Consider the following 71,242-nt stretch of genomic DNA (forward strand, 5'->3'; position numbering starts at 1 on the left):
CGAGAGTTTGTCTCTGCCATAAATCAGGGTCTCCTTGAAAGACTTGTATGAAGAGGGTAAAGAGCACAATAATAGCATAGCTTGATCTTCATCATCAATATGAACCTCAACGTTCTTTAAATCATTTAAAAGAGTAATGAATTGACTGATGTGATCTTTAAGAAGCTCACCTTCGTTCATGCGAAACGTAAATAGACGTTGTTTCAACACTAAACGGTTAGCCAGAGACTTAGTCGCATAAAGAGTTTCTAACCTTTTCCACAAGGCGAATGAGGTCTTCTCCATCAATACCTCCTGCAATACTGTATTCGCGAGGCACAACTGGATTGCAGACAAGGCCTTTTCATCAAGCTCTTCCCATTCTGTTTGATTTAGATTCTCAGGCTTTTTCCCTGTAACAACCTTTTTCAAGCCATTTTGAACTAGAATTGCCATCATCCGAACTTGCCACAGATTGAAATTTGTCTCACCATCGAACTTCTCAATTTCAAACCTTGTTGCTGCCATCTCTGAACGGGCTGATCTATGAAAGTTAAACTAGCTCTGATACCACTTGTTAGGATCGTCCCGAATAGCAACGAACAAGTAAAAATAATAGAAGAAATTGAGAAGATGAACACACAAATTTAACGTGGAAAAACCCCTCAAAAGAGGATAAAAAACCACGGGCAAAGATAATTTTACTATAATGGCAAAAGAATGAAGAGTACAAAAGATGGAGATAAAAACTAAACCCCGAAAACCCGAAAAACAAAGAACCCTCAAACGTAAACACAAAATTCTCTGAATGTGTTATGAGTTCTAATCTAATGGGTGTCTCTTAATTCTAAGATTGTAAAGGAGCCTATTTATAGGCTAAATTAGTAAGTCAAATAAACTATACTAATAAATGCTAAATATATTATACTAATAAATACTAAATCTTCTAGAAAGAAAATATATTTTTGTTTAACTTGACTTGCAAGCAATCTCTTAGAATTTGGGTCACATAATTCTAACACCAACAAATTGAAAATATATTAAAAAAATCTTTATACTTAAATAACATTAAGATAATTGTAACTTAGCAAGTTAATGTTTCTAAAATTATAACAAAATTAATAATAAAATAAGAGTTATAAAATATTTAAATAATAACAACAAAACAGTAGCAATAGAATAGTTAAATGGTAGCAAAACAATAGATTCGGGTCGAGTTTGGGCAAAAAAATTCTATTTGAGGTTCTACCCATTTAGAAAATAACATTATTTTTTGTCTAAGCCTATTTTTCGGGCCTATAATTTTATTCAAACTCTCTCACTTTTCAAATGAACCTTCAAACTTATACGAGTAGCGCAACCATAATGAATTCACATTTCACCCACACAAAGGCACAATAATGAAGCATATAAAATTTCAAGCAGCTGGATTCAATGGTTTATGAATTCGATGATATCTGCTTTGAAAGCTACTGAAAATTTGAGTATTCTTATTTGGTTACGTTGGTATAAGCAGGGTTGAAATTCGTTTAAAGTGGCTTTGAAGGTTGAGAGAAGGATATAAAGTGTTTTTTAAGTTATTTGACGAGGTATAAAATAGTGGAAAGAGTTTATTCGAGTCTGATTTACGATTTTTTCGGATAATTATCTTTTTAAATAAAAATAAAAAATTGAGTTATGATAAGTTTTTTGCACGTGTATATTTAGATGTGATCGGAGACACTGTTATCTTATTATAAAGTAAGTTATTATATGGGTCTTATGCGAAGACAAATGTTGTGGAAAGAGTTAACTTTGAATACAGTGATCATGAAATGTTCGGCCAGACAATCCCCCCCGGCTAACTATAGATAAAACGAGCTCTTCCTAATTTTCTTTTCTGGTCAAGATGATTGATTTGAACGAGATGATCACGTATATTTTGTGTTATAATTGAGATTAAATTATTTTATATTTATATAACTTTTTAAGACCGGGAATTAAGCAAAATCCAAACGTTTTCTTGATATAATAATCGGACGGTTAAAGGTAGGCAATGGGTCCAAATAATTATTTCTATAAACTCTAGGATGGTCCATTGGTTCTTGAAATTTTATGGCTTTGAAAATAGGAGAGAATCCTACTCAATGTATAAATAAATAAATAAATAAAATCTTAATCATCATTAATCAACAAACTTCATAGGGAAAGATTTGAGGATAAATATTAAAATTCTACATGAATTTTGATTTAATGTCTAATTTAATACATAAATTTTAATTTCGTACATTTATACACATGAAACTTTGATTGTAGTTTAAATATATAAATGAAACTTTAATTTTGATTCAATTAAGCATATATATAAATATTTTTTGTGCAATATACAAACATAAAATGATGCAACACCAACAATTGTGTTAATAATTTGTGAGATTTGAATTAAATAAAAAAATTCATGTATAAAATTGCACAAAATCAAAGTTCATGTATATGATTGCACATTAAACCAAAGTTGATGTATAATTTTGATATTTATCCCAAAGATTTATAATCAAATTAAAAAATTAAGGTTAACAATAGGTAATAAGTCCCTATACTTTTATTTTCAGGAATTTAATCTCTTTATTTTTCAGATTTCAAAATTTAGGTCTATTAAAATCTTTTTTTGTTGAATTCAGGTTAATTACAATGTCATTTTTTTAATTACATGGCTACTAAGTGAGTATTTGTTTTATTTCAAAATATCACACTAACAAATTTAATAAAAAAAATATTGTTAATAGTTGGACTTAATTTTGAAATCTGAAAAGTAGAATAACTAAATATTTGGAAATAAAAATACATGAACTAAATTTTAAATTTTTGAAAAGTATAAGGACTTGTAACATATTTTAACAAAAATTTAAAATAATTTTTTTAACAATCTCATTATAGGTTTTGATCTGCTTTTTTTAACACAATGTCTAGAACTACCCATAACCTCTCTCTAACCCATGAATAAGAGAATAATGTGCTTCAACACACTCAAACTCACGTTCTCTTGCATTGACAATAATAGAGTTAAAATTCAATGGGCTATATATATATTTAATCTAGGGCATAGATTCCATAAGGAAATATGCTTTGCTTTGGTAAGTGGGACTCCATGCTTATGCCATGGAATTTGTTCTTATCTCTTTTCACTCATTAACAAGCAATCATCTTTATTAATTTTTTCTTTGTCATTCTTATCAAATAAATGATTAAGTAGGTAATGTGTCAAAAATTAAATTAAATTATATCTTAAACAAATAAAAAATACATTCAATTCAATGAATTATATACTTGAGGGTCCATAATTAGCCACTTAAATCAAACAAATCTTATCAAATTTCAAGTCTACTTTAAGAATATGTGATTTCTTGATTTGGAAAAAAGTTAATATGACAAATAAGAGCATAACGGTTAAATTTTTTATTAGTCCCTGTACTTTGTTATAATTGTAGATTTAATCTTTATATTTTAATTTATTAATTTTTAGTCTTTGTACTTTCAAATTATAAAATTTCAATCCTTACTAGACGATAACTGTCAAAATAATTAAGTTCTGTTATTTCTAAAATCTAATGAGATAAACATATTATCATAAGTATAATGTCATGTCAGCTTACTGTTTCCACGTATTACTCACGAAGAAAAAACTAGTTTCATTAATGACTTTCATTGCCAATACTGAAATTTCAAAAATACGAAAAATATAAAAACTTAGAATGATTCGATTAGGGAATATGGACTAAATCTACAACTATACACATAATACGATACTAGAATTGAATTTAACCAACTGAATTTAATTGCTTATTCCACAACTTTCGCAAATATATAAGAACTAGTAGTAAAATTTAAACAAACTTTGTACCGTAAATTTCATTTCAACATGATTATACTATAATTATTTTACGATTTTAACCCAATTCATTATCGATAACATCTAATATATCCGTATTAAACACACATAGAAAACCAGAATCTAAAACCCTTCGTATGTTAAAACTACATACGTTCTCACATTTTACATGCACAAAAAGTGTTTGGGTGACAAAATCCATTGCTTTTCTTTTTCCCTCTTTTTTTTTTCTTGCTTTTTTTTACTTTTTTTTGTCTTTGTTTTCCTTATTGCGTTAGGCTTCTCCATTCAAACCATGGCTCTCTCTTTTTAGGGGGGGAGGGGCATGGAGACAAATTTATTCCCTTAATTTTGACATTTTATCCTTTTAATCCTGATTTTTTATGACTTTGGTCTTCAACATTAAAATTTTAATTAAATTATTTTATTATTTTACAAAAAAGTTAACTGGACTGTTAAAGTTTTAATGACATTGATATTGCAACTAGGTGATAGTTTCATTAAGTAGACGTAGATCACCACACATTTTACTATATTAATATAATTAAAATTTTAAAAACTCATTTAATTTTTTTCATCTTAAAAAAGTAATTCAACTAAATTTTAAAACTAAATAAAGCCAAAGTGAAAACTAAATTTATCCTTTATGCATTTTTTTCATCTTTTTTGCCACACTATAAGTAAACACCGAACACTTGGATCTTTATTGACAAAAATGGCTCTCTTTATTTGCTTCTTATCCCTTCTTCTCTTTTCCTCTGCTACTGCTTGTGATCGTTGCCTGTACCAATCCAAGGCTGCTTATTTCTCCAAAGCCAATGCACTTTCATGTAAACTGCCCATAGTTTTTTCTCTCTTTTTTTTTTTTTGTGGTTAATATGATGAATACCCAGATTAGTTTTTTACTTTAAAAATGAAATTTGGCAAAAACCCAGATTATATTTCAGTGAGAAATTTTGAGGGTAACAATCTAATTTGCATTTTTGTGTGGCTCTGTTATTGCAGCTGGAGCTTGTGGATATGGTTCCTTGGCATTAGGCTTAAGTGGTGGCCACCTTGCGGCTGGTGTTTCCTCTCTTTACAAAGATGGAGCTGGTTGTGGTGCCTGCTTTCAGGTTCGTATAAGTCATTTTAAAAGTTTTTGATGGCTTCTTATGTTTGAAATTTTGAGTTTTGTTTTCTCCAAAAAAAAAGTGTCGTTAGTGGGGAGTTGACAGATTTTTCAATAGGTCAGCATTCGGTTTAGGATGCTTATATTTGATTTTATCTCCGGGTTTTGTTTATCACCTTCATCGAGAGCCATGAAAACTTAACATTTGCTCTTTGTGAGATTCAAATTTGAATGGCATATCTTTGGTGGGTGAAGGTGCTTCGTCCTGAACCCCTCTTAGCTCTCTGCAAAGGTGAGAGACAAAACTCAAAGATAAAATCCAACATAAATATCCAGGGCTCAATACTGACCTCTATCAACTTTCAACAGAGAACACTTTACAAACTTTTCCCATAAGTGTCTGGCCTCTCTCAACAAGTTTGTTGATATTTTGTTTTTTAAACATGTTTTGGCAGATAAGGTGCAATAATTCAACACTATGTAGTAGTAAAGGGACAAACGTGACAATAACTGATATCAATCACAATAATCAAACAGGTTTTGTGCTTAGCACAAGAGCTTTCGTGGCCATGGCTAACCATGGTATGGGCCAACACATATTGAAACTTGGAACTGTAGAGGTTGAATATAAAAGGTGAGCCTAATTGAACTTTTTTTAGTTTAGATTATATATGAAAAATGCTTCAATTGAAAGTTGGTTAATTTCTTATTTGTCTTGGAAAAACAGGATACCTTGTGAATATAAAAACCAAAACTTAGCTGTTAGAGTTGAAGAATCAAGCCAAAAACCAAATTATTTGGCAATTAAATTGCTGTACCAGGGAGGCCAAACAGAGATTGTAGCCATTGATGTAGCTCAGGTTAAAGTCAAATTTCAAAGATTGTTTATAATTTTCAAGGTTAATTTTACTGGACATCATCGAACCATGACCCGAATTTTAGATTGGTTTCGAAATTCCAAAAAGTTTTAATCAATTTTTAAAGTATTAGTATAAAATCAATCAAGTTCTTCCATCAGCAGTGGTGGAACGAGCCAGTAATACTTGGGAGGGTCTAATTAAAATTTTTAGAAAAGTTTAAAGGGTCAAATTAAAATTTTTCAAAATTTGCAAAGGGGTTGGATGTTAAATTGTGCTCAAATATGGCATGTTGCAATTCAAAACATACTGATCAAATTATGAACACGTGTATATATATTGTATGGACGACTTAGATCTAACGCATCTTAAAAATAGCCCCTACATCGTTTTTTTAACATATCAAATCTATATAGTAAATATATAGTGTTTACAAATTGATCCACGTATTTTGAATATACTCTATATCAAATTGAAACTAGTATTTAAAGCTTAACCCACAGAATGACTTAAATAACACAATATTGATACTTTGAAACTCAATTTGAAGGTTTTAAACCTTATGGACTAATTTATAATCTGAGCGATAGTTCGGGGATTTCTAGTGTAACTTTCAAAGTAACCCCATAATTATTTTTGCTTGGTATATATTAATTCCAGGTTGGTTCTTCAAATTGGAATTTCATGAAAAGAAACCATGGGGCAGTGTGGGATACAAGTAGGGCTCCAAATGGTGCATTGCAGTTTAGATTTGTGGTAACATCTGGATATGATGGGAAGTGGATTTGGGCTAAAACTGTGCTTCCAGCTGATTGGAAAAGTGGAGTTGTTTATGATTCCGGGGTTCAAATCAATGACATTGCAAAAGAAGGTTGCTTTCACTGTGATTACAGCCATTGGTGATGATGACAGAGATGTTAATTTTTTGTTTAAGTCTTTGTGTGAATAGACATGTTTTAATATGGTCAACATATATAGTGAAATTTGAATAATTTAGAAGATTATAAAAAATTTATGAGTCTTTGAGAGCTTTTGTTTTGGTGAAAGAAAGATTAATGTAATATGTACAATTCTAATATAGAGACGAGATTAAATTGGTTTTTATATTATTAAATGGATAAATTTAGTTATTGTATTATTAAAAAAATCAAATAAGGTTAAATTTCAATAGAGTTAACATATATTTAAAAAATGGTTTGGCATGGGAGCAAGGGGTGCGCCAATTGGTTATTGAAAGTGATAGTAAAACGGCTATGAATTTTATACTAGGGAATGAGAGAGGGTGAAGCTCTTAGTTGGGGTTGGAGATCTGTAATTGGATGGCGAAGGATTGGTATGTTAAGCTTTTATTTGTGCCAAGAACGACAAATATGACAGCTGATACTATAGCTAAGGAGGTTAGAAGACACACAATGAGGCTGCTTGTATTTGCTCAACCGATTCCAGTGGTGCATGATGCGATCTTACAAGATAAGTGTTAAGCAAGTCTAATTTTAGTTTTTTCCGTTGAACACTGCAATTTAACTTCCTTTTTGTAGCAAAAAAAATCGTCATCATTATTTAATAAAGTTATATAAATGAAATATTTTGTTTGGAGTTGAACCACAAATGAAAAAAATTTATATCATCTTTTAAACAGTAAATGTTAATTTTGTTCTAATTTGAACTTATTTGATGTAGTCGAACTAAATTGATTTAATAATAAATGGACTAATATGATTAAGTCCCTAAAATAAAGGGATTTCGCATATAATTTTACCAGTAAAAAAGGCATGTTAGTCTCATCCCCAAGTAAATCAAATTGACAATGGCAAATTTTGTGTCTCATAATACTAAAATTGTTGTAGGGTCTCTCTAAATATTATTAAATAAATTAATATAATAAAAAATTTTCATTATGATCTCTTAAAATTTATAATTCAATTTTAAAATCCAAAAATAGAAAATTGGCTTCAATCTTGAAACAAAGCAAGGGCAATGCCAAGGAGTAGGCTGAAGCCTTGGAGCTATATGGTCCCTCCAGAAATTATAAAATTGATTCAATAATAAAATTATATTTTAATCTTTTAAAATTTTATAATTTGATTCTAGACTTAAAAGTTTATGAATTCACCCCTAATTTCAGTTGGCTAGTTTTTGGAATCTTAGGGTTCATTTGGATGGATGGTACATTTACCTGCGGTTAGTGTAAAAACAGCGATGACAGTGAGATTAGATATTGTTTCGATACTGTAGTGATACGTGATATTCGTGACAGGTTTTAAATATTTATAATGAATCGTTCTTGAAACTAACTATTATCACGATGAAGGTAAGTGGACCTATCGAACAGTAGTATAGCTTTAACAAGACCGGATTGTCGAACCCAAAGGAACTAAAAGTACTAGTAATGATTATCTTTTTGTTATCTAGCCTAAAAATAACGGGGTTTGTTTTAACTAACTAATTAATTAAACTAAGAAATCACAGAAGAGAAATTTGGGGAAAATACTTTTTGAAAAATTCGATTGATTAAGACAATACCTAAGGAAAAATCCACCTAGACTTCACTTGTTATTTGACTCTGAATCGGATGATTTATTCATTCAACTTGTTCCGTAGAGATCCCTAAGTTATATTATTATCTCTCTCGAGACAAACAACGTCTAACCCTAGTTTGAATAATTGAAATCTCTTTCTAATTAACGCCCTAGGGCTACATTAACTCGATCTATGGATCCCCTTATTAGGTTTCACCCTAATCCGGCAAAATCTTGTCACCCTATCTCTAGGCACGCAACCAACTCCGCTTAATTATGATAAATTTACTCTTAGACAATGTCTATTCCTCCTCTAAATAAGAGCGTAACTTGAATCAGTATCCTGGAATATCAAAACAAGAATTAAGAACACATAATTAAGAACAAGTCAAATATTTATCATACAATTCAGATAATAATAACAAGATCTGTCTTACATTTCATTCCCCTTAGGTATTTAGGGGTTTTAGTTCATAACTAAAAAGGTAAACATCTCAAAAGAATAATGATTACAAAACATCAAGAAAACCCAAAACTCCTGAAGGGAAATTTAGGGGAGATCTTCAGTCTTGATGATGAATTCGGCTTCTGAGATGGATCGATCGGCTTTCCTTGTAACATTCTGAAATAGGGCCTAAACGGAACAGTGGTTGCGAAACCACAAATTCGGTGTAGAAAATTTTATTTTATTATTATTTTGAGGTTCATGGTATGATTACATGATTGTTCGAAAATTTCGTGATAAAATTCTATGCATAAAGTGCTTAAGTTGAGGTTAGGGACTAAATCGAATAATTTTCAAAACTTGCATTCTAGAAGTTTTTAGTATGAAATTGTTTTGGAATATTAATTAGGAGATCTTAAATGGTAATTTGACCAATTTTAAGTTCATGGAAAAAATTAGGACATGGAAGGAATTTTTGAAAGTTTAGTAAGGAGGGGCATTTTGGTCATTTGGTTATTAACATTAATAAAAAGGTAAAAAGATGACAAAATTGTATCATCTTCTTCAAGTTACCAGCCGAACCTTAACTCTCTCCATAGCTGGGGTTTCTTCAACTTTCAAGCTTCATAGTAAGTGATTCCAAGCCCCGTTTTTAATGATCTTTACGTTTTTAAAGTCTCAGTAGCTCGATAAAGCTTATGCTAGCAATAATTTAAGTTAGGAATCAAATTTGGAAAAATACCCATAGGTGAAATTTGTGTATTTTGATGTTTTATGATGGAATATGAGGTTTTAAATTATGTTAGACAACTTATGCTACTTGGTTTTAAGTGAAAACGAGTAAAAAGGCTTAATCGGTAAAAATACCTAATAATCATAGTACATGTTAGTGTGTGAATTTGATGTTGTCATAGAAGGGAAAAATGATCAGCATGTCATAAAACATAAAAAAATAGGATGAAGTTTAATTTACGAGCCTTGGGGCAAAAGTGCAAATATGTGAAAGTTTAGGGGAAAATGTAAATTATCCAAAGTTTGAGTAAAGGGCTATTTTGATAAATGTTGATATTAAATAAGCTAAATTTTCTATTATAGATCAAGAAGAACGAAATTCGGGAGTAGATCAGGGAAAAGAAAAAGTAAAGGACTAAATTGTAAAGTTTAGTCACATTTTGTATCGAGGTAAGTTTACAGTAAATAAATGCAATATTCTTTTATTTTACATTATTATTGTCAATTTCCAGCATTTATATATTTATGTTATGAAAATATTTAAAGTCGAATTTAAGGTGAAGTGACAGAGGAAAAGTGTTAGAAAGTCCCGGTTGAACCCTAGGAATGTTAGGATATTAGGGTTGACAGGACAGAACAGAAATGAGCCATGTAAGTCCATGTTAGAAATATGGCTTTGGAGATAGGATTGAGCCATGTAAGTCCATATTATATATGGCATTGGAGACAGGAATAATTCATGTAAGTCCATGTCAAAGACATGGCATTGGCAGGATATTGATAGACAGGAACGACCCTAGTATCCTTAGTATTCCGAGTGGTTCAACGGGTCAGGATACGAGTTAAATTACAGTGAATTAATAGCAAAGGAAAAGTAGATTATATTTATGAAAAAGGAAAGGTCAGGTAAGAAAGAAGATAAGGGAATAAAGAAGAAGATAGAAATTGAGAAGTAAAGAAATTTATGATGTTAGATGATATTATGCATAATTATCCATTATGTTGAATGTTGTGATTTATTTTCTTGTAAGCTTACTAAGCCTAGTGCTTAATCTCTTTATTTTCTTCTTCTTATAGTACTTATCTAGCCACTCTGGGATCGAAGGAAACGTCGGAGGCCGATCACACTATCAAAGAAATAACTCGGTATAATTAGACGTTTTGTTTTGTGTATGGCATGTATAGAAACTTAGCTACTTTTGGTATATTATGAACAATGAATGATGTTTAAATACTTGCTAGTGATTAGCTAATAAAAATGGCCGATGATATGCATGTTTATTAATATGTATGATTGAATGGTGATTATCACATGAAAATTATGAAAAATGTGAAAGTAACCTAAAAACAGATTCAAGTAACAGAAATGACGTAACTTTGAAAAATAACTAAAAATTTTAGAAACATAGTTTGAAGATGAATAATATATTAAATTAAATCTTATTATGTCTATTTTCTTATGGAATAAGCAAAACAGGTAAAGGTATTATATTTTATGAGATATCTAAGTTTTAGTGAAACAGGGTCAGAACGATTTCTGGATCCCCTATTTCAACTTTGGAAATTCACCATAAATTGTACAAAACTAATTAGAAGGTTTACTTTATATGGTTATAATCCTTGTTGAGTCTAGTTTTAAGAGAAACAAACGGCTTAGTGATATGAATTTTTTACAGGAAGAAACATGGTTCGTAGTAAGAAGAGGTTAGTGCAGTCAAGTTTTGAAATAGGGGAAACTTTAACTAATAAACTGTACCAATTGGCCAAGTCAAAAAATCTATGAAAAAAATTAGTAGATAGATATATGAGTCTAGTTTTAGGAAAAATTTACGGATCTTAATTTTGAGTTTCGAAACTCAAGATATGAATTTTTAGGCGACTACAACGCAGAATGGCAGCACATTCCGAAAAGCTTAAATAAACAATTTAAAACTATTTAAGTGATAGATTAAGTTTAGTAATGCCTCGTGCTCGATTCTGGCAACAGTCTCGGGTAAGGATTGTTACATTCCTTGAGCAATTCCTTGCTCCCTCCTGTGTGTCCTCCTTTCCTCCTCCTTTAGGGTGTAGTTATAGGCTTTGGAATGCCTAAGACCCTCAAAAGTAGCCTTTTCCGAATAGGATTAAACTTGGGCTCGATAGGGACACGCCCATGTGCGATTACTTCAGGCCGTGGTCAAGCCTATTAAATAGGCACGAGCGTGTGGTCTACCCGTGTGAGTCGTGCTTCGATTCTATCAAATTGACACAGCCGTGTGGTCTGCCCATGTGAGGAAGTCCAGGCCATGTTGATTTTGTACATTGGCCCATTTTCTCTGTTTTTGGCCTGTTTCTCGTTCCTTTCACTCTCCTATGCTCACCTAAGTATAAAACATGAAATTAAGGCATTAGGAGCATCGAATTCACCCATTTTAAGGAAAAATCATCCATAAAACGTGCTAAACATGGGATAGAAATATGTATAAATTACGGTTTATCATGTAGCATGAGATAAAAAGAAAACTAAATGCACCGCACTGGAGATAAATGCCTATCCAGAAGAACCCTTAGTTTCCTTGAGTCGCAAGTTAATCTTTATGGATTTTGAAAGAGATGGTTAGTATTTGAGTTTCTAAGGAACAATATGAACCCCAAAACAAGAAGATTCAAAAAGAGGGGTATTGCAATATAAGCAAAATTTTCTACACTATATGTGTTTGCAATCAATGTGAATGATGAATTTGCCTAACAATTAAGGCTAGCTAATGATTTAGTACATTAAGAATTGTTATATTAGTAATGTTTTAACAATCGGATCTATAATTGAATTGGTCAAATAATCGACCCTCGATCCAAATCAATCTAATTGTTGATTCAATCATTTAAAATTTTCATAAAATTTAACAACCAGATTAAGAAAAAGCTAAAAAAATGAAAATAAAAATAAGGGTAAATTACACCATAGATCACTCTAAAAGAGCGTCATTTCTATTTTGGTCATTTAATTTTTTTTTCAATTTAATCACTCTAATTAATATAATTGTTCAAATTGGTCACTGCCGTTAAAAATTCCGTTAATCCACTAACAAATTGCTAACATGACCTTTTTATACTTTTGACTAAAGCTAGGAACCTCTTTGTAATTAGTCTAAAACACTTTTTTATTTATTTGCAACATAAAACTAAAGCTTGTAAGTTTTTTTTTTCCTTCTTGTTGTAGTTTGTTTCCAGGGAAAAGTAATAGAGGAAAATGAGGATAGTTTTGACTTTTCCAAAACAACCCATGTTCTAGTTTCTTACTCAATAACCTTATCACTCTCTTTTTTCTCTCTTAACCATTTTAAGAGAAAACATGCAAAGGAGAGAATAAAAGAGAAAACTCATACGTCCCTTTAAAAAACCTTAAAATCTTCTCTCAAAGTACCCTCAAAATCATCCTTTCATTATTAATATTCAATAACTGATAACAATAATATAATTACTATGAAAAAGAAAATGACAAGAAATATTTATATCAGAAAAAGAAATATAGTTTGGAAGAATTATTGTTTTTAACCAGAAAAGTTGAACACCCAACAAAACCAGATTTGTTAATAAACCAAACATAGACAGAGAAATAGGACACAACCTAGTTCTAGAAATTTAAGAATTAAGGGGAAAAACTAAAATTTTCATTTTTAAAAAATGGAAAAGAAAAACTTATTAGACTAAGATCAAATCTTGAAGATAGTACTCGTGAATCTCCCTATCTTGCTACTTGTATTTTATTTTAATAAGAATTTAGATCACAACTCTAACACCTGCAGCACAACAAGAAAGCATGAAACAATTTGCTTATCCATTCAAGTTGAAAACAATACACTTAAGTATATATATATATATATCAAATACACAACTACTCCCACTAATGACTTGGAAACAAACAAAACTTAACTCGCATACAAGTTGATTATGTTAATCGGCACCTAAACACATCAAATAACTTAACAATTAAATTCATTTTCAACTACATAACATAACAAAGCAACTAAACAAACGAAACCAAAAACAGCATGCATCAAAGGCATCATCTCGCAGCTCGCAACTCGCAACTCGCAACTTGCTTGCATGTAGCTTGCAGTTCACAGTTCGCAGCTTGCATGCAGCTCATAGTTCACAGTTCAGTGTCAGCTCGCACTTTGTCACTTGTAGAAACTTCTCACATTTTGCCACTTCTGACATGTGAAAGAGTTGTTGTATGATTGTCCAATTTCTAATAATTTGGAGCAAAAAATTACCCATAATCAAAATAAGGCAAAATACACTTATGGGAAGAGTTTTAGTGCCTTGCCTTATATGCCAAGTCTATACTCAAACACACGCCAACTGAATATCTCAATATCTCGAATCTAGCAACTTCAATGCTCTTGGTAAATAGATTTGTCAGTTGATTCTTAGTTGAAACATACTTCAATTTAAAGGTTCCATTCCCCACTAACTCTTTGATGAAAAGTTGTTTTATAATATGTCTGGTCCTTGAATGAAGCACTGAATTCTTCGATATATTGATGGACTTTTTTCATCTTAATAGCAAATTAGCAGAAAGGTCTCTATTTAATGCATCAAGGGTCTAGTTTCAATACCAACTGAGAATTTTTTTTAATTTACTTCTCAAATTTTCGTTCAATTGTAACTAAATGAACTTACTAACAATTATAAAATAGAGAAGGATACAGAAGCTTAGTTACACAATTCGAAAATTTCCTACATCTATAAAATCTTACTTAAAAAATAATCCACTATAAATTAAATTGTACAAGATGTGATTTAAGTCCAACAATTTTGTCAAAATTAAGTCCAACAGTTTTGTCAAAATTTGCTGGTCACTAATGACAAGTTCTTTCACTTTAACTTGGCAGCTAATTTCGTGGCTACATGTTAGCTCATTGATTTTTTTTTCCCTTAAAAACGCGTGTATTAAATTGAGACATTTCCTTAAATGAGAAGGAGAAGGTGGCCACACTGTCACTCGTGCACAATAATTAAGCTTCATTTCTTTTTTCATAAAAAAATTTGTCAGCTCATCTTGTTTGTTGAGATTATTGTCAGCTAAATCGGGTGGGGTGAGCTAACAAATTTTTCTTTTCATTTTCAATAGAAAATTCAGAACGAGTGGCAGTGGAATCTTGTGCCTAATACGCCATATCTCAAGCCTGATATGTAGGATCATTATTGCATTTGAAGAAGACAAGATTCACAGTGCCACTCGTGCACAAAGCTTCGTTTCTTTTAAAAAAATGCGTTAAGCTCATCATGTTTGTTGAGGCTATTAAGTTGAGTTGAGGGGAGACATTGAGCAGACAGCGGCAGCAAAAAATGTCGAAACCCCAAATCAGTATCACGTTTGGATTCATAGAGATTTGCATTTGAGATTCCTTGTGTCTCCCCCTTTGCCTTTATTATATATATAAAATCATAGCTTAGTGGCAAAGCTGTATTCACCATTCACCCTTATAAGCCTTTTCATCTTTTAAACCAAAGAACAAAGATGGGTTCTTCAGCTTTGAACCAAAAATCCAATTTCAATGCTCGTTCAAACAGTTTGCCTTCTAGACCTCATCCACTTATTCCTCAAATAGATGAGCATTTACGTAGGCTAAAATCCGATGAATCCGCCGCTTCTTCATCGTCGATTACCGGAAAACTAAGTGGTCTAAGAGATCTGTATGAGTTGGTTCATAGTTTGCTTATCACACAAAAATCCTTAGCCCAAAACTACAATGGCAATAATGAGTTGTTGCTGAATGGATCTCTTAAGCTATTGGATGTTTGTGGTTTAGCCAAGGATGTTTTGTTGCAGGCCAAGGAAGATACCCAACAACTTCAATCGAGTTTCCGAAGACGAAGAAGCGGCGACGATGCCGTTTTCGCAAACGAAGCTAAGGCTTACTTAGCATCAAGGAAGAAAGCAAACAAGTTAATAAACAAGTCTTTGAGAGATTTAAAGATCAGTAAATGTGTCTTTGCTGATGTTGATGAACCTACATGTAGCATGTTGAGAGATGTTGAAGGGGTTACTTTTGCAGTGTTCGAATCGGTTTTTTCCTATATAACAGCGACAATGCCGGAACCGAAATCGAACAACTGGTCCTTGGTGTCGAAGTTGATGCACTCGAAACGTGTAACCTGTGAGGGACGAGTTTCGGGGACGAACGAATTCGAGAGAGTGAATGCAATGTTGTGTGGTCTAATTGGGTATAAGAGTAAGAAATGTGGTGATATGAGCAATGAGAATGCAGTGATTGAGTTGCAGAAACTTGAGACAAGCATTGAAGATGTTGAAGATGGAATTGAATGTGTGCTTAGGCTTTTGATTAAAACTAGAGTTTCGATTCTCAATATCCTTAGCCATTGATTGAAGAAAATCATATCAGATGGCATTTTCAAAAGGGAAAAGAAATTCCCACGATTTTTATGTACACTCCTTGTATAAAGCTAAACAAATACATGTATAATACTTGATTGATCCTAAATATGAATGCTACAATTTTCTTGAACAAATTTACATCATTCTTTGGTTTTTTTTAATATATTTGGGATTTGTTTTTCTTAAGAAAGTTACATTTGATTTTGAAAATATAATAATAATAAGGGTAAACAATCAAAATAGTCACTTTTGTTTACCTTATGTTATATTTTAGTCACTTACGTTATCGTGTTGTAACATTTTAGTCACCGAGCCATTAATTGTCGTTAATGTTGTAATGATAAGCTGACATGACACGTTAAATAATCATTTCAAACAAAAATTTTAGGTTAATTTATACAATCAGTTCCCATATTTTTTCGTTTTGAGTAATTAATTTTTTTTCCTTTTACATTCTTTTAACTTTTTCTTTTCTTTTTTTCCCATTCTCTTCTACTTCTCTCTTTATTTTCCTCCCTTCTCCATTTTCTTTAATTAACGTAGTTTTTCTATATTTTTTATTTGTTAAAACTAATCCCTATATTTTACTTTTTCGAGTGAGGTGAGCTTGTAGACTAGTTTTAACAAGTGGAAAACATTAAAAAACTATGTTGGAAGAAATGAAGGGAGAAAAACAGAGGGAGAAGCAGAAGAGAATGAAAAATAAAGAAAAAAAAAAGAAAGTTGAAAGAACATAAAAAAATTAAATGGCTTAAAATGAAAAAATAGAGGGATCAATTGTAGAATTTAACCTAAAATTTTTTATTGAAATGATGATTTAACCTGCCACGTCAACTTACCATTACACCGCTAATGGCAATTAACAGCTCAATAATTAAAATGTTACAACACGATAACGTAAGTGTCTAAAAGTACCATTTCAAACATAAGTGACTAAAATGTAACCTGAGACAAACAAAAGCGACTATTTTGATAGTTTACCCTAATAATTAAATCATCAACTTGTATATCTATGATATTAATCTAAAATCATTACTGAGTTAATGTCACAGATTAACTAAGCACCAAATTAGCATCAACTTATATATCAATACTATTATTATTTTGATGACCTCTATCTCTTTTCATACTTTTATATAGTTTTTAAATTAAAAAATTAAAATTAATATGTTAGGGGATTCAACCCATGTTTAATGGGTTTATAAAAAAAAATTATCATTACAATAATAATTCTTAAGTGAACTTTAAAAAATTTAATTTTTAGCATAAAATATTTTGTCTCACCAGATTTGTGTATATAGATAATTAATGTAATAGGCCCATTTCGCCCGGGCCCGTTAGAGTCTAAAAAACCAAAAACTAGAAACAAAAAATAATAATAAACCGAAATAAAAAAACCATAAAAATCCATTAAGTCCAAAACAGTCCTTAAACCCTTAGCCCATTACATTAGACCCAGTCCTGGCCCAATTATTAAACCTAAGGCTAACCTTAGCCCAAACCCTAGTTTCCTGATTAGCGCCGCAGAAATGGTCTTCGCCCCTAGCCGTCCGTTTTCAAAGCAGGTCTATAGAGCCCAAACATTGAAGATTCTGGAATACGCTACAGCAGCGCCAAAGGGTCGGACTTGCACGAGCAGTTTCCCAGGCATGGCTTCCACGTCACCAAGTCTCCTTTTCCATACAGCCACACCTGCAACAGAATACACGAGAAGCAGCTAACAGAATACATAGCCAAATGACAGAAGGAAAATATAATTTTTATTTTTTTATTTATTTTGTAAACTCGGCTATAAAAAGCCATCATTTGTATTCTGTAAAGCTTACGCACACTGAAATACGCATACTGAATAGAAAAATTCAAAAGCAATTTCTGAGAAGGTGATCTCTGTTTTTTAGTCTCTTTAATTTTCTGTTAATTATTTTATTTATTTCCTTCGATTTTTTTTTCATCATTTGCATTTAAAAAACAAAAGTGAGAGGAGAAAGGTGATCGTACCTTGTGATTAGGCCGTCAGTTCTCTTTCGCTTCGTCGAAATCGAAGCTTAAAGGGAATTTCGAGGCTAAAAAACAATTCTTCGAAGCCCGAGAACGCTGGTCGCCGTTCGTGGTGGCAGATCAGTGTTTGAAGGAGAGAACGTAGGGTTGCTGGTTGGGAAGAAAAGGAGGCTAGGGTTGGTTCGGCTGAATGGCCTGGTTTGAGCCTTTATAAATGACTAAAAATGACGCCGTTTTGAGCCTGATTCAAGGGCTCCAAAACGGTGTCGTGTTAACTATACCCGACCCGATCTGATTCTTTGCCCCTAGGATCCGCGCGTTCTTGCGGAGAGGGGATAATTGCGCACTGAGTCCTTCCTTTTCACGTGATCATTCAATTACATGTTATTTGTTTTATTTCATTTTTTAATTTGGCTTTGTAATTTGCGCATATTTGCAATTGGGTCCGCGCCTCAACACAGTGTTTTGGGGTCTAGAACATTTCCAGCTTTAGTCCCTATGCATTTGCACGCATTGCGCGTTGGTCATCATTTTAATTTCAAAAGTTTATTTCCTTTGTAAATTATCCCTTTTATTTTAATTTTAATTTTATTTTTATTTTAATTAAGTTTTTTAATCATTTTTTAAGATTCATTTCACATTCATTTTTTTTATTCTTGTTTACTTGTTTTTATATTTTGAGCTACTTTGATAATTGTATTTTGTTTTTAAAATCATTATTGTAAAATTTTTATATCATATCATTTTAACATTTTCTGTAATATTTTATATAAATGTTCTTAAACAGTATTATATATATAATTCATGATAAAGTTAATTTTATTCTGTGTATATTATTAATCTTATGTTATTTTACACATATAATTTCTTTTAAATCTTTTCACATATTTTATTATATTTTTGTTATTTAAAGGAAAATCCTATATATCTTATGTATTATTTAAATTATTATTATATATACATATATATTGGTACATATGTTTGATCTATATACATCATTAAGTCCATGTTATTTTATAGATATAGTTTTTTTTTTAAAATCTATTTGTATACATAATAAGATATAATTTTAGGAAATAAACTATTTAAATTCTCCTTTATTGTGTGTATTGTCAATTTTAAATAATTTTTTTAACACTTTGCATATTATTTTATTCAAATATCTTCATTCTATAACATTTATTTTAATGATTATATATATATATATATCCTTAGTTCTTTATACAAATTATTTCAAATCCTTCAATTCATCAATTCATATGTTATATATATATTATGTGTTCATTAGTCCATTATTATTTTAAAATTGTCTTATACCACATTGACTTTTAATTTCCATTTTGTTTTGTATATTTTATGTTGATTATTATATATTGTTGTGGCATATTACTTATTCGTTTTTTGTATTGTTATATCAATTGTTCTCCATCCATACTTGAAAATTTGGTTACATTTTTCTTAGATTAGTTCTATTTAATTTTTTATTTTGTTAGTTGGTTAGATAATGTTGTATCATCTTTATTCACCAAGTATGGTCTATTTTGTTTATTTTGTAATTTCCATTTTTTTTAAAAGTAATTATTCCATCTTGTTTCAAGTCAAATAAATGTGTTTTGAGCTAGTTTACAATTTTTTATTTAAAAATTCTAAAATAAGGCAATGTTTAATGTTTGGAAATTTGAGAAATCGTGCCCTATCGTGCTGGGTTTCAATTTTTCGTTGGACTAAATAATTGGACATCCTTTTGTAATTTTCAACGTATAAGCTTTTGAAAATAAAAAATCAATCGTGTTTTCAAAGGTATAAAGAATCGTGTCCTACCGTGCTGGATGTGATGATGTATACCTTTGAAACGAGAGAATTTTGACAACCAACTTGAACCACTCGAACGTTTTAAAATGAACCATATTTCAAAAAAAAAATAATTCCTAAAATCTTAGACATAAGGACAGCACTTAACCAATCTGGTACCAATTTTTGGGCGTAGTGAGGGTGCTAACCCTTCCTCATACGTAATCAGCTCCAGAACCCATTTTTAAATTTATGTAGACCAAAATTGATTTAAATAGAATAAAATATTTTATTAGGTGATCCAACCACACCTAAACAAAAAGATTGGTGGCGACTCCACACTTTGTTTTAAAAGTCGATCCCCGTTTTTTTTCCTAAAATAAAAAATGGTTTCGACAATTAACTTTTAACATAAAATGTTTCCCTTACCAATAATATTTTTTTACGTTTCATTATTTATTATACATTATTTTTAAATACGCATGTATTTTAAATATGTAAGTTTCATATGTATATGCGTGTGATAGAATTTCTAGTAAAAAATAATATAAATAAGATATAATTACAAGAAAAGAATTGATGAGACTAGATAAGAAAATGGACCCAAAAAACTGGAGAGTGAAAGAATGAATATTGCAATATAGGCAATTTTCTGCCATATATGTGTTTGCAATGAATGTGCATGATGAATTTACATTATATTGGAGGCTAGTTAATGATTTAGTATGTTGAGAGTTGTTAGCCTATAACATAGGTGATAGCTCAATGTCAAGTAATTTTATGAAGAAGGATTCTGAGTAATCGAGATTTGAAGAAATTATTTTTTGGATTTTTTCATTTTTTATTTATTTAATGATATTTTAACAATTTTTTGATGTCATTGATACATAATTTTGATAATATTTTTACCTCAAACTCTAAAGTCGAAACTTTGAACCTCGAACCCTGAATTCTACTCATTATTAAAGTTTTACTTCATCTTTAATGATGTAGATACGGTTCATAGATGATGATATAGATACAAATCTTGATGATGACAATCTATTCAAATCATCATCAACCTCTATATTTACTGAGTGTAGAACAAACCATGGTGACAAGTGTGTACACATAAATATATGTATGTATCATGTGATGAGGGAGAAATGAAGAATTGATCATTGAGATTGAAGTGTATATTTTCTGATTAGCTCTACCATTTATTTAGATCTTGATTCTTAAAATAAAAATTCAATTATATTCGAGATTAAAATTGTATATTAAATTTGTTTAAGACTAAGATGATTTGTCCAATCTGATAAATTTATCTCCATTAAAAATTAAATAAAAATTTTAATTTTTTGTGATAAAAACAAAACTTAAAATATTAAATTACATTGACAAAATAAAAGCACCAATAGTTTTATTACTTTCAAGAGCTTTTAGTAGATTTGTAGGAGCAGTTGTCAAAACATTGATTCTCTTTAAATCAACGGATACCATTTTAGCAATCTGATCTACGACTAAATTGACCTCCCTTGAGACATGTCTGACCATCTAATGCTCAAGACTTCGTAGCTTTGTTGAATCTGCCTAACTAAAGCTAATCTCGAACTAGTTGAATCATCCTTCTACAAAGCATGAATTGCTTCAAGACTAGCAGTTTTAATTAAAATCCTATTCAAATTTCGGTCTAATAAAAGAGTCAAACCATCTAAGATACTCCACAATTCAGTATCAAAAATCGAACACATCTCTAAATAATGATTAAAACTCATAATCCAAATCCTTGACGATGCTGAAAAATCCACTTTAGACTTTACTTTTCAAAAGCTAAATTTTTAAGTCATGATTGTTTCATCATTTCATTAGCATAAACATTAATTAATTAATTAATCTCCAAGAAACTATAATGGCGGATCATGTTTGTTTTCAATAAGCAATAAAATAAAGCCTTATAAATGTGGATCGTGCTGTCAATATGATATTAGTTTAGGGTATATCAAAGTACATTAGAAAACATTATGTAAAATTATGGAGGATATTTTTATATTAAGAGTTGAATTGTATTTTATTTTTTTTATTTTAAAAATGGATAAATTAATCTATATATATTTAATCAAAGAATAAAGTGGTCTTTATACGTCAAAATGAAATATATATGGTATGCCACATGTAACTATCTAGTTACTATGTCAGCAATATCAATTTCTAACAATAAAAATGGAAGAGATTTTTATTAACAAGGATCAATTGCTCTTTAGTCTAACGTAAAAGGATTAAATTGTCTATTTTTTGTAAAGGGAGTAAAATGTAATCGAATGCCTAGTATAGGGGCATCCATGGCACTTTTACCAAAATAGTGGATATGATTTCGTATTTGCAATCCTTTTCATAATTGGGTAAAAATACCATGGAGGCCCTTGTACTAAGATTCAGATTACATTTTATCCTCTTTATTTAAAAAATAGGTAAATTGGTCCTTGTACGTCAAAATGAGGTGCACATGGCACACATATAATTATCTGGTTATTTTGTTAGCCACGCTAGTTTTAATTGTAGAAATAGATAAAAATTTTAATAAAAAAGATTAGTTTTTTTTTATCTAACGTACAAGGACTCGATTGTCTATTTTTTTAATAAAAGGATAAAATACAATATGACTCCTAGTACAAGGACCTCCATAATACTCTTAAATTTATAATTATGATTCATTGTTCCATGATTTTGATTAAAATTGTTTAAAATTTGACATATTCATATCATAACAAAATAATGTAGATTTGTTCAAAAAATTTATAGTATTTATATTTAGGATTAGTATTATACATGTATTTTTGAGGCATATATACAAGGAATGTACATCAAAATTTTGGGAATTTTTTGGCCAAAAAAGAAATTGAGGGAATTCTTTTTCCCTTTTTGTAAATGCCATCTGCTATGATATTCAGCAATTAATGGCTGAGGATATTGAGAATAGAAACTCTAGTTTTAATCAAAAGCCTAAGCACACTTTCAATTCCATCTTCAACATCTTCAATGCTTGTCTCAAGTCTCTGCAACTCAATCACTGCATTCTCATTGCTCATTTCACCACATTTCTTACTTTTATAACCAATTAGACCACACAACAATGCATTCACTCTCTCGAAGTCATTCGTCTCCGAACCTCATCCCTTGCACGTTACACATTTCGAGTGCACCAACTTTGACACCAAAGTCCAGTTGGTCGATTTTGGTTCCGGCATCGTCGCAGTTATATAAGAAAAAACTGATTCGAGCACCGTGAAAGTAACCCCTTCAACATCTCTTAACATGCTACATGTAGCTTCATCAACATCAGCAAGCCCACATTTATTGATCTTTAAATCTCTCAAAGATTTGTTTATTAACTTGTTTGCTTTCTTCCTTGATGCTAAGTAGGCCTTAGCATCGTTTGCGAAAATGGGATCGTCACTTCTTCGTCTTCGGAAACTCGATTGAAGTTGTTGGGTATCTTCCTTGGCCTGCAACAAAGCATCCTTGGCTAAACCACAAATATCCAACAGCTTAAGGGATCCATTCAACAACAACTCATTGTTGTCATTGCAGTTTTGGGCTAAGGATTTTTGTGTGATAGGTAATTGAAGCAAACTATGAACCAACTCATACAGATCTCTTAGACCACTTAGTTTTCCAGTAATAACCCATGAAGAAGTGGCTGATTCATCAGATTTTAGCCTACGTAAATGCTCATCTATTTGAGGAATAAGTGGATGAGGTCTAGAAGGCAAGCTGTTTGAACGAGCTTTGAAATTGGATTTTTTATTCAAGAACCCATCTTTGTTTTTTGGTTGAAGAGATGAAAAGGCTTGAAGGGTGAATGGTGAATACAGCTTTGCCATCAAAGCTGTGATTATATATATAATAAAGGCAAAGGGGGAGACAAATCAAATGCAAATCTCTATGAATCAAAACGTGATACTGATTTGGGATTTCGACATTTTTTGCAGCCGGTGTTTGCTCATTGTCTCCCCCCAGCTCAACTTAATAACCTCAACACACATGATGAGCTTAATGCATTTTTTAAAAAAGAACCAATGCTTAATTATTGTGCACGAGTGGCACTGTGGATCTTGTCTTCTTCCAAAGCAAAAATGATCCTACATATCAGGCTTGAGATATGACGCATTAGACTCAAGATTCCAGTGCCACTCGTGCTGAATTTTTTGAATAATTTTTTATTGAAAACTAAAAAAAAAAAACAAATGTTAGCTCAATGTGTTTCCCCTCCCAATTAGTAGACAATAATCTCAACAGACAAGATGAGCTAACAATTTTTTAAAAGAAAAAGAAATGATGCTTAATTATTGTGCACGAATGGCATTGTGGCCACTGTCTCCTTTTCATGCAAAAAAGGGTCCTACATATCAGGCTTGAGATATTGCGTATTAAGGACAAGATTCCAGTGCCATTCGTGTTGAATTTTGAATAATTTCTATTAAAAAACAAAATAATCAAAATATTCTGAAATCTGAAATTTAGTTTATGTATTTATAAAATTAAAAAATGAAATAGCTACTACAAGAAAATACAGGTTTCAGACAAGACAATGAAAAAGGTTACCTTGTATATTTGCAAGCAGATAAGAGAGACAGGACAGAAGAACTGCAATGCTGAAAATGGAAAAAGAACAATCATAAAACCACAAAATTTAGACAAAAATCCAGAAGGAATCAATAACTTGTCAAGTTGGGTGCAATTGTTTCCAAAACATTGCTTCAAGTTCCTGGGATTTTCCACAGCATGGAGCCTAATTCCCCTGTTGGAGGAAAAGAAGAACCAAGAAATAGTAATACTGTTTGAAGCAAAGTTAAAAGAACTAAAGAAATAGGGGCTTACCGTTCAGGTGGTCGGAGAAGGGTAGTGTCCACCGCCATTACAGCTGAGTGGCAAGTCTGAATGCCGCTGCTGTTATGCTCTGTGTGTCTATTTGCTACTTCATAAAATGAAAATCTAAAGTAGATACCATACCAGAAAAGCTTTCTATTCCATTTAATATTTGCTTCACTTGAATAAAATATACGAGACAATACAAGGTAATTTTCCTTTAATCATAAACCCATCATTACCTTACGGTAAAAATGTCCAACATAATAATAATAATAATAACAATAATAATAATAAGCTTCTTCTACTCTATGCCTAGTTATGTGATTTATATAAGCTGGATGTCCTAACCTCAATTGACAATTTGCTATTGCCATGCCTTTTTATGAACACAGAAGAAAACAGTTCCTTGCTTGGCAAGTAATCTTATCTAAACTAGAATTCGATCCGGACCTCAAGTGATTCTAATCGGAACTAACACCAACCACAAAATAACCGAAGAATATTTAATCTGACATGAACTCTTCAATTTTATATAAGTAATCAACATCAATCCAATCTGGATCCTCTATAGACTGATATTCATCACTCATTTCAACAGCATCTTTCCTGTTTTTCTCTTCAATTGTTTCAATTCCTCTAGCTTGACATAAACAGCTATCTGGGTTTTCATGAAACTCACCCTTGCCGGGTTTCATTTCATTCGGCTCTCCCATGAAGCCGATCTGATAAGTTCGAACCCTAGAGGAAAACTCTTCCCATGTCATGTTATTCCGGTCCAAGAACAATTTGTACAGCTTCCTAGCATTAGGTCGGATTGTTGGTTTGTGTCCAAAGTATCTCCTGCAATAGGAAAATAGAGTGTGTTGTTTCGCCAATGTGATTCGCATATAACAAAAAAATAGTTGCATACCTCCGACCAGCTAACATTCTAGCCATGTTTCCGTTGTTGTTTGCGACGAAGACATCGGTTTCATCACAAACAATATAATCCAATGCGGCCATACGACCTGAAAATGAAGAAAATTGTGCCAACTCCTCCTTGGTAGCTATAGTTTGTTTTGAATGAAAATTAGGGAAGAGTCCTTTGAGTGGAGCCAATGACTCTTCACCTCCATATACATCACCTGACGCGACGTAAATGTGAACATCACTTCCAAACCCCAATGCTCTTAGCATTAGACCAACTTCCTCCGGTGTCAGCGGGCATTTTCCGTTCCTTCTTACTTTTTCAGGGTTGCTTGCCTGCAGTTCCCACCAAAACAAACATGTTTAATGCATCTGCAGATATTTAGAGGATTTACAGAAGTGTCCTTGACAACGCATGAGGCCTTACATGTAAAGTTTTCCACCTTTTCCGAATTGCTCCGAGTTCAGCCCTTTCTTTATCTCCTCCACCATAATAACATCCGGAAAATGCAAGCATATCAGGTTCAAACCTATGGCAAATGATATATCAACCTGCATTAAGCCTTTTTCACTTTTATAGTAAAGATGTTAAGACAAACTGAATAGAACATTCAAATTCCAATAAATGCACTTGTAAGTGGACTGCTCTTTACCTCAAGTGCAAAGCAATGAAATATTTGGCTTTCATCTTCATCCTTTCAACCAAGAGTTTACCCATTTTGAGAATGGGATCTGTGAACCTTAAAGCATGATAGTTTACCCTACATCTTAGTTTTTGTAATTCTGTGTCTAACCTGTTTGAAAGCCTATAATCAAACTTTGTAAGCTCAACAGCCTGCAACAGGAAAATGTTATAGAAAATTCTGTCAGTTCTTCAATCGTACGCTAGTTTCAATCCCATGAACAATCCGACAGACACCAAGACAGTATGTTTAACATATCAAAAGAAGGATTAAGTATCCTTCTTGGTAAACGAGAAGAGACTCGACATCAACATCATTTGCTGGTACACTCAAAAATTACATGTCATTGATGCTGCAAGACATAAAAATGAGTAGAACAGCTAATTTCGAGCTACTACTTACCTGTGTTCTATTTAGAACAGGTAGAACACGAGTCTCGTAGCATGTTGGATCACACTTCCTTGGAACACGAATGGTTCGTGGAATCCAAGCTTTACCTCCCTTTGGTGGTAGCTCTTTGATGATTTCAACATCCCGAGAGAGATACGAAATGAACCAGTTGACATCGAATATTTCAGCAAAACAACTGCATCAAAATACCCCATCACATATATATCCGTAGAATATAATAAACCATTCCCCTATATTGAAAGTTAAACATGAAGACAATGGCAGACCTGGTATCTTTCCAATATGATTGCTGGTCTAGCCTGGGAATAACCAGAGTTGCGTTTAATATATATGCTGCAACAACAGCGTCTATTATCTGCAGCCATAACTCACAAAATATTATAAGCTTACTAATTTTGCAAGTCCCTTGAAAATACCAACATTAGCTCTGAAATCCAATAAGCCTAAATTCAGAAAACTTACCCCTGTTCGCTGTTGATTTAACCCTCCACTGGTAGCAATCAACAAGTATCGGTCGGGAAGTTTTTTCCTATTAGCAGCTAAAACATAACAAAAAATGGAATATTAGAAAAACTTTGTAATAAGCAAATGAAGCATCCTCGTATTTTTAATATTGCAAAAACAAATCAAGTACAAATGGTAAATGAATAAACAGCTTAATTTTAAAGCCAAATCTAACTAGGGAAAGAATTTAGATTTCTATGTCAAAAACCAAAATCAAAATAGGCCGCCACCTGTACTCAAAACTTTAAAAGTTACATTCTCATAATTTTTTTTCAAATTAAAAATCAGTCAATTTCTGTCAAAATTTTACCATCAATTTAAGCATGCAATCATACCACCTTCTCAAGCAAATCCATATGAAATCAACAAGTCTAAATTTTTAAATTGAAAAAAAATAAGAGATTTAATTTTTAAATTTTGAATTTTATCAAATTATTAGTAAAAAATATAAATAGTAAAAATAAGTATTCAAATTTAGAATACTTTACTTTGAAACGTTTTCGAAGCGTTACTGCATCCATAGTAGAACGTCGATTGGCTCCAACTCCATAAATCACGACCTAGATTTCCTCCACTTGCCTAATAAACACAAAACCAATTAATCAAAAGCTGATATTAAGATCGAAACAAGCCATCAAAACTGAATACATAGAACGTTTAGCTCGTAATTGCACCGGAACTTGAAACATTGCCTCAAAATTGTACTCCAAAGCTTCTCTTACATTCACCACCTAAACAATTAATCAAACAAAAAAGCAAAAACAAAACGCATAAAATCAGATAATATTATCTTACCTGTCGAAGTTCGACCAACAAAATCGCGAAAACCAAATGAATGAGAAAAAAAAAAAGAGAGAGAAAGTATTACGTGACGAACGGAAGAGTGACGGGGAAGGAAGAGATTGTTGGCGGTAGGCGGAGGAAAGTAAACGGAGGAGAAAAGTAAGAGGAGGAGACAACCGGAGATGGCGGAGATGAATGAGAAGACACGGCGGTGCTTCCGCCAGAAAATAAGCTTAAGGCCAATGTAAAAGCCGTTTGAGCCATGAAGATGGATGGTAGTAGTAGTATTATTACGTTCACTCTTCTTTCTTCTGATTTTCAGAGAAAAAATAAGCCTTTTCAACTCCTTCAACGTCGTCATTATATTTTCCATTAAAATTTTAAGCTCCAATTTTCTTGTTTATATATATATATAAATATTACCAAAAAAAAGTCCAAAATTCAGAGGTTTCATCAGAAATTTTTAAGAAAAAACAAATTTGTTTATTTATTTATTTATTTATTTATTTTTCGGTTAAAATCTTCCATAAGTTCTGTACTCTTCACAAATTTAAATTTTAATCCCTGTACATTTATTTCTAGGAATTTACTCACCTTGCTTTTCATATTTTAAATTTCAAGTTCAATTGTTATATAAAAATAAAATTATAGAGATTAAATTTTAATTTTATAAAAAGTATAGGACCTATTATATATTTTAACCTTAGTCCTTTTCCCATTCGCAGTGACAAATAGTAATGGCGCTTAGTTTACCGGGAACTAGTTTACAACAATAATTATAATTTATTTTTTAAGTAATTATCTTGAATTTAAAAATTCAAACTTATAATATTGTTAATAAATTTTAATTATCGGTACTCACAATATTTGAATTAATGATGGATTAATATTTTGAATTCCAACAAAATTTAATTATTTGTATTCAAGTTTGAATTAATGATAAACTCATATATTTTAATATTAAAAATTGGTATAAAAAAATTTTAAAATTTTATGTATTTGAATATTTGAGTTAATGATAAATTTTTATATCTTAATATTTAAATAATTAAATTTTAATATCATTTTTAGTTTAGTTATTTTGTCTAAAAAGTAAAAAAAATAGCTACATTATAAATAAAATTTAATATTTATATTTCTTATTAATAATAAACTATTCAAGTTAACATTTTATTGAATTTTTTTTTATAATCAAATTTAGTAGCTCGTGCAAAATCTATTTTCTAAAATTTCTAATATTATTATCACCCAAAAAATTTGTAATATTAAATATAATTAAATTAATATTATAACTAATTTCATTACATGCTCATTTTCATTCCATTGTCTTAACTTCTTTAGATAATTATATGGATATCATTATGATATTCCCTTACACTTCGATATCATTATAATATTTCCTTTTACAATAATTTGTTTTTTTTATATTTAACTTATTTTTATTTTAATTTTATTCTTAAATCATAAATTTATAAATTGTTTACTTATTTGATCTTGATTGGTTTTTAAAATTTATAGAAATTTTAAATTTTATTTTTCAAATTTTAATTTTAAATATTTTATATATAAGTTTATATTTAGGTGATATATGATCAGAAATATTTTTTTTATATATATAATTGGAGGTGGAAATTGAGTTGTTTGGTATTTAATTTAATTTATAATTTTTTTAAAAAAATTTAAAAAAAATTAGATAATGCATTTAATGTCGATAAAAATGCTATAGAAGTCTCTATACTAAGTGTCAAATTACATTTTGTCCACTCTACTAAAAAAATTGACAAATTAGTTCATCTACATTAGATCAAAGAGGAAATCAGTCCTTTCTATTAAAAATTCCATCCATTTCTACAGTTGAAAACTGTCATGGTTGACAATGTCTAGGGACCAATTTTTAACAGCATAAAAAGATGAAATTTTTAATAGAAATATCAATTTATTCTTTAATTTAACATATAAAAATTAATTTATATATTTTTTAGTAGAGAAGACAAAATTCGATTTAACTCTTAGTATGCGAGCCTCTAGATACTTTTACCATTTAAGGTCTTAAATTTATTTTATATTACTTTAATAAGATAATAAGTCAAAAGTTTTAGTACATCAATTAATACGGATAGAAATTAGATGACAACGATGTTTTGACATTGTTGATAAACACTGAGATCTTAAGAATTAGGATATTGATGGCTTAGATTCGATTTTTATATTGGGTAAATCATGTTGGGGTTGGTTTAAAGATTTTCATAGTGGGTAAATTATTTTATCCAGATAAATCATGTATGAGTTGTCTTAGCAATTTTTATATTAGTTAAATTATGTTGTATTAATGATTTTCATGTTGAATAAATCATGGGTTATCTCTAAATTTATTCCAACTTTAATTTCATAGATGATTTCTAGAATTATTTTAATTTAATTTTTTTTTCTGAAAATTAATTCTCTTAATTAATTAATTTATGACCAATTTTGGTCAAAAGGTGGTTGAATTTGCCTAACCTAATCAAAGAAAAGAGTTGGAACAACAAATAACTGCTATGATGTATAAAGAAGGAGACATAAAATCCTTAAATAATAACTAATCATTAGTTTGTACTAGAGAAGAAAGATAAAGATGAAGAAAATTATCTAGGATTCTATTATTTGTCTAAGTGATAAAAATCGTGTGTCACCTGCCAAAAGAAATGTGAGCATGTTCTTATGTTTGGGTTTTAATCCCTACTCATAGCTTGTAGGTCATTGTTGGGGAAGCATGGTATCACTTTATCTATGCCCAAATGTTTAAGGCTATTTGAAGAGGTGGCGAATTCAAAAAGTGGGAGTACATTATTAAAATTAACCGTGGGTAGCACATGACCACAATCTAAGAAAATATAAACACTTGCTTGTGGTAGAGAAATGAGGACATTTGAACCCCTAACTTATAATTTATGAGTCATTTTTGTGTAGCTATAGTTATATGTCGATATTTTCTTGATATGTGGTTATGCACCACCCACTGTCCATTTAGACGATGTGCTCTCACTTATAGGTTATTGCTAGGTAGCTATAGACTAAGGATTCAAACCTTATCATAAACAAATGTCTACATTTCCTTAGTAGGTATAGTTGTGTGCCATGTACGGTCCGTTTTGATCGGGCGCTTCCGCTTTATGAACTAGCCATTTATTTAGGTAGCCTTAGACATTACAATTTTTCGTAAAGCCAAACGGTAAAACCTCAACCAATAACAAACGACCTATTGATGGGTCCTTTAACTTTAGGCAAACAATATTTCGAAGATTTTTTGGAAAGTATTAACTTCTTGTCAACAATTTTATTATATTTACTGCAAAATATAATAATTATAGGAAAAACAATTGATGAACTACTAATGGAGTTTTTAAACTCTAGAAGCAGGGTTGACGTGATGACAAGTGTCTTATAGGGTATCGTAAAATATTAAAAAAATGAAACACGTGATAATTTTTTAAGTATGCTTGTGGAATTTAAAAAAGGTAAATTACACATATAGTCATCCATCTAATTATAAAAAAAATTCATTTTAAAAACCCAAAACAAAATATTTGTAATTTAAACACTTACATTACATAGTTCAATCATTTTGGTTACTCCCGTTAAAATCACAAATGGCAAGCTCTTATAGCAGTTAAAAATCGATATAATAACAAATTTAGTTCTCAATATTTACATATTATATTAATTTCATCATAATTTTTTTAAAAATAACTCCCAAAATTTATAAATGATCTCAATTTTATCTTAATTCTAAAAAATTCAAAGAAATATATAAAAATACATAAATATTTTCAAAAAATATAATAATAAATTTTAAAAAATAGAACTAACAAGAAATAAAAATATATAAATTTTTAAAATATCAAAATAAATAATTTTAAAAATATAATAAATTTATTTTTTATTAATATTAATATTAATATTAAATAAAATATAATTATATTTAAAAAATTTTGGTAAATTATAAGATAAGAGTAAATCCCTAATAACAATACGATTAACGCAGCTTAAACCTAAGTCACATTTAGGAGGGTAAATATCCTGAACATCAAATCAACACACGAGATTTTAATTATATTAATATTAAATAAAATAAAAATCCCCACCCTTGTCCCTATTACTACTGTTTCTTTGGACCACTTGGTGCCCGCATCATTAGCATAAACCAATATTATTCTCTCTGGATACCTACTGCCCCCTCAATAAAAATCTTTTGGTTAAACCAAATGAGCTTTAAAATAAACAAGTTTTGAAGAATTGCTGCTACACTAGAGAGAGAAGTGGAGTATATAGGGTGTGGGGGAGAGGGACGAGGAGTTTTTTTTTAATTTATTTAATATTAATATTAATATAAAATTTAAAATATTATTATATATTTTTGAAAATATTTATGTATTTTTATGTATTTTTATATATTTATTTAAAGTTTTTAGATTTAGGATTAAATTGAGAATATTTATAAATTAAATCAATATAATATATAAAAGTTAGGGCTAAATTTATTATTATACTGGTTTTTTTAACTGCCACATCAACTCACATTAGCTTGTTGTTTGTGGTTTTAACGAGAGTGACCAAAATGATCAAACTATATAAAATAGGTGCTTAAATTACAACTTTTTTTATTTTAGATGCCTAAAATGAAATTTTTTTAATAAAGAGTAACTATTTGTGTAATTTATCCAATTAAAATAGTATACTGGTAGAGTACGAAATAATAAATAGAGTTACATTACGGGAAGACCTTGAATAATAATTTAAAAAGGTCAAACTTGTGGGTAAATTAGAAGAAAAAGCCCGATTTTAAAAATATTTTGGATTTTTAATTTTTTTTTATATTTAGAGAAATAGATCGACTTTATAGAGAAAAATAAAAAAAGGTGTCCAGCAATGGTAATTTTTTTCAATGGTACAATTTTTTCAAACTGGTAAAAATGGTTAGTTTATTTCTTATATAAACTTAAGTCATTTTCTCTTTTTTGCATTCAAATCCTATTCTCTCAATTCCCTCAACTATTTAGCTTTCAACTTTGTATTCAATTTCTCTCATATTCTTGTTGTTTTAATTTTATATTTCGTAATTTATTTGATTTTTATAATAGCAATTTGCTTATTCATTTGGATGACAAACACATTTTCAGTGTCCAATCGCAAATGGTAAGAAATATTATTAGAAGTTTTAATTTTAATTAAGTTCATTATTAAGTTGTTAACATTATCAATTTTATAATTTTTTTATGTTTATATAATCAGACCGAAGATCAAATTTTAGAGATGTACATACACAATTTAACTGCGAGAGTGCCATGTGTTATTGAACAACATTTGCAAAAGGTGAGGTTCTTGCATGTGTCTTGTATGCTTAGGGGACTAAATTGGATCCCCAACTTATCAGCGTTTTGGTGAAAAGATGGAGACTAAAGACACGCACATTTCATCTTCTGTGTGGTGAGTGTATAATTACACTCGATGACGTAGTTTTATAACTCGATTTACTGGTGGATGAGTCATTCGTTATAGGGGCAGTGGGTGTTGGCAATTGAAGCGCAATTTGTGAGCAATTATTAGGCAATATGTTGGACAAGTTTAGTGATATTCAGATAGAGATGAAATGGTTGGAAGACAATTTCAATTATATCGACAACTCTGCGAGTGTCGTCGAAAGAGAACAATACGCTCGAGCATTCATCTTGAGGTTAATTGGGGGTCTTCTAATGCCCGATAAATATTGAAATTTGGTACATTTAATGTGGCTACTACAACTCGTTGACTTGAAAGAAGGGGGGCGACTTAGTTGGGTATTAGTTGTGTTGGCGACATTGTATCGAGAGATGTGTTGTAACGACCCAATAGCCACGGGTGTCAGAAAGTGTATTTCCGAGACTCTGTTACCGTAAATCAAATATTTACGAAGTTAGTTGTGTAGTTAATTAGGTTTTGGTTAAGTGAATTTGCATGAATTTGCATGAATTTGCATGAATTAAGAGTAATTAGGTAAAAGAACTAAATTGTATATAGGATGAAAGTTGAATTATAGATTAAAGAAAAATTTAAAAGGACTAAAGAAACAATTATACCATTGTTTCTTTATGAGGTAGCATAAGGTAGATTATTTGTGAATTTGTTATATATATTATAAAATAAACCTTGAGTGTTAAGTATATATATTATATTATATAATAATATATTAATGTATAATAAAACAAAATAATAAAAGAATGAATTAAAACGAAACAAAGCAAAACGAAACAGAAAGAAAAAGAAAGAAAAGGGAAAAAGAAGGAGACGAAGGGCTTTAGGGTTTCAAAAGCTTCTAAGTTTAATTAGTTAGTTAATTTAGTCTCTTTTTCTTATAATTTTTATGTTTTTAGAATCCCGATTTTAAATACTGCCCGACCCATGCCAAAATTTTAAAAATTATTGAGTTTTTAAGTGTTGCTAATGTTGAATAATTTCAGTATTAGGGATTAAATTGATAGATTTTTAAGCTAGAAATGAAAAATGATTAAATTGTAGAATAAATTGTAAAATTTAAGAAATAGGGACTAAATTGTAAAAATTTTGAAATTTAGGGATTTAAGTGAAATTAGGGAGTTAAATTTAGTCTAAAGTGGAATTTTAATGAAAATAAAGAATTAAATGTGAATAATAAAAGTTAGTCTTGGTTTAGGGACTAAATTGGAATTTAGACAAATATTGAGTAAAAATTTAAATATTCAATATGAAATTAAATTGTGTTGTATTGATGAATTTTAATTGTTTTAGTTCCGTAGCTAACGTTGTACCGGAATCCTCAACTAAAAAGGGGAAAGATAAAGTCGAAGAGAAATAGCTCAGAATTTTTGGTTTGTATTTGTATAATCCAAACTTAGTTGTTAATTGTTATAATTCAATTTAATGTATATGGTAGGTGTTGAGGTGAGTAATTAATATGTTGATAATTGATTGATTGATAAGTTCATATTGAATGTATTGATTATTGAATTGAAATGATTATATGTAACTATATGAAAAATTAGTATTGGATATTGGTTGTATTTGAAAAGTGAATTGGAACACTATTAACTGTATCGGGCTAAGTTGGATATAGATGACATGCCATAGAATTGGAAGATTTTAGGGATTTCTTCGACTTCAAGTCGATGAGATACTGGATGTCAATTTATTACTTCAGATTTATTCGATGAGGCACTGGGTGCCAAACTGGTGTGCGTGGTTGGATCCGTGTATCTGTCCGAGTCCGAGTTGCGTTAATAGGGGTAATTAAATAAAACGGTACTATGATTGATATGGAATGAATAATATTATTGATTAAATGATATGTGGATTGAATTGTGAAAAGCTATTATATATGAAATGATGATAATTGAGTATGGTATGAAATGATGTATTCATAAATTGAGTATTGAATGACTAATGTCATTATACAAATAAATATAGTTTGATATGTGTATTGAGACATTATGTAACAAGTAAAATATAATAGTGTATGATACTTATGATACTAAACAGTAATATGTGTTTAAAATTTAATTGTACATATTATATTATCTTTTGTCTTTAAATATTCGGATTATAGAAATAATGTTGAGTTTTACTCAGCGTATGGTTTTGTTTTCCACGTGCAAGTTAGGTACTTAATTTTGATCGTCGATTTAGCATCCAACAATGATCTCAAACTCAAACGCGGTGATATTTATGCTTTTGTAATATGTTGGCATGTACCTAGGGTGTCTAAATAATAGTTATTTTGTGAATTGTTTGTAAATGAGGTTATAAATATAATGTTAGTTTGGTGTATATATAAACATGTGAAATTAAGTTAATATTTAAGTGTTCATGAAATAGGCAAAATAAATTGAATTAGGCATGATTTAAAATGATGATTTGAATGATGTTTTAATGATGTGAAATGATGATATAATTGTAGTAACTATGAGGATACATTGGTTAGGCAGATGTTTGTTTGATATGATTTGGATGTGTTTGATCGTGTTTTGAATTGGTTAAACGAATGATTTTTGAGTTGCTTATTGTCCAAGCTTGCAAAGAATGGTAAACTTGTTGTTCAAAGTACATTTTGAGTCCACATGGCTAGCACACCGGCGTATGAGGCCATCTCGAAAGGGAACACGGTCTGACACACGAGTGTGTGGTTCGACCATGTGACCCAAGCCAGAAAGTTACACGGGTGTAGACATGGACTGGTACACGGCCATGTGTCCCTACTTCGAATGTCCACACGGACTAAGGCACGGATGTGTCTCTTGGCCGTGTGAACCCTGCAGCTTTGAAAATTTTTAATTTTTTTTTGAAAAATTTTCTGAGTTTCCGAATTAGTCTTGACTTGTTTTAATTGGTTTCTAGCCTGAATATTATATGATATGAAATGTTTGAAATTTATTTCTAATTGATCGATAAATTTTGGTAATGGTTTGAAACCCTACTCCGGCGACGGATGTGGGTTAGGGGTGTTGCATGTGTCGGGTGACAGAACTACAAAAAATTAAAATCGATGGTTGCATACTCCTTCATTCATGGGCATGGTACCGACTACCATTTTTACGTCCTCGAGTTAACGTCCACTTATGTATTTTTGAAATAACATATTGTAGCGACGTAAAAAATTTCGCTTTGGTCGCTAGTTGAGGCAATTTATTGGAAATTTGAAAACTGACTTTCGATTTTATTAAAAAAAGGAGTCGCCACCGACCATGTTTCCTAGGTGTGATCGGACACCTAATAAATCCTTTTTTTTTAAAAGAAAATTTATTTTTTAAACAAAAAGAAGGTCGAGTTTAGGTCTAAGACAAAAGCCAGAGAAAAAAATAGGGTTCGGGAGTCGGTTACGCACGAGGAAGGTATTAGCACCCTCGCGACGCCCAAAATTGGTATCTCGTTAAGCATGTGTTGTCTTAATTTTCAAAAATGCGAGTTCACTGTAACATTTAATCATGATCCGATCAAAACACGAGAATTTTTACAATCTAGATTTATTTTGAGAAGGACGTTCCGTTTTTAACACAAGCCGATTGATATTCACCCAACATAGTGATGAAATCGACGACTTAATGTTAAATCGGTGCGATGCTTTATTTATTGAAATAAAAAAAATGAATGAAAATATTTTTAAATAAAAAATAAAAAGAAAACTAATATCGATGTTGAAATAAGATGTGATCTAATAGGATAAATTCGAAACAGGCAAATAATAATAAAAAGTTAAGAATATACAAAGCAAATATATAAAACATTAACAATGTATATGTGATAATAAATAAACAATAGCAGTGCGTATGGTATTAAACATGATAATAATAGTAGTAATGCAAACATGAAATAGTAGTGAACATATATATATAAAACATAGAATAGTAGATTAAAAATATGTACATAATATAGTGTTAAAAATACATACATAATATAGTTATTAAAAAATATATACATAAAAAAAATATAATATAGTATTCGAAATATATACATGATATATATAAAAATACAATATTAAAAAGATATATATACGTAATATATATAAAAAATGTATACATAATAGAGTATTAAAATATTTACATAATATATACATATTAGAAATAATAATGTTAAAAACACCTATTAATAATATTACATAAATATATACATATATATATTAAAGATATATACATATATAATAAAACATATATTAATATTAATAATAATAATAAGGATAATATAAAAATATATACATAAAATAGTATAAAAATATATATAACTAATAATATTTAAAAAATATATATACATGATATATATAAAAACATATACGATATATATATATTAGAAATGATAATAATATGAAAAAAAAACTATTAATACACTACATAAATACGTACATGTATATATATATAAATATTAAGTGAAAATCAATACGAGTACTAATAATATTAATAATATATATAATAATAATAAATATATATGCATATAATAGTAAAAAACGAGACATTTAAAAAATATAACTAAATATAATATAATAATAATATAAAAATAATAGTGATAACAATAATATATATAACAAAAAATAATAATATGTACAAAAAGACATATGTATACCAAGTTTGACATAATAATGTTAAAATAAAATAATAAGTAACAATAGTGAAAATAATAAGTATAATAGTAAATATAATAATATATAATAATACTATATATATAAAAGCATATATATACACATATAATAAAATATATACTACTATTAATAACAAATATAATAGGGGTAAAAATAAATATAATAATAATATGTACATAATGTGGTATTAAAAATATGTGTATAATATAGTATTTAAATGTGTATACATAATATATATCAGGAATAATAATAATATTAAAAAAACAACTATAAGTATATACAAATATATATAAGTATTAATTGTAAAAAAATACTAATAATAGTAAAAATATACTAATAATAATAATAATGATAATAGTAAATATAATAATAAAAATATTAAAAATAAAAATGGTAAAAATAATATAAAAAAACAAATTAAATCTGGAAAAATGACTAAATTCGAAACAAAAATGAAGTTTTGGGGCCAATTTAAAAAGAAATAAAGGGAAAGGGATTAAATTGCATGCCCGATAAATAGTGCAGGGACCAATGATGCAATAAATCCATTCGGCTTAAAACGCACAGCAGTAGAGGGACCGAATTACAAAGCACAACAACTTTCGGGTCAAAATTTAAAACAACTAAAAACTTAATTGCATAATAGAAAAAAAAGTGGAGGGGCTAAATGCACAAATAGCCCCTCCAATGAAAACACGCGGATCTTGAAGTTAGAGCGGGTCGGGTCGCGGGTCGGCCATGGGTTAAGGCTCAAAACGACGTCGTTTTGGTGCTTAAAAGGCCTGCCCAAAACGACGTCGTTTTGGAGGTCTATTTAAGGCCAAATTTTTTTTAAAAAAATCACTTTCTCATTTGTTTTTAAAAAAAACTCAGCTTTCTCTTTTTTTTTTCTCTGCAGGTATATGCTCCGGTGAGGACTCTGGCTGGTCGCCGCCGCTAGCCGTCGCCGGCCACCAAGAAAAAAAGAAGAAAAGGGAAGAAAAGAACAGAATCGAAAATAGGAAAAAAAATAAAATAAAACTACCTCTTTTAATACTCCGATTTGATCCTTTTGTATGGAATCTCTATGTTTTTGATTTTTTAATCTCTATTTTGAATATTTCGTGTTTGTATTTATCACAAAATTGCCCACCCCCATTTACACTGATTTTCGATTTGGCTTTTATAGCCATGTACATGGTTTTTTTTATTAATTTCTGTCCTTTTCGTTTCAATTTTTGCAGGTGCAACTTGCTGGAGTTCGGTGGCTGGCATGGGCGGTGTTGAGGTGACCTTGGCGGTGGAGCAGGTGGCTAGGGTTTCAGCTTTTCTGAAACCCTAGTTTGACTTAATAGGCAATTGGGTTTTTTGATTTAGGTTGGGTTTTAGTTTAGGGGGTAGTTGGGCTAATGATTTGGGCTGAGTCTGTTTGGGTTTTAGTTGGGTTTTAGGATTGGGTTGCTGTAAATGGGTTTAAAATTGGGTCAAAATTGGCCTACGACACATATTATTTGAATAGGTGAAACAATGGAGCGAGTCATGTGAGTATAACGAACGAACTTGAAGATATTCAGCTATTGATAGACTAATGATTGGAAGCTGAGGTTAGTTTTTGAATTTCTGAATTATTTGATTTTTATGTAAGAATTTGAAATTTAATATTAAGTATGTAATAAAATTTATAATTTTGTACTATAGTTTGAATGGATGTCATATTCTGATCTAAGAATTCAAGAATGCATCATGGTTGAATTTTTGGCCAATCACAATATCTGGCACGTTAAGGGGCCAAACACAATAGGCATTTTCTTCCCTTACATTTTCAACCCTAACCCTAACTTGTGAAAAAATATCACAAGCCGGAAATCCCGAGATAATTTTCAAACACCGAATGAATCCCAGACGGTCGTGGACTCCCACATTATTTGTTTTTTTCTTTATTTTTCCCTTTGGTTACCTATATAAAGGGGGTTTTGCTCCCCCTACTCCATCAATGCTTTCGCCCACTATCCCTTACAAAATAAAAAATTATTTTTTAAATTATTTTTTTTAGTGATGAAATTTTTGCAGAGAAAGATTTATTTGTGTTTGTGTTTAAGGGAGACATTCCCATAATTTTATGGTGTTTTTGAGTTCAAGGTAATGCAGTGGCGCTCGGAGAACCACACATTTCATCTGTTGTGTAGGGAGCAAATGATCACCATAGAAGTTCATTGCATTGCAACTCTGGCTCCAAGTTCATAGTGGTTATACGGTCACGAGTTGAAGTATAACTAAAGCTCTCAATTGATGGTGGTTATGTAATCATGGGTTTAAGTATATCTCGAGCCCCCAGTTGGTGGTGGTTATGTGGTCATGGGTTCAAGTTTAATGGCACCGGATGAGGATGCTTTATAAACCCCATACATAAGTTTGAGGCCATAATCATAGGGAAAAATAAAGGAGCTTCCCAGTATAATCAACTAATTCTTTTTGCCCATCTCCACCAAAGTATTATCCTTAGCCTCATTGTCCGAAACTTGTGACAGAGCTAGGGGTAAGAGGACTTTTAGGGGAATGAGTGATTGTGCTGCTGGAGAAAAGCTGAAAGACAATTCAGCGCAGCAACAATTGTTGTGATTAAAGAACTCATTAATAACTACAATCTCTGTCGTCCCGACTTGAATTTCAACTTTTTCTCCATCGTCATAGTCACTCCCTCTTTAAAGTACTCTTGACTCTAATGGTGTCACAAGTTTTGAACAACAAGGTTAATGATACTACTTTGGTAGAAATGGAGAAAAAGAACAAGTTAATTTTATTGGAAAAACTCTTTGTTTTTCCTTATGTTTATGGTCTAAAACTTATGTATGAAGTTTATAAAACATCATCTTCTAGTATCATAAAACTTGAACCCGTGATAGCATAACCACCGTCAACTAGGAATCCTAGTTATACTTTAACCCGTAACTGCATAAACATTATGATTGGAGTCTGAGTTGCAATACGAATGGCTTCTAAAGTGATGGTTTCGTCCCGACACAGTAGATGAAATGTGTCGGTCTCCGAGAGCTATCGTATCATCTTGAACTCAAATATACCTTAAAACTATCACAATGTCTACCTCAAGCACAAGTGCAAATAAATTTTCTCTTCAAATTTCAACATGCAACACAAAATAAAACAATTTTGGAGAGAAAAACATTAAACACATCCTAAAATTTGCTATCAATTCCTATATTTTAGAAAAGTTTCTATACTAAAATATTTTAAAAATTCAATAGTTTTATTTTTCAATTTAAAAATAATAACTCACTCATTAACCTTTTTAATACTTTTTATAAAAAAGTTAACAATTTTTTATCGATCATAAATCACACGACATAAAAACTCTAATCAATAAGTCATATCAATCAAATTTGAATGAAAATACTAATAATTTTAGTAATTGAACTACAATTATAAAATCAGAAAGGTAAGACGGTTTAAATTTTAAATTTTCAAGTTTATAGACTAAATCTCAAAATTTATCAAAGTTCAAGGTCTGAAATCAGAATTTAACAAAAAAGCTATTTTTGATTTATTGGTATAAAGAAAGGGAAACAACCAAAAGCACGGTGAAGGGAAGCTGAAAATCAACTAATAGCCAAAAGAAATCGGACCCAACATTGAATAAGGATGAACAGTAGTGAAGGGAAGTTGAAATCATCGAGTTCCGAATTGGATTTGGATCGACCCAACATCGAAGATTATCTCCCTTCTGGATCTTCCATTCAAGAACCACATGGCAAGCTTCGCCTGTAATTTTTCATTTCCCTTCTTATTTATTTCCTTTTTTTTTCAATTTGGCTTAAAAATTAGTTAATTTGATTGGTTTATTGATTATGATTAATTTTGAAAATGGGTTTTTTAGGCGGGATTTGCTTGATATTTCTCCCGCTTTAACTGAAGCTGCTGGTGCTATTGTTGATGTAAGCTCTCTTTCTCTGAATCACTAATTCGTTGTAAGATTCCTGCATGTTTTCTTTGGAAAATTTTTGATGAAGCAAATACCAATAACTTAATGTTAGCAAAAAAAAAAAAACCAAAAACACAATAAATTATTGTGTTTATCCTCCGCTAGATACTAACACTACCCTGAGCCATGTCATGCCCATAAGCCGCTGTTATCCACTTTGGATGCCTAACAGCTTGTCAAGGCTCCCATGTTGGAGTTCAGGACCTTTTGTTATAAGACCAAATGGTAAATGTGTTGGTGAAGATGTGCCTCCCGATGTTTGAACTCATGAGTCATGACCTTCCATTATAAGACCAAATGTACCCAGTTTTGCAAAGAGTTCATGAGGTATACAAAGAGGATAATACTGGCTTACGGATAGGACTTGGCCTAGGAAGTGGTACTACCTTGCTGCTTGGCGGGTTGTGAAATAAATTGATGTTTTTAGCTAGACCAAATGGTATGAGTGTTGCGAAAAGAACTCATATATGGGAGGTCCTGGGTTTGAACATGAGGAGGTATACCTTGGGGCTGACAAAGCCTTGAGGAGCCAATTGGCATCTAACGAGGATAATACTGGTTTATGGGCATGATGCTGGAGTGAGAGCCCTAGGAAGTGTTAGTATATTGCTGGTCTGTGGATTATGAGGGTTCATATGTTTTTATTGTTCTATTTTTTGTATATACTAATTTGAATTATCTATTGATTTTTTTATAAAAGAAACACGATTGGTGCGTTCTTTTTTACCCTAAAGTTTTGAGCTTGAGTTGAAGTATCTAGTGAAAGTTTTTCAATATTTAACTGATTGTAGCTGTGCACTTGACGAGCAGGATTCATTCACACGGTGTTTTAAGTCGAATCCCCCGGAACCGTGGAACTGGAATGTGTATCTGTTTCCTCTCTGGTGTTGTGGTGTGGTATTTCGGTACTTGATTTTGTTCCCTATGAGGTTAGCCATTCTACTTTCCAAAAGTAACATTGAATTGTTTAATGCATGACGGTGTTTGTTTGAATGAACTTTGCTTATGTCTGTTTTAGAGGTAGGTTAGATAGTGTATGGTATGTTGACATGGTTGCATTGTTTCTGAGTATCTGTTATGCTGTTCAATCTGCAGGGCTTTAGTTTTGACAATAGGATGGATAATATTTCTGTCATGCTTCATTCCTGTGCACTTTCTTCTCAAAGGGAACGATAACTTGCGGAAAAAGATGGAGGTGCGAACTTTTACTTATTTCTAGTTTGTGCAGCTCATTTTCTCTCCTTTGTCTAGGTATATGTGTATGTGTGTGTGGTATGGGTTTATATACCATACTTGCGAGGGAAGAAAAGGTTTAAAGTTCTAAACTGGCAAATTGTATCATGCTGTCTTAGGGGATTTCTTATTCTTTTCTAGCAAGCTTGTTCCTTACCTATATTCTAGTGCATTTTCCATCTAAATGATTATGCTTAAACTTAGTTCATCATATTTTCTTTTCAGAGGGCGTTGGTGGAGCTAATCTGTAGCTTCTTTGTTGCGTCCTGGACTGGAGTTGTTAAGTACCATGGACCACGGCCTAGCATGCGGCCCAAGCAGGTTTAGCTGACTCTTCTTTCTGCACTTTGTATCACAAAGATTTTCATTTTTATTTTAATTTCATTAAGATTCTTTCTGGTTCTTTAGTACTCCTTCTATGCCACCTGTCTCTACAAACTAAAATATATCTGAGAGTTCTTCCATGGATTGAACAGGTGTTTGTGGCCAATCATACTTCTATGATTGATTTCATCATATTAGAACAGATGACTGCATTTGCTGTCATTATGCAGAAGCACCCTGGATGGGTTGGTAAGTAGTAGTTAAAATGACGTACTTAAGAATGATGTTTATGTATTTTAATATTGTAGCGGGTTTTCAATTATCTGATTACTTATATTGCATGCTTTTCTTAGAATGCTTGGACTATTTTTGTTTCATTTGGTTGCATGCAAGGTTTTGAAACTCGCCAGTGTCAGCCTGTTAACCAACTTGTTTATATTAGACTATTGACATTATAGAATTCATTTTTATGTTTTCATATAGAAATCCATATTGTGAAATATATAGCTATAGCTTTGTGTTTTCGAAAATATCTCTCTTTTCTGATGTCGTGTTTGATATGAGCTTCAAGATTTCTTAGAGATATCGTAGTACACCTTTACTTTATCGTGATAATTGTGGTCTTGTTCACAGTAGGCACTTTTTCCAAATGTTAGTGGCAGAGAAATGCATATACTTGATTCTTAGTTTTCATGACACCTATTATGAACAGTAGTTTTGTTGAATAACTTAAGTGGAACAATTTATAGTTATGCTTTAAAAGTTGTCTATCATCTTTTCAAGTTGAAAGAACACAATTCCGGTCCTCCACTGTTGTTGCTTTCTTTAAAAGTATATTTTGATATTGCAGGAGTGATAATTAGGTTCCTATAGACCTTGTGTATATTGAATGAATGAAATAACTATTTGACTTCTTTCTACATTTAGGACTGCTACAGAGCACTATTTTAGAGAGTGTAGGGTGTATTTGGTTTAACCGTTCAGAGGCCAAAGATCGTGAAATTGTAACAAGGAAGTAAGTACAATCAGAGTGGGGAAAATGCTTTATCAATATGTTTTCCATCTCATGATTGTATAAATTTCCTAATTTCAGGTTAAGGGAGCATAGTCAGGGAGCTGACAATAACCCTCTTCTCATATTTCCCGAAGGGACATGTGTAAACAATCAATACAGCGTTATGTTCAAGAAGGTATAGCTGTTAAGAGTTTCGGGAGAACTGCTTAAGTTGTTTCTTTCTTATACTTCTCACTTTTTTTAACTTCCTGGTTAGGGTGCATTCGAACTTGGTTGCACTGTTTGCCCGATTGCAATAAAGTACAATAAAATTTTTGTTGATGCCTTTTGGAATAGCCGGAAGTAAGTTATCTCTCCCTGAGTCTTCCAGTGTCTTGTATATTTTATCATTATTGATGCTTTATTTTGTGGTTTTTGATACCCGTGATGTCTTACCAAAGTTCCATTTCCCACAGGCAGTCCTTTACAATGCATTTATTGCAGCTAATGACATCCTGGGCTGTTGTTTGCGATGTTTGGTACCTAGAGCCCCAAAATCTAAGGCCTGGAGAAACACCCATCGAGTTTGCAGAGAGGTAAGTACTATCCTTTATTTTTGAAACCGGTAATTAAGGTCTTCAGTTAATGCTTTTTAAGCCTTCCTTAGAGAAGCAATAGCTTTGATTCAGTTGATATTTTCTATACAGGATCAGAGACATAATCTCTGTTCGAGCAGGTCTTAAAAAGGTTCCATGGGACGGATATTTGAAGTATTCTCGCCCGAGCCCTAAGCATAGAGAGCGAAAGTAAGAACAAACCTCTTCTAATTCATCCTGTTTTTCCGGTTGTCATAGCATCCGGTATCTTTTGACTCCTTAAATGATAACTGCAACCGTGAGCTCAGTCTCAGTAGCTTATTTATCCAACACTTTAACAAATCACCACCTATATATTTTATCCGAATTCTTGCAGCTCGGTCCCTTGTCCCTGGTAACCTCCCTTGTGACAGGATCTTCTAGTCCTGACTTATTCAAGCTAGGACATCATTTTTGCTTAAATTTCGTGTATTGTAAGATCAAATTGAAATATTGTTGATCTGTGGTTGCCCTCAATTGATGAACGTAGGGAAATTAGTCATTAGTTGACTATAGGGTTAGTTTTTGGTCTGATCAATTGGGTCAATCCATGTTTTAAAATTTTGAAGTCATTTCGGTTCAGGTCAGTTTTGGGCTAGGGTCATTTTCAGTTTCTTGTCATTTCAAGTTTGGGTTGCTTTGGTTTCAAGCCATTTCGGGTTCAGGTCATTTTGCATTCAATCATTCAGTTTTATTGAGCAAAGGTATCGCGAGTTCTAGACACTTCAAGTTTGGATCATTACAAGCTACCTGTTTGGGTTATTTCAGGTTCCTATTAGTTTGAGTTCAGGTTGTTGACCTTTTTGGTCAAACCAAATTGTTTCGGGTTTGTGAACCACAAATAGTAGTCTAAATGAGTTCATTTTTGCACTTTGCAGACAACAAAGTTTTGCCGAATCTGTTCTTCGGGGACTAGAACTGGAAGAAAAATGATGGCACCAATGTACATTTTGTTCAGTTCATGTAAGGATAGCTTCTGATCTTTTGTTTTTAAATATCTGGTTGGTCCTTGGTATTGTTGTTGTGGCTATTTTTTGTTTTTTAAAATTTTCAATGGCACAGTTAAATCGATGATTGATTTATCAAAGTTACTAAAAATTTTGCTGTTTTGATGTTATTGTATGAGCACTATAACTAATAATATGACAAACTGATACTTATATTTGAATAGTGTCATTATTAGATTTTGATGATTTCCTTTTTGGGATAATTAATTCTCTTTTTTATTTTTTTATTGGAATTTTTTATGGAAAATAATTTCAATTAGATAATGTTTTGTATAACTGCATTAAACATTACTAATATTGTAATAATTTGTGTGATTTTATTATAAAATTTTGAGTAATGTTTTAGGTAATGATAGCTTTGCATAACTCAACACTAAAAAGTTGACCTTATACCTCTCTTATTACAATTTCATTAATGTTAAAATTTGTATAATATAAATTATTGATAGATTTAAAATTTGTATATATAATATTGATTATAAAACAAAAAAAATTGCTCAAATAAATAACATGATAATTTTTTTGAATAATTTTATTATAGGTTCTGGTTCCCAATCTATAAATAGAAGGGTAATACGTTTCAATGCACTCAAACTCACTTTCTGTATTAGCAATAATACTCATGCCAATCGAATTAAGAATTTAACAGATGATTTTAATTTTTAATAGAGGGAGAACTCTCATGCAATATCTAAAAAATTTTCAAAATAAAATGTAATTGTTTCTTAAAAAAAATAGAAAAGAAATTAACATATAAGAAATAGAATGAAGTTAATTGCATTGGACATTTTCAAAGCTATAGTACAAAACTCAAATTTTAAAAAGTTCTAGTCTTAGGAGTTATGAAAAATACAATATCATTAAAATTTAAGAGGGTAATAATGATACATTCATATTTTTTATAAGGGTGAGAGTAAAATTGTTCATGAATTAATTCTAGAATTGATGTCAACTGAAGATTTAAACACAAGTCATTTATCATTCCACCAACATTTGAATAAATTACAATATTGATACTTTGACTTTGAGGACTCAATTTAAAGTTTTTGGATCAATTTAGTATTTGAACCGTAGTTTGAGAACTATGGTGGAGTTATCCTTGGACATTTCTAAGTAGGGTTGTTTAATTGAGAAATTCGATCTTAATCAATATTGTTGGAATTGAATTGGTCTGGCCGATTAAATTGGTTTGATTGGGAATCAGTTGGCATATCGGTGTGAACAAAGAGATAGAATTGATCTTTGAGTGGGTTGCTTGAAGCTGTGAACTAAGAAAAAAAATCTATAGTTCAATAAGTTGGATCGATATATAAATTTTTAATTTTCAATTAATTTTTCAATTATTATTGGACCGATGATTGAATTAATTGAATAAAAAATCAATAGTTTGGTTGGTTTAAATCGTCAATCCAGTTTTTAAAACATTGGTTTTAATTAATGATATTTGAATCGGTTCGCACCGGTTCGAAAAATGATATTGAATCAATTGGATAAGGAATCGATGCAGACCGATTAAATCGGCTAAAAAATCGGTTGAACCATTTTTTATTGTTTTGAAATTTTAATCAAATCGATTAAACTAATCGAACCGATCAAACTGATAAATCAATAGTCTTGCCAGTTCGATCACCGGTCCAATTCTGAAAATATTTTTTTTAACCAAAGTTTAACCACCCTAGTTGTAGGCTAGAGGGTGCAAATATTATGGGCCAAGAAAGCCCAATAGTCCATAGATTAAAATCCACGCCCATAGTACGGGGTATCGGATTCGGCCTCACAGTTTCAAGTTCCCAAGTGTTAATTAATTACTCTTTGATTTTTGTTGAAACTTTGAAACTACCTTTCCGTAGTTTATCAATGGCGATGATACGGTAAACCGCTTTATTTTTTTTATTTTTGTTTTTGTTTTTGTTTTTTCTCCTTTGGTTTTAACAACTTAGAAACAAAAAACCTTAACTTTCTCAATTCGCTACTCAGTACTCATTCAGTTCTTCAAGAAAGGTAATTTTTTTTCTTACGTAATTACTAGTTTGCCTCCGTTTTCTCGAGAACCAAACAGAAAATATCTCTAGGCAGATGTCTGTTGTCTTAGTAAAGAAGCTTGATTTTTCGTAATTGCATGACGAAAATATATTGTAAAATTCTGTTGTTTTTCGCGGTTTCCTCTGTTTCGCTTCATTTTTTTTTAGTTTGGCCATTTGAAGTTAAAAAGAAAAAGAACGAGAAATTCCTTTAAATTTTGTTTAATTCTTGATAATTTTATATGTTTGTGTTATTTCATCAAATTTGATTGTTTTTGTAACTTACTCTTATGTTGCTTAGCTGAAATTTTGTTTTGAAATAATTATCTAATTTTTTCAATGTAATTTTCAGGTTGGATAGGCTCTAAAACTGATAATTCTGGGCAATGGCACTGACAAGTTTGAAAGTTCCTACAATTTCTAGTGGATTGACAAATAGAAAGAGGGAATGGAACAAGATAAATAGGTCAACGGGTTCTAATTCTTTATTAAACCAATCTGAAATATGTAAATTTAGGAAGGAATTAGGCTACATAGATGGTGTGCGAAGCTGCCACCTATCTGCAGCACATAGGAATTCATTGTTGTCACCATTAGTGGCACATAGGAATCCCCGTTTTCCGGTGTTTCGAAATCAGTTAAGCTCTGATTTCGGTGTGGAAGATGTCAAGGAGACACTCACGTTGAATGAAAAAGATGATGCTGCCCTGTTAAGCTCAAGTTCAACTGAAAATGTTAATGTCCGGTAAGATTTTTATGACCTATTGTTTACTTATTTCATAGTTATTTGTTATTAAAGTTGTATGATATCTATCTATATACATACAGACTTATATGTATACCTGTTCTTCCTTTAGATGGTTTGTAGTTTTGATGTGGGTTGGTTTGTGTAATAACTATGAAAATTGGAGTGATTGATTTCTGTAATACAATGTTTTCTTCCCTCTATAGCAGAATGGTAAAATAGAACTTTAAGCAATAGTTGAAAAGACGTAGTTGACTTTGTAAGATAATGTATCATTCATTATGTCATATTATTAAATTAAAAAATAGTTTGAATACCACGATGCTCAGTAACTGCTTCATTCTCTGCCTCGTTATTTACAATTGGGCTTCCATTTTACCAATTGTTATGTGCTAATATGAACTTTAAAATTTCCATATGCAGTGAGGTGAAAGTGAAGTCTGTGGATGTCAAGAGGGAACTTATTATGCTTTCTGTGCCTGCGATTGCTGGACAAGCTATTGATCCCTTTGCACAACTGATGGAGACGGCATACATTGGAAGATTGAGTATGAGCTAATTTTAATTTTAGTTTGTTCCATTGCTTTACTTGCTAAAATAATTATATTTTCCTTTGTTTGATTATTTGATGCTAACAATGTTCGTTCTTTGGTAATAGACTAAAAATTTAGTTGGAGTTTCTTTTGTTGTGATTTCTTTGTTAATCTTTTAATACAGTTACAGTTCTCTGAAGGATAAGGTTCTCTATAACCACGGGTGTATTACTCTTATCTGTGCTGCAAATTGCACACACTGCTCCGTCAAAAATTAATTTTGTTACCAAATTCCAATTTCCAAATAAATAAATTTGTATGCTTATGCTGATTTAATGTGGTTTCAAGTAATTGGAATTTTGAAAATTGATAGAACCTGCTTCTAAAGTACAAAATTTCAGGCTTCAAAATTTTGAAATCAACAGTTTATATATTTATTGCGATATTTGTTCTGTTGTTGGCGCAGGTTCTGTGGCATTGGCTTCTGCAGGTGTTTCCGTATCAATATTTAATGTAGTATCGAAGTTGTTCAATATTCCTCTCTTTAGCGTTGCAACTTCCTTTGTTGCTGAAGACATCTCAAGGAATGCAATTGAAAATTTGTCAGCAGGTGAATTTTTGGTGATAGGTGTCGCATGCTGGTTTTGGTTAATCTTGTCTCTAGTTTATGGTACCAGACTTATGTAGATGATTGAAAATTTTGACTTGATCTTTGACTATTTGAATTCTCATTTTCTAGGGAGTACTAATGGTAAGATTCCCGATAGGGTAGCTGAAAGAAAGCAATTATCCTCAGTGTCTACTGCTTTACTTCTAGCAATTTTGATTGGAATCTTTGAGGCATTGGCATTGTCTCTTGGCTCTGGATTATTTCTTAAGTTGATGGGAGTACCCTCAGTAAGTTTAGGTTTATTTTAAATTTATTTTGCTTTATCTTTTAGTCATCCTTCTCCTGATCCTTCTTTGTTGAAATACTGCTAGTTATTGATGTGGAAGCTTCTTTTCTGGTTTTCCTCCTCTTAACAGACATCAGATATGCATGTTCCGGCAAAACATTTTCTTTCACTTAGAGCTCTTGGGGCTCCTGCTGTGGTAGTCTCTTTGGCTCTTCAAGGAATTTTCCGTGGGTTCAAAGATACACAGACTCCTGTTTTTTGCTTAGGTAAGTATTTTGTTTGACATTGAAGGGCGGTGCATGGAATGAGCTATGTTTGTGTCCACATTTTGTTGAATGGATACCATAGAATGCATGGATTGTAATTTATGTGTACAAACTTTGTTTACCATTTAGCTGCAGAATGAAATTTTGATAGCAGGCTGCTGCATAGACCTTCAATAGTCAGTAACATTTAAGTGTGTAAAATTCATTTACATTTTAAGTGATGATCTACAAACCTGACGCGAGGATGCAAAACTATAGGTGTAATAGTTTTTGAAATTAGCCCATTTCTTCTTTTTTTGGTTCTTTTTTCATTCTCTGAGTGTTGTTGGAAGGAGTAGATCAGAACCTAACATGCATTCATTTGCAACTACACTTTTATCCCTCGGAATAAAGCCACTTCTGGTCTATATCATTTTAAACTGGTTACGGTCTATGTCTCTTGTGTATTTAACTATTCTGGTTGGCCCAATCTTGAACGTGCATCTTGGAATTGCTTGCTCCCCCCCCCCAACCCCCGCGGCAATAAAAAAGGTATCAGCTTACTGTGGAGATTGAAGCACTATTAGTGGTATAAAAGAAGGGCGGAGTTTGATATCTATAAAGCACATAGAAGTTCTTTGTTACTTCTGTTTTCCAGTAATTAATGGTTAATGTGTTAGGTTCACTTTTTCAATATCTCTCTTCTTTAATTGACTAATTAATGTGGTTGTTTCAAATGCAGGTGTTGGTAATTTATCATCCATATTGTTTTTCCCCTTATTTATGTATGGCCTTCGAATGGGTGTGACGGGGGCAGCTCTCTCCACTGTTTTATCTCAGTAAGCATGTCTGCTTCAGGAATTAATTTCCTTCCCTTAAATGATTTGTTTCCATGGAAATTACACTACAACATTTTCTTGTACCAGGTACATTGTTGCCTTTCTGATGATCAGGTATTTAAACAACAAAGTTGTATTACTGCCCCCAAAGATGGGGGCATTGCAATTTGGTAGCTACATAAAATCTGGTAATTTTTTTTACTAGCTTCGAGAAAAAAGGTTGTGTTATGTGGAGAACAATTTCGTTATTATGGATTTAGCCTTCCATTTTATAATCCTTTCTCTTGTTCTGATGTCTAGACATTTATGTTCTTGGATGGATATAGATTTTTATGACATTTTTTCTTACAAAAAATGGTTTTTACAGGTGGCTTTCTTATTGGACGAACTCTTTCAGTGCTAATAACAATGACACTGGGGACTTCTATGGCTGCTCGTCAAGGTTCAGTGCCTATGGCTGCGCATCAGATATGCATGCAAGTATGGCTGGCTGTATCTCTTCTAACAGATGCACTTGCAACATCTGCTCAGGTACATAATTCTCCTTGGAGTCTCTTTTTAAGTTATTATAATTTAACCAAAACAATCATTGAGATCAGAGAGAGAGAGCATAAATAGATGGCAAACAAGATCCCCTAAAATTCAGCTCCTTGGTAATAGTTACAAACACGAGCTCATAAAGACTGTAAATCGTTATTTTGCATGTGAAGACATTCTAAGCTGGCCTAGAATCATGAGGAATAAGGCTGCCCTTCTTTCTAACATTCTTTGTTTTTAGGCAATGATTGCAAGTTACCTATCTGAAGGCGAACTAAAGACTGTGAAGGAAATTGCAAACTTTGTGTTGAAGGCAAGCATTACTGGATGTTCCTAAAATTGTCATCACCTATCATTATATTGATATCTGGCTTTTGATATAGTGGTGACTAACTTGATGCTCATGGCTTTACAGATAGGGTTTGTCACAGGTGTTTTGTTGGCTGCAATCCTAGGTGTATCCTTTGGTTATTTAGTCCCCTTGTTTACCCAAGATGATGAGGTTCTGGGAATTGTTAAAACTGGAGTGCTGGTAAGTATTCAAACCAACATCCAGTAAGCTCCTCCCTTTCTTTTGCTTCTACGTTTATGGTGTCCTTGGATAATTATAACGGTTTCTTCTAAAACTTATCATAGTTCGTTAGTGCTAGTCAACCTATAAATGCTTTAGCATTTATATTTGATGGTCTTCATTATGGTGTCTCGGACTTCCCTTATGCAGCTTGTTCTATGGTAAGATGCCTATTGGAAATTTTTGTGTCCTTAATTTTAGATATAAAACTGAACATGTTGCCTCTTGTAACATATACTTTATGTAATCTCCAGATGTTATTGAGTGCCGTCTCTTCTGCATTTTTGCTCTTTGCTCCAAAAGTTCTCGGTCTTCAAGGGGTTTGGTTGGGCCTAACCCTCTTTATGGCTCTGCGAATGACAGCAGGATTTGTTAGGTAAAATTTTGAAACACAAATTTGTATGTCTTGAGTTATGTTCATTTCTCCAAGCTCAAATCCAAAGACTTAAGGAGCATTGCCAAATTCAAATTTTTGTACCAGTGTATTCTTTAATATTTATGCATCTTTGTTTATTTGTTTGTTTTCACAGAATACTATCAAAAACTGGGCCTTGGTGGTTCCTTCACAGTGACTTGGAGAGAGGTGAGTTTAGTGTATGTTCATAGAAACCAATGTTCTAAGGTTGTCATTGTTTGAACTGCTTTTGTTCTGCTTTTGCTGATGCATAAATGGAAAAAAGCTAGTCTTTTAAACTGGATAATTTTGGATACGATATGAAAATACAAAATATGAACATTTTGCCGACTTTATCTGTCCAACTAAGTATTTCCAAGCTAAAATGTATAAGATATTATGCAAAATAAATTGTATTGATATTTCTTTTTCTTATTATTACACACAATAAGAGACCCCATCATTCTTACATTGTGCTTCCTTCATACATGGTTTGAGTATCTTGTAGCTAAACCGAAACCCATTTATTGAAAATAAGGGACAAACCACACCATAAAGATGATGAATTTGGATTGTGTACAATGCAAGGTAAGAACCAGTTTAATTAGAGACATAATCCATGGGGCCATAAGGTTCAAAAAGTTCTGCAAAAAACCCTTTCTTTCTCCTTGGTTTCCATGCCATATCTTTGCACAGTTGATCGTTGTACCATATATGCAAAGCACCAATGCACGTTAAAGGAAATGAAGAAGAGTGAAAAATAGAGGGAAAAGTAGAAGAGAATGAAAAATAAAGAAAAAAAAGGACAGTTAAAAGAATATAAAATAAAAATAAATAAATTGCTCAAAACGAAAAAAAATATAGGGACCAATTGTAGAATTTAATCTAAAATTTCAGTTTGAAATGATGATTTAACGTGTCATGTCAGGTTATCGTTACACCATTAATGAAAATTAACGGCTAAGTGACTAAAATGTTACAACGTGATAATGTAAGTGACTAAAACGTAACATGAGATAAACAAAAGTGATTATTTTAATAGTTTACCCTTTTTTTAATCAAGCTCATAAGTTTCTTAACAAAATAAGCTATAAAAAGACAAATAATAATCTAACTGACCTCATAATTTTTTTTAATCAATCTTTAATTATATTTTTATATATATATATAATACTTAGATCTATACATGACTCGTCCCGATTGATGTGACTAAGTTTAATTTATGGTATACACAATTTTTTTTGAGAATAATATAAGCAGTTGCTTTGACTTGGTTTAAATTTATAATAAAATAAATGTATTAGCTGTCAAGGATTTGTAATAATCTAAATAGATTTAATAAATAATGGTTAATTTTTTTATATAAAATACTATAAAATTGATATGAAAATTATTTTAAAAAGATTATTGTTGACGTATTTCTCCTGTCAATATTCAATAATTGTCCATTTTTAAATTTTATAATGAAAAAATATTTCAAAAATAATTTGACTCATGGCTGGCCATAATCAAATATATTATCTTCTTAATTTTTTTAAAAAGAATAAAATCTCCTTGAAAATGGGATCTCAATTATCATGCTATAACAAAGCTGGAACTTCCGGCGTTTTCTCTTCTTTTTGTAATTATTAGGGAAAAGTTGAAAAGATCTGAAGTAAAATATTATATTGAAAAAAAAAAGTTGGTAAATGCAAAATTTGAGTCAAACTTTGAATTGAACGATCAAAATATTTATAGAATAAAATATAAAGTTAATGAGTTATAAAATAAAATATTATTTAGAAATTCATGGGTTGCAATGTTTATTTTACGATCTATATTTAAGATTTGTGATTGTCTTTTTTAATAATGTTGTCTTTAAAATTTTAACTTATGTTTCCCCTTGAAAATATGGGTCGGGTTTGAGCTTGAACATTCAAGGCTCAAGCTCAGCCTTACCCGACTCATTTTTATCATACTTTATAGGGTAAACAAAAAAATAGTCACTTTTGTTTTGTCTCATATTACATTTCATTCTATCGATAAGTTCTATTACCTCCCTAATAACGGTCTTACGTGGCAGTCCAAATAGATTTTAAATGTCAACTTAGATGTTTTACGTGGTAGTAATATTAACAAATATATTAAGTTATATAAATTTGAAAATTCAATAAATGAAAATTATATAAAATTAAATACAACTATTAGGAAAAAATAATACAAGGAAGCTTAAGTTAAATATTTACAAATATTATCGGATTTAAGTAAAACTTAAGATTCATATTTCAAGTCATGTTAAACTAAACTAAATTTGTATGATTTTAATGTCTATATAAATCTAATTCAAACTCAACCCAATCTAACTCATAAGCACTTCTTACTGATATAGGAATTGGTGGAGATTACAAATGATTCACACTGTAATGGTATTGAAAACCACTAGTGAGATTTTTACGAGTTTGGAGAGCTCTATGAAAGATTGGGTAGAGTTTTAGTATATGTCTTGAAGTCCTTTAGTCCCATAATGGAGATAGAGCTTAACATGGATCCCTTCTAATGATGCCTATTGCAAAGGGTGATGATAGGTAAAATATAAAGAAAGTCCTTGTACTAATGTCATGGGAAACAGTTCAAAGCCTGTGACCATCGCACCAAATACATCCGATGGAGGTCTATTGTATAGTTTAGGATCATTTGGCCCACAAGAACTGGCCCGATTCAGGAAGTTATTTAAGAAGCTTGTCAGATTGGAGCTTGGTTGGCACAATAATGAAGATATGGCAACTTAGGCTAATTTGGTAACTAATCTTAGAAGATTGAGGGAATAATATATTGTAAAGATTAGATTAAATTTGATATGACATATCTTGTAAATCCCTAAAATCAAGGGATATGGTTAATCTTGTCCGTCGATGTAAATGTATCTTGACCGTCTGTTTTGGAGGAGCTCAACTATAAATAGAGAGACTCCCCCTCATTTATACTCGCTCCATTCATTGTTTCATTATTCTTTGTGAATAAGAGAATATTGAGAGCATTTACTCAAACACTTTGTGTGCGCTCTTTCTATTGTTCATTTATAGCTTCTTTTGGCTGGCTAACTTAGGCGAGTTTGGACGAACGGATCGCCTAAGGCCGCATAGATTGCGAGACGAAAGATATAGCCTCGTGACATTAGGAGTTAGATTATATTTTGCCCATTTATTCAAAAATGGACAAATTAGTCGCTGTAAGTTAAATCAAAGATCAAATAGGTCTTTTTTATTAAAAATTTCATCCATTTGTACTATTAAAACCATCGTAATTGACGGAATAACCAAATACGATGCCATATGTATCTTATGCTGATATACAAGTACTAATTTCAAATAATAGAAATAGATGAAATTTTAATAGAATGATCAATTTACTCTTTGATCTAACATACGGGGATTAATTTGTCCATTTTTTAAGTAAAGGAGGCAAAATGCAATCCGACTCCTATTACAAGGACTTCAACCTTGGATAAATTAAAAAAAATCCAATTCAACTTAATATTTAAATTTAATTATAGAATATATATATTAATATAAAATTATTTTAAATGTTGTTTTTAATCTAATTATGGATTTATAAAATACTATGACTAATAACAAGACTTGTTTTTATTAAAACATAATAAAGTTATTTATTTATTTTATTCTTCCTAATTTGCTGATAATTAAGCTTGATATAGATAAAAGACATTGACTAATTTTATCCATGCATGCATGCATTTCATCCTTCAAACAAGGGCCATAGTCGAAAACTGCCGGATGGCTAAACAGCACCGCCTCGACATCCACCGTACTTATCTTCTTCCCCCCAGAAACAATCAAATCAAGTTTCCGATCCTTTAACTTCAATGTTCCCATCGGGATGTCTCACAGCAATATCGCCGGTATGAAACCAACCACCCATGAACGCCGCTTCGGTCTTCTCTGGGTCCTTATAATACCCTTTCGTCACGGTGTTGCCTCTAAACATCACTTCACCTAAAGTGAGCCATCAAAGGAAACACTTTCCATTGTCACCGGATCTTTAACATCAACAGCTTCCATTAACATATGGTTCAAACCATGAAGAGCTTTGGTTTTGGCTTGTTGTTGAAGGGACAAAGAGCCATATTCAGGCCGCCATGGATACACAGTTCCAGGTCCTAACATTTCCGACATCCCATACGAGTGAGTAAGAATTAACCCAAGCTCTTCGATCTTTAAAACCACCTGTGGCAGTGGTGGAGCACCGCCGGTCATTATATTAACCTTGAATGGAAGTGGGTTCTGGTTCGCATTAGCGATTAAGCTAAGAACGGGCGTTGCACCACCGAGGTTGGTGACGTTGTATTCAACAATGGCGTCGAATATGAACTTGGCGTCGTATGTTCTAAGGCAAATGTTAGTGCCACCGAGTGAGGCGGTTGACCAAGTGAAACACCACCCATTACAGTGGTACATCGGGACTGTCCATAAATAAATCGGCATGGCTTTCATTTCGGTTGCTAAGTAAGCTCCTCTATGACTATGAACCACCGCTTTTGGTTCCCCCGTCGTGCCTGAAGTAAACACAATGGAAATCGGATCAAATTCACCCTGTGGCCTTAAAATCTCAAACCCAGAATTGTTTTCCACGTTGAGAAGCGAATCATAAGTTTTGTAACCCAAAAACTGATTATCATCGGCGGCTGTTTTAGCATATGGATCAGTCTCTAACATTAAAACGACAAGAGGAAACTCGAAATCGGTGCATGTTTTGACGAGGATCTCGAAGGCTTCAATGACGAGATTGAGGAACTGATTATCGATGAATATGACTTTAGCTTCAATTAGTTTGTATTGTGCAGCTAATGCAGTTGAATCCTGGTGTATGTTCAATGGCGAAAAGACAGCGCCCGCCATTGGAACAGCAAAGTGAAGCTCGTATATCTCTCGGATGTTCGGGAAAAAGGATTGTATGAAATAGTGACGCTACGTCATCTGTACCCCTTTCCAATAGTTTATGCCACATCAGTATTTTATACTGAATTTCAAGATTTTATCCTGAAAAAAATTAAATCCAAATTAAAATACTAAAATTCAGAATAAAATCTTGAAATTTAGGATAAGAATACTCATAAAACTATTGAAAAAGAATACAGATGACATGGCGTCACTGTTTCATACAATCCTTTCTCGATGTTCGGACCCAATGCTGCAACCTGTTTAAAAAAAGTAAAATTTTGTGATAGGTCCTTTTACTATGTATTTTTTTGGATTTAGTCCCTCATGGAAAGACTAATACAAGAATTTTATATATAAATTAACAAAAAAATGTTGGAAAAAGTAAAAGAAAAACTTGAAACTAGAGCTTACAATATCGCCATTGGAGACATTCATTTGATTAAGGGCAGAGGCAAGTTTGTAGCATCTTTGAAAAGTTTGTTTCCATGTGTATTTCAATGAACCATAAATGATGGAGACTCTTATCACCATACACCATGGAAGCTCTTTCCAGAAAGCTTATGGGAGTGAGCGGTGTATAATTGGCTGAGCATTGAACCAAGTGTTCCATATTTCCCAATCTCTCTTCTTAATCTTTAACTGATACACTTATCGATGTTAATGAAGAATTTGTTGGATAAATATATAGATATATATATGTGTGTGTTTTGGGGGATGGATTTAATAGTATTAATTATGGTTGATATCAACTTAGAAAGGTGTGGATTTTATATTCCTAAAATAAACATTTTTGTGTGAGATTTTATGCTTTTTCTTTAATTGTTTATGATGTTAAAGTTGCCGAATATGGATTCTCATTGGAGGAACATTGTACTTGTTTTTTTCTTCCTTAAATGACAAATGAATCTTGATGGAGTTATTATGTATTAAATTTTGGATTTTTTTATAGAGTATTAGTTCGATTGAAATTAGTATTGTTGTCAATGTAGAAGTACGTGAGTTTTGAGTGCATTAAAGTGTATTATCCTCCTATTTAAGAGGTGAGGAGGGGTTATGGATCAAGGACGGAGCCAAAGGGGGGCTGGCAGGGGCCCGACCCCCCTAAAATGAAAATTTTCACCTTTAGTCCTTTTATAATTTTAAAATTTTTAAATTAGTATATAGTAAAATTACACTTTGCCCCCCAAGAATGAGAAAAAATTGATTTATTCATTTAAAAATTATAAAAATACATGTTATTAAAATAGTGAAATCTCGTTTTTGCTATCATAAAAATATACAACTTTATTCCAGCCCCCTCAAAAATTTTTCTAGCTCCGCCCCTGTTATGGATAGTTCTAGGCATTATATAAAAAAGAACAGATAATTAAATTAATGTTAAAAACTTTTTATTATAGAAAATTGTTGTATAGAAATTAATATTTTAGCAACTTAATTTTTTATGCACCTTTGACAACACACAATAAAAATTATTAGAAATAATTATTTTTCTACAGAAAAATATGTAGAAAAATATAAAAAATGATAAGTAGATAGGAATCTACTTATCACTTAAAAAGAGAATAAATTTAATTATTTTTATTTTATTCCATGTCATTTAGTATTATATTATATTTTATCAAACAATCTAATTGTATTTCATATTTAATTTTAAATAATTTTCCAAATAAATTTTATAACTTAAATTCAACAATTATTTTTTTTACTTATTTTTTCAACATTTAATTTTTCAATTTTTCAAATATAATTTTACTATGATTTTTTCAGTTTTAATATTTAAAAATGAATTTATTACCATTGGTTTTAATTTTTAAGTGCAAATTTTGCGATATCTTGAAAATCTTGAAGAATTTAATGTAGGTTATTGACCTCGTGCCAATTGATTCTGAGTAGCTTTATCGAAATCAAAATCAAATTGTGCAAAGGCTTCTAATTTGGCGAATTGGGCCAATTCCAATTTTGATTTATCAGTGACTTGTTTCATAGCTTTAATTTGAGCCGCTGATCCTACTCTGGAGACGGAAATCTCCACATTAATAGCAGGTCTGATTTCACCATTGAATAGATCGGCGGATAAGAATATTTGTCCATTTGTAATGGAAATCACATTAATAGGAATATACGTCGAAACGTCTCCCGACTGTGTAACACCCCCACTCCTGAAACCGTCACTGGAGTCAAGCTTGAGGTGTTACTAAACTTATCTTACCTTTTAAACAACTCTAAACCACTTATTTTAATTTTCGGAATAAACTGTTTTTCTGCGTCATGGTTGCTTAAAATTCATTTCTCAAGTTTCAAAACTCGAAATTAAGATCTGTAAATTTTTCCTGAAACTAGACTCATATATCTATCTATTAATTTTTATTCTAGAATTTTTGACTTGGCCAATTAGTACAGTTTATTAGTTAAAGTTTCCCCTATTTCAAAACTCGACTGCACTGACCTCTTCTTACTACGAACCATGTTTCTTCCTGTACAAAATTCATATGACTAACCAGTTTCTTTCTATTAAAACTAGACTCAATAACGATTCTATCCATATAAAGTAAACTTTCTAATTAGTTTTGTACAATTTATGGTGAATTTCCAAAGTTGAAATAGGGGATCCAGAAATTGCTCTGACCCTATTTCACTAAAACTCAGATATCTCATAAAATATACTACGTTTACCTGTTTTTCTTATTCCATAAGAAAATAGACATAATAATATTTAATTTCATATATTATTCATCTTCAAATTATGTTTCTACAATTTTTAGTGATTTTTCAAAGTTACGTCATTTCTGTTACTTGAATCTGTTTTTAGGTTACTTTCACATTTTTCATAATTTTCATGTGATAATCACCATTCAATCATACATATTAATAAACATGTATATCATCGGCCATTTTATTAGCTAATCACTAGCAAGTATTTACACATCATTCATTGTTCATATTATACCAATAGTAGCTAAGTTTCTATACATGCCATACCCAAAACAAAACGTCTAATTATACCGAGTTATTTCTTTGATAGTGTGATCGGCCTCCAATGTTTCCTTCGATCCCTGAGTGGCTAGATAAGTACTATAAGAAGAAGAAAATAAAGAGATTAAGCACTAGGCTTAGTAAGCTTACAAGCAAATAAATCACAACATTCAACATAATGGATAATTATGCATAATATCATGTAACATCATAAATTTCTTTACTTCTCAATTTTTATCTTCTTCTTTATTCCCTTACCTTCTTTCTTACCTGACCTTTCCTTTTTCATAAATATAATCTACTTTTCCTTTGCTGTTAATTCACTGTAATTTAACTCGTACCCTGACCCGTTGAACCACTCGGAATACTAAGGATACTAGGGTCATTCCTGTCTTTCAATATCCTGCCAATGCCATGTCTTTGACATTGACTTACATGAATTATTCCTGTCTCCAATACCATATATAATATGGACTTACATGGCTCAATCCTGTCTCCAAAGCCATATTTCTAATATGGACTTACATGGCTCATTTTTGTTCTGTCCTGTCAACCCTAATATCCTAACATTCCTAGGGTTCAACCGGGGCTTTCTAACACTTTTCCTCTGTCACTTCACCTTAAATTCGACTTTAAATATTTTCATAACATAAATATAGAAATGCTGGAAATTGACAATAATAATGTAAAATAAAATAATATTGCATTTATTTACTGTAACTTACCTTGATACAAAATGTGACTAAACTTTACAATTTAGTCCTTTACTTTTTCTTTTCCCCGATCTACTCCTGAATTTCATTCTTCTTGATCTATAATAGCAAATTTAACTTATTTAATATTCACATTTATTAAAACAGTCCGTGACCCAAACTTTGGCAAAATTATATTTTTACCCCTAAACTTTCACATATTTGCACTTTTTCCCCAAGGCTCGTAAATTAAACTTCATCCTATTTTCTTATGTTTTATGACATGCTGATCATTTTTCCCTTCTATGGCAATATCAAAATCACACTCTAACATATACTTATGACTATTGGTATTTTTTTCCGATTTAAGCCCTTTTACTCGTTTTCACTTAAAACCGAGTAGCATAAGTTGTTTAACATAATTTAAAACCTCATATTCTATCATAAAACACCAAAATACACAAATTTTAGCTATGGGTATTTTTCCAAATATGAACCCTAGGTTGAATTATTACTAGAATAAGCTTAATCAAGTTACCGGGACTCCAAAAACGTAAAGATCATTAAAAACGGGGCTTAGAATCACTTACTATGAGGCTTGAAAGTTGAAGAAACCCCAGCTATGGAGGAGAGCAAAAATCGGCAGAAACTAATTGAGAATATGACCATTTTTGTGTTATTTTTCCCTTTTTAATTCATTTAATATCCAAATGACCAAATTGCCCCTCGTTACTAAACTTTCAAAAATTCCTTCCATGTCCTAATTTTTGTCCATGAACTTAAAATTGGCCAAATTGTTATTTAAACCCTCCTAATTAATATTCCAAAGCAATTTCATACTAAAAAATTCTAGAATGCAGGTTTTGCAAATTATTCGATTTAGTCCCTAACCTCAACTTAAGCACTTTATGCATAGAATTTCATCACGAAATTTTCACACAATCATGCAATCATACCATGAACCTCAAAATAATAATAAAATAAATTTTTCTACCTCAGATTTGTGGTTTCACAACCACTGTTCCGTTTAGGCCCTATTTTGGGATGTTACATTTCTCCCCCCTTTAGGGATTTTTGTCCCGAAAATCTTACCTGTGAAGAGATTTGGGTACTGTTTTCGCATAGCCTCTTCGGGTTCCCATGTAGCCTCATCTACCCCGTGTCTATTCCATAGTACTTTCACAAGTGCAATACTTTTGTTCCTTAATTGCTTTACCTCTCGAGCTAGAATCTTTACCGGTTCTTCACTGTAAGTCATGTCTGGCTGAATCTCAACCTCTGTCTGAGAAATCACATGTGACGGATCTGAACGATAACGACGTAGCATAGACACATGAAATACATTATGAATCTTCTCTAACTCAATCGGCAAAGCTAACCGATATGCTAATGGTCCGACTCTCTCAATTACTTCAAACGGTCCAATAAAACGTGGACTTAGATTGCCTTTCTTACCAAATCTGAGAACTTTCTTCCACGGGGATACTTTCAAAAAAACGTTGTCACCAACTTGATACTCAATCTCTTTTCTCTTTAAATCTGCATACGACTTTGTCTGTCTGAAGCTGCTTTTTAGCAATCTCTGATGATTTTTACTTTCTCTTCACAGGTAAAAAAGTTCTCAGATTTTGTAAGAAAGGCAAACTAATTCCACGTTTTATTGGACTGTTTGAAGTAATTGAGAGAGTCGGACCATTAGCATATCGGTTAGCTTTGCCGATTGAGTTAGAGAAGATTCATAATGTATTTCATGTGTCTATGCTACGTCGTTATCGTTCAGATTCGTCACATGTGATTTCTCAGACAGAGGTTGAGATTCAGCCAGACATGACTTACAGTGAAGAACCGGTAAAGATTTTAGCTCGAGAGGTAAAGATATTAAGGAACAAAAGTATTGCACTTGTGAACGTACTATAGAATAAACACGGGGTAGATGAGGCTACATGGGAACCCGAAGAGGCTATGCGAAAATAGTACCCAAATCTCTTCACAGGTAAGATTTTCGGGACGAAAATCCCTAAAGGGGGGAGAAATGTAACATCCCAAAATAGGGCCTAAACGGAACAGTGGTTGTGAAACCACAAATCCGAGGTAGAAAAATTTATTTTATTATTATTTTGAGGTTCATGGTATGATTGCATGATTGTGTAAAAATTTCGTGATGAAATTCTATGCATAAAGTGCTTAAGTTGAGGTTAGGGACTAAATCGAATAATTTGCAAAACCTGTATTCTAGAATTTTTAGTATGAAATTGCTTTGGAATATTAATTAGGAGGGTTTAAATAACAATTTGGCCAATTTTAAGTTCATGGACAAAAATTAGGACATGGAAGGAATTTTTGAAAGTTTAGTAACGAGGGGCAATTTGGTCATTTGGATATTAAATGAATTAAAAAGGGAAAAATAACACAAAAATGGTTATATTCTCAATTAGTTTATGCCGATTTTTGCTCTCCTCCATAGCTGGGGTTTCTTCAACTTTCAAGTCTCATAGTAAGTGATTCTAAGCCCCGTTTTTAATGATCTTTACGTTTTTGGAGTCCCGGTAACTTGATTAAGCTTATTCTAGTAATAATTCAACCTAGGGTTCATATTTGGAAAAATACCCATAGCTAAAATTTGTGTATTTTGGTGTTTTATGATAGAATATGAGGTTTTAAATTATGTTAAACAACTTATGCTACTCGGTTTTAAGTGAAAACGAGTAAAAAGGCTTAAATCGGAAAAAAAATACCAATAGTCATAAGTATATGTTAGAGTGTGATTTTAATATTGCCATAGAAGGGAAAAATGATCAGCATGTCATAAAACATAAGAAAATAGGATGAAGTTTAATTTACGAGCCTTGAGGGAAAAGTGCAAATATGTGAAAGTTTAGGGGTAAAAATATAATTTTGCCAAAGCTTGGGTCACGGACTGTTTTAATAAATGTGAATATTAAATAAGTTAAATTTTCTATTATAGATCAATAAGAACGAAATTCGGGAGTAGATTAGGGAAAAGAAAAGTAAAGGACTAAATTGTAAAGTTTAGTCACATTTTGTATCAAGGTAAGTTACAGTAAATAAATGCAATATTCTTTTATTTTACATTATTATTGTCAATTTCCAGCATTTATATATTTATGTTATGAAAATATTTAAAGTCGAATTTAAGGTGAAGTGACAGAGGAAAAGTGTTAGAAAGCCCCGGTTGAACCCTAGGAATGTTAGGATATTAGGGTTGACAGGACAGAACAAAAATGAGCCATGTAAGTCCATATTAGAAATATGGCTTTGGAGACAGGATTGAGCCATGTAAGTCCATATTATATATGGCATTAGAGACAGGAATAATTCATGTAAGTCAATGTCAAAGACATGGCATTGGCAGGATATTGAAAGACAGGAACGACCCTAGTATCCTTAGTATTCCGAGTGGTTCAACGGGTCAGGGTACGAGTTAAATTACAGTGAATTAACAGCAAAGGAAAAGTAGATTATATTTATGAAAAAGGAAAGGTCAGGTAAGAAAGAAGGTAAGGGAATAAAGAAGAAGATAGAAATTGAGAAGTAAAGAAATTTATGATGTTAGATGATATTATGCATAATTATCCATTATGTTGAATGTTGTGATTTATTTGCTTGTAAGCTTACTAAGCCTAGTGCTTAATCTCTTTATTTTCTTCTTCTTATAGTACTTATCTAGCCACTCAGGGATCGAAGGAAACATCGGAGGCCGATCACACTATCAAAGAAATAACTCGGTATAATTAGACGTTTTGTTTTGGGTATGGCATGTATAGAAACTTAGCTACTATTGGTATAATATGAACAATGAATGATGTGTAAATACTTGCTAGTGATTAGCTAATAAAATGGCCGATGATATACATGTTTATTAATATGTATGATTGAATGGTGATTATCACATGAAAATTATGAAAAATGTGAAAGTAACCTAAAAACAGATTCAAGTAACAGAAATGACGTAACTTTGAAAAATCACTAAAAATTGTAGAAACATAATTTGAAGATGAATAATATATTAAATTAAATATTATTATGTCTATTTTCTTATGGAATAAGAAAAACAGGTAAACGTAGTATATTTTATGAGATATCTGAGTTTTAGTGAAACAGGGTCAGAGCAATTTCTGGATCCCCTATTTCAACTTTGGAAATTCACCATAAATTGTACAGAACTAATTAGAAAGTTTACTTTATATGGATAGAATCCTTATTGAGTCTAGTTTTAATAGAAAGAAACTAGTTAGTCATATGAATTTTGTACAGGAAGAAACATGGTTCGTAGTAAGAAGAGGTCAGTGCAGTCGAGTTTTGAAATAGGGGAAACTTTAACTAATAAACTGTACTAATTGGCCAAGTCAAAAATTCTAGAAAAAAAAATTAATAGATAGATATATGAGTCTAGTTTCAGGAAAAATTTATGGATCTTAATTTCGAGTTTTGAAACTCAAGAAATGAATTTTTAAGCAACCAAGACGCAGAAAAATAGTTTATTCCGAAAATTAAAATAAGTGGTTTAGAGTTGTTTAAAAGGTAAGATAAATTTAGTAACACCTCAAGCTTGACTCCGGTGACGGTTTCGGAACAGTTAGTATGAGGAAAAGGTCTAGCTATAATGCCATACTTGTATTTTGATAGTATGACGACTCCTGACGATTTTTAAATATTTTATTTTATAGTAATGGATCCCGGGCGAGCTGGTGATGATGATGTAGAAAGTAATGCGCCTGCTCCTGCAGAAGGGGCAGCGCCATCTGAGAATAGGCCAGTAATAGTTGATCAGGGAGGAGTGACTCGAGAAGCTCTCTTCCGAGCTTTGAATGATTTGTTTGCCGAGTTCGTTCGTAAGAATCCGGCAGTTAGACCTCCACCCCCTCATGATTCTCAGGCTACCCATGTAGCTCAAGCTTCCCCAGTCACAAGTACAGTGGTAAGAGAAAAGCCACCAGTTGATAGAATCAGGAAACAAGGGGTAGAAGAGTTCCGAGCAACAAAAGATGATGATGCAGAAAGAGCAGAATTTTGGTTAGAAAAAACTATCAGAGTCTTTGATGAATTATCTTGTACACCCGAGGAATGTATGAAATGTGTAGTATCACTTCTTAGAGACTCAGCCTACTACTGGTGGAAGACACTTGTATCAGTTGTACCGAAAGAGAGGGTCACTTGGGATTTCTTTCATGAAGAATTTCGCAAAAAGTACATCAGTCAGAGGTTTATTGACTAGAAGAGAAAGGAATTCCTGGAATTGAAACAAGGCAATATGACGGTGACCGATTATGAGCGTGAATTTGTCAGGCTTAGTAAATGTGCTCAAGAATGTGTGTCCACAGAGGCTATCATGTGTAAAAGTTTTGAGGATCGGTTAAATGATGATATCCGACTGTCAGTGGGTGTCCTAGAAATAAAAGAGTTCGTTATTTTAGTTGAGAGAGCCTGTAAGGCAGAGGAGCTATTAAAAGGAAAAGGCAAAGTTGAGACAGAGACACAAGATACAAAGAAAAGACAGATGAGTAGATCATTTCAGGCTACATCCAAGAGGCCCAAAGAGTTTTCTACCAGATCTAGCTTTTCGGCAGGGCAATCTAGTCAGAATAGAGGTAGCAGATTTAAGGATCCGAAGGCTCAGACCACCTCGACTACGAGTGTAGGTAATGTCAGACAGGGTAGATCAGGGTGTCCACGGTGTGGTAGACTTCATTATGGTCCTTGTCGAACAGGCGAAAATGTTTGCTATAAATGTGGTGCTCCAGATCATTTTGTACGAGAATGTCTAGAAGTGGCTAGCCGAGAGGTAACACAGAGTGCTAGATCCGGAAATGCTCCTACTAGAGGCAGATCACCGAGGCAACCGGGAGTAGGAGCAAGTAACAGAGGTACCTCTAGAGATTCGGCTGTGAGACCAGATGTTAGAGCCCTTGCAAGGACTTATGCTATTCGTGCACGCGAAGAGGCATCCTCCCCCGATGTGATTACGGGTACATTTTCTCTACATGATATTAATGTCATTCCTCTGATTGATCTGGGTTCGACTCATTCTTATGTTTGTATGAAATTGATGCCTAGTATAAGTATGCCTATAGAATCTACAGAATTTGTGATTAAAGTATCGAATCCATTAGGCAAGCATGTATTAGTAGATAAAGTATGTAGAAATTGTCCTTTAATGATTAGAGGCTACTGTTTTTCGGCCGATCTCATGCTATTGCCATTTGATGAGTTTGATGTGATTCTTGGTATGGATTGGTTGACTACACATGATGTGATAGTGAATTGTGGAAAGAAATTCATTGAGTTGAAGTGTGAAAATGGTGAAATTCTTCGGGTTAATTCAGAAGAGTCAGATAGTTTATTTCCCATAATTTCTGTTATGTCTGCTCAGAAATGTTTGAGAAAAGGGTATGAAGCTTATCTTGCTTTTGTGTTGAACACTAAAGATCCAGAATTGAAAATTGAATCAGTACCTGTGGTATGTGAGTTTCCCGATGTGTTTCCGGAAGAACTACCAGGTTTGCCTCCTGTTAGAGAAGTTGAGTTTGGTATTGAGTTGATTCCAGGTACCACGCCCATTTCTATTGCTCCTTATAGAATGGCTCCGTTGGAATTGAAAGGATTGAAAGCTCAGTTGCAAGAATTAACAGATAAAAGCTTTGTAAGACCCAGTAGTTCACCATGGGGTGCACCAGTGCTATTTGTGAAAAAGAAAGACGGATCGATGAGATTGTGCATAGATTACCGGCAACTTAACAAGGTAACAGTAAAGAACAAGTATCCATTGCCTAGAATTGATGATCTGTTTGATTAATTGAAGGGAGCTACTGTGTTTTTCAAGATAGATTTAAGATCTGGATACTATCAGTTGCGAGTTAAAGAGTCAGATGTCTTGAAGACTGCTTTCCGAACTAGGTATGGTCATTATGAGTTTCTTATGATGCCATTTGGCTTGACTAATGCTCCTGCCATTTTCATGGACTTAATGAACAGAATTTTCAGACCGTACCAATAAATGTAACACCCCCATGGTGAACTACTGGGTCTTACAAAGCCTTTATCTGTTAATTCTTACAACTGAGCTTTCAATTCTTTCAATTCCAACGGAGCCATTCTATAAGGAGCAATAGAAATGGGTGTGGTACCTGGAATCAACTCAATACCAAACTCAACTTCTCTAACAGGAGGCAAACCTGGTAGTTCTTCCAAAAACATATCGGGAAACTCACATACCACAGGTACTGATTCAATTTTCAATTCTGGATCTTTAGTGTTCAACACAAAAGCAAGATAAGTTTCATACCCTTTTCTCAAACATTTCTGAGCAGACATAACAGAAATTATGGGAAATAAACTATCTGACTCTTCTGAATTAACCCGAAGAATTTCACCATTTTCACACTTCAACTCAATGAATTTCTTTCCACAATTCACTATCACATCATGTGTAGTCAACCAATCCATACCAAGAATCACATCAAACTCATCAAATGGCAATAGCATGAGATCGGCCGAAAAACAGTAGCCTCTAATCATTAAAGGACAATTTCTACATACTTTATCTACTAATACATGCTTGCCTAATAGATTCGATACTTTAATCACAAATTCTGTAGATTCTATAGGCATACTTATACTAGGCATCAATTTCATACAAACATAAGAATGAGTCGAACCCAGATCAATCAGAGCAATGACATTAATATCATGTAGAGAAAATGTACTCGTAATCACATCGGGGGAGGATGCCTCTTCGCGTGCACGAATAGCATAAGTCCTTGCAAGGGCTCTAAGATCTGGTCTCACAGCCGAATCTCTAGAGGTACCTCTGTTACTTGCTCCTACTCCCGGTTGCCTCGGTGATCTGCCTCTAGTAGGAGCATTTTCGGATCTAGCACTCTGTGTTACCTCTCGGCTAGCCACTTCTAGACATTCTCGTACAAAATGATCTGGAGCACCACATTTATAGCAAACATTTTCGCCTGCCCGACAAGGACCATAATGAAGTCTACCACACCGTGGACACCCTGATCTACCCTGTCTGACATTACCTACACTCGTAGTCGAGGTGGTCTGAACCTTCGGATCCTTAAATCTGCTACCTCTATTCTGACTAGATTGTCCTGCCGAAAAGCTAGATCTGGTAGAAAACTCTTTGGGCCTCTTGGATGTGCCTGAAATGATCTACTCATCTGTCTTTTCTTTGTATCTTGTGTCTCTGTCTCAACTTTGCCTTTTCTTTTTAACAACTCATCTACCTTATAGGCTCTCTCAACTAAAATAACGAACTCTTTTATTTCTAGGACACCCACTGACAGTCGGATATCATCATTTAACCCATCCTCAAACCTTTTACACATGATAGCCTCTATGGACACACATTCTTAAGCATATTTACTAAGCCTGACAAATTCACGCTCATAATCGGTCACCGTCATATTGCCTTGTTTCAATTCCAGGAATTCCTTTCTCTTCTAGTCAATAAACCTCTGATTGATGTACTTTTTGCGAAATTCTTCATGAAAGAAATCCCAAGTGACCCTCTCTTTCGGTACAACTGATACAAGTGTCTTCCACCAGTAGTAGGCTGAGTCTCTAAGAAATGATACTACACATTTCATACATTCCTCGGGTGTACAAGATAATTCATCAAAGACTCTGATAGTATTTTCTAACCAAAATTCTGCTCTTTCTGCATCATCATCTTTTGTTGCTCGGAACTCTTCTACCCCTTGTTTCCTGATTCTATCAACTGGTGGCTTTTCTCTTACCACTGTACCTGTGACTGGGGAAGCTTGAGCTACATGGGTAGCCTGAGAATCATGAGGGGGTGGAGGTCTAACTGTCGGATTCGTACGAACGAACTCGGCAAACAAATCATTCAAAGCTCGGAAGAGAGCTTCTCGAGTCACTCCTCCCTGATCAACTATTACTGGCCTATTCTTAGATGGCGCTGCGCCTTCTGCGGGAGCAGGCGCATTACTTTCTACATCATCATCACCAGCTCGCCCGGGATCCATTACTATAAAACAAAATATTTAAAAATCGTCAAGAGTCGTCACACTATCAAAATACAAGTATGGCATGTATAGCTAGACTTTTTCTCACACTAACTGTTCTGAGAACCGACTAAACCTGCTCTGATACCAATAAATGTAACACCTCCACGCCCGAAACCGTCACCGGAGTCAAGCTTGAGGTGTTACTAAACTTATCTTACCTTTTAAACAACTCTAAACCACTTATTTCAATTTTCAGAATAAACTGTTTTTCTGCGTCATGGTTGCTTAAAAATTCATTTCTCTAGTTTCAAAACTCGAAATTAAGATTCGTAAATTTTTCCTGAAACTAGACTCATATATTTATCTACTAATTATTTTTCTAGAATTTTTGACTTGGCCAATTAGTACAGTTTATTAGTTAAAGTTTCCCCTGTTTCAAAACTCGACTGTACTGACCTCTTCTTACTTCGAACCATGTTTCTTCTTGTACAAAATTCATATGACTAACCAGTTTCTTTCTATTAAAACTAGACTCAATAAGGATTCTATCCATATAAAGTAAACTTTCTAATTAGTTTTGTACACTTTATGGTGAATTTCCAAAGTTGAAATAGGGGATCCAGAAATTGCTCTGACCCTGTTTCACTAAAACTCAGATATCTCATAAAATATACTACCTTTACCTGTTTTTCTTATTCCATAAGAAAATAGACATAATAATATTTAATTTAATATATTATTCATCTTC

At 31.9% G+C, this 71,242-nt stretch overlaps 7 protein-coding genes and 1 long non-coding RNA gene across 11 annotated transcripts; 4 read left to right on the top strand and 4 right to left on the bottom strand.

Moving 5' to 3' along the window:
- Positions 1-4,539: 4,539 nt before the first annotated feature.
- Positions 4,540-6,919, top strand: LOC107923001 (expansin-like A2). Its single transcript, XM_016853202.2, has 5 exons — positions 4,540-4,677; positions 4,853-4,962; positions 5,414-5,592; positions 5,686-5,818; positions 6,476-6,919. The coding sequence occupies exons 1-5, from the start codon at positions 4,563-4,565 to the stop codon at positions 6,716-6,718; spliced, it is 780 nt and encodes a 259-aa protein (XP_016708691.2). The 5' UTR covers positions 4,540-4,562; the 3' UTR covers positions 6,719-6,919.
- Positions 6,920-14,972: 8,053 nt separating this feature from the next.
- Positions 14,973-15,984, top strand: LOC107923593 (uncharacterized). The gene has a single exon (XM_016853776.2). The coding sequence runs from the start codon at positions 15,018-15,020 to the stop codon at positions 15,882-15,884; it is 867 nt and encodes a 288-aa protein (XP_016709265.2). The 5' UTR covers positions 14,973-15,017; the 3' UTR covers positions 15,885-15,984.
- Positions 15,985-17,285: 1,301 nt separating this feature from the next.
- LOC107922957 (uncharacterized) lies at positions 17,286-18,545 on the bottom strand. Its single transcript, XR_001691480.2, has 2 exons — positions 17,895-18,545; positions 17,286-17,588 (listed from the first exon to the last, which is right to left on the bottom strand). It is a non-coding gene; the product is annotated as an uncharacterized lncRNA (long non-coding RNA).
- A 3,916-nt stretch (positions 18,546-22,461) lies between these two features.
- LOC121228270 (uncharacterized) lies at positions 22,462-24,589 on the bottom strand. Its single transcript, XM_041111668.1, has 2 exons — positions 24,270-24,589; positions 22,462-23,170 (listed from the first exon to the last, which is right to left on the bottom strand). The coding sequence occupies exons 1-2, from the start codon at positions 24,342-24,344 to the stop codon at positions 22,835-22,837; spliced, it is 411 nt and encodes a 136-aa protein (XP_040967602.1). The 5' UTR covers positions 24,345-24,589; the 3' UTR covers positions 22,462-22,834.
- A 137-nt stretch (positions 24,590-24,726) lies between these two features.
- LOC107923594 (protein ROOT HAIR SPECIFIC 17) lies at positions 24,727-28,228 on the bottom strand. 2 transcript variants are annotated; one of them, XM_041111667.1, is made up of 11 exons: positions 27,909-28,228; positions 27,715-27,771; positions 27,529-27,619; positions 26,999-27,075; positions 26,803-26,891; positions 26,528-26,711; positions 26,096-26,277; positions 25,870-25,972; positions 25,661-25,778; positions 25,447-25,543; positions 24,727-25,376 (listed from the first exon to the last, which is right to left on the bottom strand). In XM_041111667.1, exons 1-11 carry the CDS (start codon positions 28,194-28,196, stop codon positions 25,040-25,042), a joined length of 1,623 nt encoding a protein of 540 aa, XP_040967601.1. In that variant the 5' UTR covers positions 28,197-28,228; the 3' UTR covers positions 24,727-25,039. The 2 variants fall into 2 exon arrangements, with proteins under 2 accessions (XP_040967601.1, XP_040967600.1); XM_041111666.1 differs by having other exon boundaries at positions 25,447-25,778; positions 27,909-28,225.
- Positions 28,229-41,476: 13,248 nt separating this feature from the next.
- LOC107922835 (glycerol-3-phosphate acyltransferase 9) lies at positions 41,477-46,270 on the top strand. The gene is made up of 12 exons (XM_016853020.2): positions 41,477-41,698; positions 41,812-41,869; positions 42,727-42,845; positions 43,012-43,111; positions 43,375-43,470; positions 43,626-43,722; positions 44,401-44,488; positions 44,567-44,663; positions 44,745-44,830; positions 44,944-45,063; positions 45,175-45,273; positions 45,981-46,270. The coding sequence occupies exons 1-12, from the start codon at positions 41,577-41,579 to the stop codon at positions 46,033-46,035; spliced, it is 1,137 nt and encodes a 378-aa protein (XP_016708509.2). The 5' UTR covers positions 41,477-41,576; the 3' UTR covers positions 46,036-46,270.
- A 1,595-nt stretch (positions 46,271-47,865) lies between these two features.
- On the top strand, positions 47,866-53,241 carry LOC107922773 (protein DETOXIFICATION 45, chloroplastic). Of its 3 annotated transcripts, XM_016852939.2 has the most exons (15): positions 47,880-47,980; positions 48,087-48,110; positions 48,483-48,875; positions 49,299-49,423; positions 49,875-50,018; positions 50,148-50,305; positions 50,435-50,570; positions 51,292-51,388; positions 51,476-51,576; positions 51,756-51,919; positions 52,167-52,238; positions 52,341-52,457; positions 52,562-52,657; positions 52,751-52,872; positions 53,027-53,241. In XM_016852939.2, the coding sequence occupies exons 3-15, from the start codon at positions 48,517-48,519 to the stop codon at positions 53,100-53,102; spliced, it is 1,767 nt and encodes a 588-aa protein (XP_016708428.2). In that variant the 5' UTR covers positions 47,880-47,980; positions 48,087-48,110; positions 48,483-48,516; the 3' UTR covers positions 53,103-53,241. The 3 variants fall into 3 exon arrangements, with proteins under 3 accessions (XP_016708427.2, XP_016708428.2, XP_040967603.1); XM_016852938.2 differs by lacking the exon at positions 48,087-48,110 and having other exon boundaries at positions 47,866-47,980; XM_041111669.1 differs by having other exon boundaries at positions 47,880-48,110.
- A 3,641-nt stretch (positions 53,242-56,882) lies between these two features.
- On the bottom strand, positions 56,883-57,785 carry LOC107923597 (probable acyl-activating enzyme 2). The gene has a single exon (XM_016853779.1). It carries the CDS (start codon positions 57,783-57,785, stop codon positions 56,883-56,885), a length of 903 nt encoding a protein of 300 aa, XP_016709268.1.
- Positions 57,786-71,242: the final 13,457 nt, after the last annotated feature.

Source organism: Gossypium hirsutum, chromosome A04 (assembly GCF_007990345.1).
Source record: "Gossypium hirsutum isolate 1008001.06 chromosome A04, Gossypium_hirsutum_v2.1, whole genome shotgun sequence".
Taxonomy (NCBI): Eukaryota; Viridiplantae; Streptophyta; class Magnoliopsida; order Malvales; family Malvaceae; genus Gossypium; species Gossypium hirsutum.

Bases quoted from the DNA above. Each gene is read 5' to 3' on its own strand.
- LOC107923001 (XM_016853202.2), top strand. From the start codon at position 4,563: ATGGCTCTCTTTATTTGCTTCTTATCCCTTCTTCTCTTTTCCTCTGCT. The intron at 4,963-5,413 runs GTTCGTATAAGT...ATGTTTTGGCAG, and splicing joins GTTGTGGTGCCTGCTTTCAG to ATAAGGTGCAATAATTCAAC. The intron at 5,593-5,685 runs GTGAGCCTAATT...TTGGAAAAACAG, and splicing joins GTAGAGGTTGAATATAAAAG to GATACCTTGTGAATATAAAA.
- LOC107923593 (XM_016853776.2), top strand. From the start codon at position 15,018: ATGGGTTCTTCAGCTTTGAACCAAAAATCCAATTTCAATGCTCGTTCA.
- LOC121228270 (XM_041111668.1), bottom strand. From the start codon at position 24,344: ATGATTGTTCTTTTTCCATTTTCAGCATTGCAGTTCTTCTGTCCTGTC. The intron at 23,171-24,269 runs GTAACCTTTTTC...GCTTTGTTGCAG, and splicing joins TCTGCTTGCAAATATACAAG to GCCAAGGAAGATACCCAACA.
- LOC107923594 (XM_041111666.1), bottom strand. From the start codon at position 28,196: ATGGAAAATATAATGACGACGTTGAAGGAGTTGAAAAGGCTTATTTTT. The intron at 25,973-26,095 runs GTAAAGAGCAGT...CATTTGCCATAG, and splicing joins TTCATTGCTTTGCACTTGAG to GTTTGAACCTGATATGCTTG. The intron at 25,377-25,446 runs GTATGCAACTAT...TTCCTATTGCAG, and splicing joins AGAATGTTAGCTGGTCGGAG to GAGATACTTTGGACACAAAC.
- LOC107922835 (XM_016853020.2), top strand. From the start codon at position 41,577: ATGAACAGTAGTGAAGGGAAGTTGAAATCATCGAGTTCCGAATTGGAT. The intron at 44,664-44,744 runs GTATAGCTGTTA...CTTCCTGGTTAG, and splicing joins ACAGCGTTATGTTCAAGAAG to GGTGCATTCGAACTTGGTTG. The intron at 45,064-45,174 runs GTAAGTACTATC...TTTTCTATACAG, and splicing joins CCCATCGAGTTTGCAGAGAG to GATCAGAGACATAATCTCTG.
- LOC107922773 (XM_016852938.2), top strand. From the start codon at position 48,517: ATGGCACTGACAAGTTTGAAAGTTCCTACAATTTCTAGTGGATTGACA. The intron at 50,019-50,147 runs GTGAATTTTTGG...CTCATTTTCTAG, and splicing joins AATTGAAAATTTGTCAGCAG to GGAGTACTAATGGTAAGATT. The intron at 51,577-51,755 runs GTAATTTTTTTT...TGGTTTTTACAG, and splicing joins TGGTAGCTACATAAAATCTG to GTGGCTTTCTTATTGGACGA.
- LOC107923597 (XM_016853779.1), bottom strand. From the start codon at position 57,785: ATGGCGGGCGCTGTCTTTTCGCCATTGAACATACACCAGGATTCAACT.